The 72,089-nt window shown below is 36.6% G+C and overlaps 1 protein-coding gene across 1 annotated transcript; it reads left to right on the top strand.

The window, feature by feature from the left end:
- Positions 1–41,771: 41,771 nt before the first annotated feature.
- On the top strand, positions 41,772–46,221 carry LOC104112493 (protein FLOWERING LOCUS T-like). The gene is made up of 4 exons (XM_070175312.1): positions 41,772–42,449; positions 43,198–43,259; positions 45,248–45,288; positions 45,740–46,221. The coding sequence occupies exons 1-4, from the start codon at positions 42,252–42,254 to the stop codon at positions 45,964–45,966; spliced, it is 528 nt and encodes a 175-aa protein (XP_070031413.1). The 5' UTR covers positions 41,772–42,251; the 3' UTR covers positions 45,967–46,221.
- Positions 46,222–72,089: the final 25,868 nt, after the last annotated feature.

The raw sequence follows: 72,089 nt of genomic DNA, 5'->3' as shown, positions 1-72,089 counted from the left end.
TTATCAGTGCATTGGTGGATTATTTGTGACTAAGAAAAGGAAACATCAAGGGTAATTCGAGCAGAGAAATTGATAAATGTGTGCTATATTCCACCATATCGATTCATGTGCAGGTTTGGGAAGACTTAGAGTGTATGCTTTGTGGATGCGATGTACAAGGAAAAGCATTCAGCCGGTTGTTTCTTTGAGAGGGCGTTCATGTGCTCACAGAGCGTTGAAGTTGGTTAGATTCGGGATCAGGTCAGAGTGGGTGACTCTCAACAACAATCCTAGTGGGTTCCAGAATTAAGGTGTAGTGCCTAAGGATTTCGGGTCCGTTGTGTGGTTAAGGATCGAGTTTTTGCAGTGGATTACGAACGATACTTGGAATTTTCTATGTTATCATCGGGTATGCGGTGCAGTATTGGAGTAAAGGAAGAAATAGCTTCGGATTAGCGGAAGGTCTTGCAAAATGGGTGTACCAGTTGAAGATGCTATTGTGCGCTTGAAAAGGTTGTGAGATGATTCATGGGTATTTAGAGGATGTTGTTTCGCGATTCGGGTCACTCAGGATGAGTGCTATTATTATTATTATTATTATTATTATTATTATTATTATTATTATTATTATTATTATTATTATTATTATTATTATTATTATTATTATTATTATTATTATTATTATTATTATTATTATTATTATTATTATTATTATTATTATTATTATTATTATTATTATTATTATTATTATTATTATTATTATTATTATTATTATTATTATTATTATTATTATTATTATTATTATTATTATTATTATTATTATTATTATTATTATTATTATTATTATTATTATTATTATTATTATTATTATTATTATTATTATTATTATTATTATTATTATTATTGTTATTATTATTATTATTATTATTATTGTTATTATTATTATTGTTATTGTTATTATTATTGTTATTGTTATTATTATTATTATTATAAGACTGGTTAAGAGTACATTGAAAGAAGTTGGGTCTGTTAGTAATGGTTGAACTTGAATTGGCATGGTTGTGGCAATGATCGTGGTCGTACGCGCGGGCTTGACAACCACCATGACCTGATTGATTTGGTAGGTATTTGATTCAAATGGCTTTATTGTGTAAATGGATTCTAGAAGAGTTATGACGGTTTAGATCACAGCTTGAGGTTGTGTTTTTTTTGCGGTTTGGGAATTCAGTTGCGTGTTGATGGGCTCTTCGGAAATGAGCTAAGTGAAAGGTTTCTAGCCAATGAAGTGTTATTCTACTAGTAGTTCAGGAGTTATGATTAATTCATGTATTCTCGTGTAGCAGCATGATAGGTGTAGTGAGCGGCATATGAATTTGAAAGTTGAGGACCAAGGTTGCAGTTCGGTGTTGACAAGAATGTCATGAGCTCGAATGAGCCGGGAAGGATTAGATGTTCAGAGTAAGCTGACTTTATCCTATTGTCGCTTGGGAATGGTCTTCCGTGGAAGGAGCATTGTGTAATGATTTGCAGATTTGATTTGCTTTACAGAATTAGTACAATTAGTAGTATAGACGTGCAGACTTGGCTACCTGGGCGGAAGGTTATGGGAGCGTACCCCACGAGGAAATTGTATGAGTGTAACATGCTAGTCACTTGATTGTTAAATATTGAGACCAAGTACGGAGAATTTGGTTACTATCGTTAATATGAGAGTTTATGCCTGGAAGGCGCTTTATTCCTTTGATTGTTAACTATGGGGGTTGTGCCGGATTGAGACGGCTTGATTATTCGCACATGTGTTGAGGTCCCATGTAGCTTGTGGTGTCATATGAGCAGGATGGCTCTCGAGATGTAGGTCATTTATCACACCTTAGTCGTGCTTGGGTTTTGTGGCGTATTGCGCTATCTGTCTCCCTAGAGTTGTATTTATGCACTTGGCGTGCTTGTAGCCGATATTCGGTATTCCGTAGGTAGAAACATTACTGCTTGATGGATATGTCCTTATTTATTATTATGAGTGGATCGGGTGGCACACCGCCACAGGTACGTTATTTGGATCGGGTTGCATACAACACCGATATTATGTTTGGATCGGGTTGCAAGCCACACCAGTGTTATGTTGAGTACGGTTCCCTATATATATTCCTGCATATTTTGTTTCTCATCCTCTGAGGAGGGTTCATAACATCCGTTCAATCATTTTATTCGTTACGCGGGCTGGGTAATTCTTTTCCAGAGTTCGTTCCTCCTTATGTGTCATATTCGAGTGGTAGCCGCGCATTGATGGCGTCATATGAGATCTGAGTCAATATTTAAGGTGGTTTATTGCTTGAGCATCTTGTACTGGGTGAGACGCGATTATTGGACCTAAAATTTGCGCAACCAGATTTATATAAGGTACATAAAAGGGAAGATATCGTTATTCAGTTTAGAATGAGGTAATGGTTCTTGTCAGGAGGGGAGACTCTATGAATTATTGATTCGGCAGGTGGTTATGAGTTTTTACACATCTCTTTCATCATGGCAGTATTGCGAGAGTTGGAACATGATTTATATATATCATGAGATGTATTGCGGGCATCTGATTTGTAAAATCACAACTATTGTGGTCGGAGGATGTTATTATGGGCATGTGAATTATGCGGGGCATGGTGTGAATTCATCAAAAGGTGTATGATCGTGTTTTTGGTACAGTGTGTGGTGATTGGAATGGTGTCCATATGTTAGAATTATGTATTGTAGAGAAATTCGGAGGTTGAAATTTGGTTCTAAGGCTTATTGACTAAATAAAAGGGAGGTCCTTCAGTCCGGCTCGAGCTAATGTGCCGAACTGGGTTGTGGTGGCATGGGTAGGTGCACGAGGTATTGCATAGTGATTTTGGACAACTCCGGAGTAGTTCTTAGCATGTTCGAGGACAAACGTATGTTTAAGTGGGGGAGAATGTAACGACCCAACCGGTCGTTTTGAGATCTAGCGCGACGTTCGACGGTTTAAGGCCTTGAGCAACTTCACTTAAGATATTATGACTTGTATGTGTGGTCGGAATTGAATTTCGGGAAGTTCAGGATTGATTTGGAAAGACAATTCTAATTTCGGAATCTTTAAGTTGGAAGAAATGGCTAAGATTTGACTTTTGAGTAAACGACCTCAGAATCAGGATTTGAAGGTTCCAATAGGCTCGTATGATGATTTTGGACTTGGGCGTATGTTCAGATTGAGTATCGGATCACCCGGGAGCATTTTGGCGCTTATTATGGAAGGTTGGCATTTTTAAAGGTTTAAGAATTTCATATGTTTGGTGTGAAGTGGATTTTGATGTTATCGATGTCCGTATGCGGTTCCAAGCCTTGGATTAGCTTTGTTATGTCATTTGTGACTCATGTGCGAAATTTGAAGTCATTACGGATTGATTTGATGCACTTCGGTACAAGGTGTAGAATTTGGAAAGTTGAAAAATTTATAATTTCGATTCGAGGAGCGATTCGTGATTTTGATGTTGTTTGACGTGATTCGAGGTTTCGACTAAGTCAGTATCGTGTGGTGGGATGTGTTGGTATGTTTGGACGGGGTCCTGGAGGCCTTAGGTGCGAATCGGGGTGGAAACAGATCGAGTTTGGAATTGGGAGAGGTGCTGAGGCAGCTGGGATCCGGTGCAATCGCACCTGCGTGGAAAGGGCTGCAAGTGCGAGACTGTAGAAGCTGCCATGGTGTCGCAGAAGAGGTTGGGCTTATGGTTGATTTAAGTCGCAGGTGCGTGGAGTTTACCGCACCTGTGGGCGCGCAGATGCTAGAGAAGGAGCACAGAAGCGAAGGTGGTCTGGGGTTGGAAGATCGCAGGTACGGGCGTTGTGGCTCACCTGCGGAGTCGGAGGTGCGGATGTGGGGGCGCAGGTGCTGAGGGCTGTTTGATCCAGGGAGATCGCAAATGCGTGTGATTTTCCAGAAGCGGATGCGCATATGCGATTGACACCCCACAGAAGCGGAAAGCTGGCGCCTTGGGGAAAGCCACATTTGCGAGGGAGTTGCCGCAGAAGCGACTATTGTTCCGCAGATACGAGAGGTCATCTGGGCAGCGGGGTTCTTGTAAATGTGGGATTTGTATTTTCTTTCATTTTTCACTTGGTTGGGGTGATTCTTGAGAGCTTGAAGGGGAGATTTTCATCAAGCAACACAAGGTAAGTGATTCCCACCTATTACAAGTTAAATACATGGTTTGTATAAGGATTTAAACATGAAAATTAGTAAAAATTATGGGGTTTTTGGTAGAAAACCTAGAATTTGGTATTTTTGTATTTTGACCACGAAATTAGACGTGGAATTGAGAATAAATTATATATTTGAGTTCGTAATGTTATGGGTAATATTTATCTTCGAATTGTTTTGAAATCCGGGCACGTGGGCCTGGGGGTTGATTTTTCTAAACTCTTTGAGTGGAGTTGGGAATTATTATGAATTAAATTATTATGAGCATTGGAGTATATTTTGATTGGTTTGCACCTTGTTTGACTAGTTTTGGATCGACGAGCATCGATTTGAGGTGTTAGAGAGGCTTTGGAGCCGGTTATGGAACTTCGGAGCAAGGTAATTCTCCTGCCTAGCCCTGTGAGGGGGAAACTACCCCTAGGTGATGTATTTGTTATGTGCTACTTGTTGCGGGGGCTACGTACGCACAAGGTGTCGAGAGTCCGTGTATAACTAGATTCGTGTTATGTCCGGGTAGACTTTGGTTCCCCCATGCTATAGCTGTACTATTTGAGTTGTCTCTTGCCTATTAAATTCCTTTATTTTACGTTGCGACTTTAGACTAGACTTGTGTAGAGTGATATACTTGCTATTGGAGAGATTTGACAGGCTTCATGATTAGCCGCGAAACAATTGTACTCCTCTTACGAATTTCTCCCGCGTTATGCATTCTCATTGAAAGGTTTCCCTTAAAATTTTATAACTCACACGTCTGTTCGTGAGTGGGGTCAAGAACCCGTCAAAGATTCTTATTTTAATGGGACCGGGCCGTTCACCTCGGCAGGATAGAAACATCTATGGTTCGTGCCGTTCGACTTTCAGCAGTGTGCACATTATGATGGAATGGGCCGTACGCCTCGGAAGGATTATGTACCACACTCTCATGGGAGCGGGCCATTTTCCTCGAAAATAAAATAGATGTATCTATGGTTCGGCAATGTTATGATGGATCAGGCCGTATGCCTCGGTATTTCTATAAAATACTCTTATGAAATCGTGCATAGTAATTAGCAAGAAGCCAGCATATTTGTGAGCATTTTCCTGATTGAACTATGACGACCTATCTGGTAAGGACCAAAATATATATTCTGATTGAGGAGGTAACTACTAGCTGAGAGTTTGAGTTATTGCTGAGAGGAGGACTGTGCCACGTATTATACTTGTTATTCCGCTTATTTACTCTAACTCACACCTGTTTACTTCTACTCTATCCTTCTTATTGGACCATTAGTAAGTGTTGATATCAACCCTTCGTTACTACTTCTCTAGGGTTAGGCTAGATACTTACTGGGTACGCGTTGATTTACATACTCATGCTACACTTGTTGCACTTTATGTGCAGGTACATATATGTCTGGTGGTCTTTTGGGCGCAGAGGCACGACTATTGCAGGGACTTTACCTTGAGCTACATTTCATGTTACGATCCGCAACCTGCAAAGTCTCCATCAGAGTTATTTATATTCTCCTATCTAATTTATATTCCAGACAGATGTTGTATTTTATTATATTTCCTAGTTGATGCTCATGCACTTGTGACACCAGGTTTTGGGGGTTCCTACAGGTGGTTCATTATTGTAGTTCGTGTAAATATTATCCTTTTGCCTTGTAAATTCTATTTCGTACTATTTAATTAGTGAAAGTTATGATTTCAAATTACTAAAATGAGTAATTAAGTGATCAATCACCATTAGCTTGCCTGACGGCGGCGTCAGGCGCCATCACGACCTTTAGTAGATTTTGAGTCGTGACAGCTTGGTATCAGAGCGTGAGGTTCAATTAGGTCTCACGAGTTATGAGCAAGTCTAGTAGAGTCTTGCGGATCAGTACGAACGTCTGTACTTATCTTTGAGAGGCTACAAGGCTGTTAGGGGCACTTCCCTTCTTGATTTCCTCATCGTGCAGTTTGATTTCCTTGAGGCTTGTGCCTTTATTTCCTTCCTACTCAATCTTATGCGACCATGCAGCGCTTGTTATCAATTGGGCGTAGAGGAGTTATAGTGGTGCTGCAGATGTGGTGCATGATATTTTTCCCTGCGTGTTCGGGCAGGCTATTATCGTCGCCTTGTGGAAGGATGTTCTTTTGTTCCAGCTTAGTATTTGTATTTTCAATGGTTTCGAGACTGTGCACTGATTGCTACGATGTCTATGAATTGTTATCGCACAATGTTGGTGTAATGGTAAGGTGCTCGTTTATTTGTTTAGGCAGTGAATGACTTAAAAGGAGGATTTTTCGGTGCATGACTTAGAGGTTTAGCATTTAATTCCAACAAAGGATATGCAATCGGACTATGGAAGTTCAGGTTTTGGTTGATGAAGTAACGAGACTTGGTATTTTTGAGCGTGGTAGAATTTTCATTGTGATGCGGTGTCGTTATCCTTGTTTGAACGCATTAAGTTTCGCCGGTGGTATGGTCTTCTTGATTTTGCCTTCGAGGCAGGGTGTTGTGAAATGGTGCTTGAGGGGCGGTTGTCAGAGATAGCGTTGTGCAACAGTTTAGAATCGAATTGGCATTTCTAATGATGATGGTTCGGGAAAGATGATCTTCTAGGAGGTTTAGAGTTAGTGGCAATTCATTAGCTCTGGTGCTACAGATAGGGAGTTAGTATAAAGCAACAGTTGGGCAGCAAAATATGAGGGAGGACATGGAAAGAAGTGTCTCGCGGTAGTTGAATCACTAGCAGGTCAAGTATGAACAACAAAGGTCGGAAAGTTTCTTAAAAGAGATGGTTTGACCGAAGTGGGAGTGGCAGAGTAACATATAGTTTCTGTGGTAGGATAGCCACGCGCTTTAAGAGAGTTTAGAGCAATTTTGGGAATCGTGATGGAAGGTGATTTGGTCTACGGATTTTATTTAGGATGGTGGTTGCTGTACTGAGGAAGAGCGAATACGACAGAAAGGAGTTTGCTTGAAATGAAGAGGGTTGTGAAGATTTGATTATCTTTTCAAGTGCAATATGACTTGAGTTTGTAAGGTATTGTTGAACTTTCAGTTGATGTTAATAGGGAAGAAGAATACTTATACAACTGGTGGGCGAGCATGAGCTCAGGAGAATTTACTGATTACGTGGTAGTTGTACCCAGTGCAACATCGTTGGAAGATGTCAGTAAGGAATTCCACAAGTGGGTTATCTCATGTGAGCAGGTTAGCGGTTGCGTGATGTTGATGAAGCTTCTGCGAAGAAGACTACTTGCTACCCGGTAAGAGGTCGAGTGTGTGACTGTGACTGATGATTCAGATTATTCATAAAAAGTTTAACAAAAGACTTCGAGAAATTTGGCGGGTTAGCGGTGAGGGATCATGGTAAATGAGAAGGAGGAATCGTTGTGGGCTCTACATTATGCGATGGTAGCTTAAAGCTAAGTGGGGGATCCCACCGTTTACAATTGGATCGCGTGGTTGTCGACTTGTGCATCTTCTGGTTATCGGTGCATTGGTGGATTATTTGTGACGAAGAAAGGGAAACATCAAGGGTAATTCGAGTAGAGAAATTGATAAATGTGTGCTATATTCCTCCCTATCGATTCATGTGCAGGTTTTGGGAAGACTTAGAGTGTATGGTTTGTTGATATGATGTACAAGGACAAGAATTCAGCCGATTTCTTCTTTGAGAGGGTGTTCATGTGCTCGTAGAGCGTTGAAGTTGGTTAGATTCGGGATCAGGTCAGAGTGGGTGACTCTCAACAACGGTCCTAGTGGGTTCCAGAATTAAGGTGTAGTGCCTAAGGATTTCGGGCCCGTTGTGTGGTTAAAGATCGAGTTTTTGGAGTGGATTACGAATGAGACTTGGAATTTTCTATGTTATCATCGGGTATACGGTGCAGTATTGGAGTAAAGGAAGAAACAACTTCGGATTCGCGGAAGGTCTTGCAAAATGGGTGTACCAGTTGGAGATGCTATTGTGCGCCTGAAAAGGGTATGAGATGATTCATGGGTATTGAGACGATGTGGTCTCGCGATTCGGGTCACTCGTGATGAGTGATATTATTATTTCTAAGATAGGTCAAGAGTACATTGAAAGAAGTTGAGTCGGTTAGTAATGGTTGAATCGTCATGGTTATGGCAATTATCAGTTCCTTCAGTGTGTGAAGTTATACATGTGGTTTGTGGTCGTACGCGCGGGCTTGACAACCACCATGACCTGATTGATTTGGGAGGTATTTGATTCAAATGGCTTTGTTGTGTAAATGGATTCTGGAAGAGTTATGGCGGTTTAGATCACGGCTTGAGGTTGTATTTTTTGCGATTTTGGAATTCAGTTGCGTGTTGATGGGCTCTTCGAAAATGAGCTAAGTGAAATGTCTCTAGCTAATGAAGTGTTATTCTACTAGTAGTTCAGGAGTTATGATGAATTTGTGTATTCTCGTGTAGCGGCATGATAGGTGTAGTGAGCGACATGGAAATTTGAAAGTTGAGGACCAAGGTTGCAGTTCGGTGTTGACAAGAATGTCACGAGCTCGGATGAGCCGGGAAGGATTAGATGTTTAGAGTAAGCTGACATTATCCTACTGTCGCCTGGGAATGGTCTTCTGTGGAAGGAGTATTGTGTATTGATTTCCGGATTCTTGATTTGCTTTACCGAATTAGTACAGTTAGTGGTATGGATGTGCGGACTTTGCTATCTGGGTGGAAGGTTATGGGAGTGTACCCCACGGGAAAATTGTATGAGTGTGACATAATAGTCACTTGATTGTTAAAGATCGAGACCAAGTACGAAGATTTTTGGTACTATCGTTAATGTGAGAGTTTATGCCTGGAAGGCACTCTATTCCTTTGGTTGTGAACTATGGGGGTTATGCCGATATGGGACGGCTTGATTATTCGCACATGTGTTGAGGTCCCGTGTAGCTTGTGGTGTTATATGAGCAGGATGTCTCTCGAGATGCAGGTCATTTATCGCACCTTAGTCGTGCTTGGGTTTTGTGGCGTATTGCGCTATTCATCTCCCTAGAGTTGTATTTTTGCACTTGGCGTGCTTGTAGTCGATATTCGGTATTCCGTAGGTAGAAGCATTATGGCTTGATGGGTATCTTTGTATTTATTATTATGAGTGGATCGGGTGGCATGCCGCCACGGGTACGTTATTTGGATCGGGTTGCACGCCGCAACAGTGTTATGTTGAGTACGGTTCCCTATATATTCCTGCATATTTTGTTTCTCATCCTCTGAAGAGGGTTCATAACATCTGTTCGATCGTTTTATTCGTTACGCGGGCTGGGTAATTCTTTTCCAGAGTTTGTTCCTCCTTATGTGTCATATTCGAGTAGTAGCTTGTCGGCGCATTGAAAGCGTCATATGAGATCTGAGTCAGTTTTTGAGGTGGCTTATTGCCTAAGCAGCTTGTACTGGGTGAGACGAGATTATTGGACCTGAAATTTGCGCAACCAGATTTAAATAAGGTACATAAAATGGAAGATATCATTATTCAGTTCAGAATGAGGTAATGGTTCTTGTCAGGAGGGGAGACTCCATGAATTATTGATTCGGCAAGTGGTTATGAGTTTCTACACGTCTCTTTCGCCGTGGCAGTATTGCGAGAGTTGGAACATGATTTATATTCGTCATGAGATGTATTACGGGTATCGGATTTGTGAAATCACAGCTATTGTGGTCGGAGGATGTTATTATGGGCATGTGAATTATGCGGGGCATGGTGTGAATTCAGCAAAAGGTGTACGATCGTATTTTGGTAAGGTGTGTGGTGATTGGTACGGTGTCCGTATGTTAGAATCAGGTATTGTAGAGAACGTTGGAGGTTGGAATTTGGTTATAAGGCTTATTGACTAAATAAAAGGGAAGACCTTCAGTCCAACGCGAGTTCATGTGCCCAACTGGGTTGTGATGGCACGGGTAGGTGCACAAGGTATTGCATAGTGATTTGGACAACTTCGGAGTAGTTCTTAGCACGTTCGAGGACGAACGTATGTTTTAGTGGGGGAGAATGTAAAGCCCCGATCGGTCATTTTGAGATCTAGCGTGTCGTTCTACGGTTTGAGGCATTGAGTAGCTTCACTTCATATATTATGACTTGTACGTTTGGTCGGAATAGAATTTAGAGAAGTTCATGATTGATTTGGAAAGACAATTCTAATTTCGGAAGCTTTAAGTTGGAAGAATTGGCTAAGATTTGACTTTTGAGTAAACGACCTCAGAATCGGGATTTGAAGGTTCCAATAGGCTCGTATGATGATTTCGGACTTGGGCGTATGCTCGGGTTTAGTATCGGAGCACCCGAGAGCATTTCAGCGCTTATTATGGAAGGTTAGCATTTTTAAAGGTTTAAGAATTTCATAAGTTTGGTGTGAAGTGGATTTTGATGTTATCGATGTCCGTTTGGGGTTCCGAACCTTGGAATAGCTTTGTTATATCATTTGTAAATCATGTGCAAAATTTGAAGTCATTCCGGATTGATTTGATGCGCTTCAACACAAGATATAAAATTTGGAAATTTGAAAAATTTATAAGTTCGATTCGAGGAGCGATTCATGATTTTAATTTTGTTTGACGTGATTCGAGGTTCCTACTAAGTCTGTATTGTATGGTGGGATGTGTTGGTATGTTTGGACGGGGTCCCGGGGGCCTCGGGTGCGAATCAGGTTGGAAACGGATCGAGTTTGGACTTGGGAGAGGTGTTGAGGCAGTTGGGATCTGGTGCAATCGCACATGCGTGAAAAGGGCCGCAGGTGCGAGACCGCAGAAGAGGCAATGGTATTGCAGAAGAGGTTGGGCTTAAGGTTGGTTGGAGTCGCAGGTGCGAGGGTTTTTTCCAAGTTGTGGGCATTCTGGCTCACCTGCGGCCACAGGTGCAGACGTGGGCGCGCAGGTGCGGAAGGCTGTTCGAGCTAGGGAGACCGCAGATGCGGGTGATTTCCCATAAGCGGATGCGCATCTGCGAACTGCGATTGAGGGCCTGCAAAAGCGGAAAGCTGGCACCTTGGGGAAAGCCGTATCTCCGAGGGAGTTGTCGCAGAAGCGGAGCCGCAGAAGCGGAGCCGCAGAAGCGGCTATTGTTCCGCAGATGCGAGAGGTCGTCTGGGCAGAGGGGTTCTCTTAAAAGCGGGATTTGGCCAATTTTCTTTCATTTTTCACTTGGTTGGGGTGATTTTGGAGAGCTTCAAGGGGAGATTTTCATCAAGCAACACAAGGTAAGTGATTCCCACCTATTACAAGTTAAATACATGGTTTGTTTGAGGATTTAAACATGAAAATTAGTAGAAATTGTGAGGGGTTTTGTTAGAAAACCTAGAATTTGATATTTTTGGATTTTGACCACGCAATTGGACGTGGAATTGAGAATAAATTATATATTTGAGTTCGTAATATTATGGGTAATGTTTATCTTCAAAAGTTTTCGGAAATCCGGGCACGCGAGCCGGAGGGTTGATTTTTATAAACACTTCGAGCGGAGTTGAAAATTATTATGAATTGAATTATTATGAGCATTAGAGTATATTTTGATTGGTTTGCACCTTGTTTGACTAGTTTTGGATCGACGGGCATCGATTTGAGGTGTTAGAGAGGCTTTGGAGCCGGTTATGGAACTTCGGAGCTAGGTGATTCTCCTGCCTAGCCCTGTGAGGGGAAAACTACCCCTAGGTGATGTATTTTTTATGTTCTACTTGTTGCGGAGGCTATGTACACACAAGGTGACGAGAGTCCGTGAGTAGCTAGATTCATGTTATGTTCGGGTAGACTTAGGTTCCCGCCATGCTATAACTGTACTATTTGAGTTGTCTCTTGCCTATTAAATTCCTTTATTTTATGTTGCGATTAGAGGCTAGACTTGTGTAGAGTGATAGACTTGCTATTGTAGAGATTCGACGGGCTTCATGATTAGACGCGAAATAATTGTACCCCTCTTACGAATTTCTCCCGCGTTATGCGTTCTCATTGAAAGGTTTCCCTTAAAATTTTATATCTCACACGTCTATTCATGAGTGGGGTCAAGGACCCATCAAAGCTTCTTACTCTAATAGGATCGGGTCATTCGCCTAGGCAGGATAGGTACATCTATGGTTCGTGCCGTTCGACCCTCGGCAGTGTGCACATTATGATGGATCGGGTTGTTCGCCTCGGTAGGATTATGTACCACACTCTCATGGGAGCGTGCCGTTCACCTCGAAAATAAAATAGATGTATCTATGGTTCAACAATGTTATGATGGATCAGGCCGTACACCTCGACATTTCTATAAAATACTTTTATGAAATCGTGCGCAATAATTGGCAAGGAGCCAACATATCTATGAGCTTTTTCATGATTGAACTATGACGACCTATTTGGTAAGGTCCAAAATATATATACTCCGATTGAGGAGGTAACTACTAGCTTAGAGTTTGAGTTATTGCTGAGAGGAGGACTGTGCCACGTATTATACTTGTTATTCCGCTTATTTACTCTGACTCATACATGTTTACTTCTATTGTATCTGTCATATTGGATCACTAGTAAGTGTTGATGTCGATCCCTCGTTACTATTTCTCTGGTCGGCTAGATACTTACTGGGTACACATTGATTTACATACTCATGCTACACTTGCTGCACTTTTTGTGCAGATACATATATGTCTGGTGGTCTTTTGGGCGCAGAGGCGCGGCTATTGCGGGCACTTTACCGTGAGTTATATTTCATGTTACGATCCGCAGCTTGCAAAGTCTCTATCAGAGTTATTTATATTCTCCTGTCTAATTTGTATTCCAGACAGATGTTGTATTTTATTATATTTCCTAGTTGATGCTCATGCACTTGTGACACCAGGTTTTGGAAGTTCCCACAGGTGGTTCATTATTGAAGTTCGTGTATATATTACCTTTTAACCCTATAAATTCTATTTCATACTATTTAATTAATGAAAGTTATAATTTCAAAATACTAAAATGAGTAATTAAGTGATCAATTACCGTTGGCTTACCTGACGGCGGTGTTAGACGTCATCACGACCTTTAGTGAATTTTGGGTCGTGACAACAAGAATCTCAAGAAAAAGGTATGTATTGTATGTTTGCAATAAAGCGAGGTTCTACTGAGAGAGTCAATGTGTTTTCTTCCAAGTGAATATCTTATGTCCCCTATAATTATATCTCTTTCTATTTATAGGGAACATATACCTAAAAATTCTAACAGTACAAGTACAGAGAATATTCACTAGAATATTATTTTGGTGTCTTATCCTAAAACTAGTTGTTATTACTCTGTCTAAAACAAATGCTCGACCTCGACCTTGATGTTCAATGACTCATCGACCCCGTCCTTCATCTCTTAAGGGACCACTTCGACCTTGGGCAGGCCTTTGTCGAAGTCATACTGGTAACATGTGGTAGCCCATGAAAGCCCTCTTAATGCTGATACGATTTAATCATATCAAAAATATTTTTGGCCCATACAATATCATAATAATTTGAGTTCAATGGCGGAGCCATCCTTGTTCAAGGGGTGCCAATTGACTCAATGAATGATCCAACAGTCTCCACTCATAGAACTTTCACCAATCTATAGACACATAAAGAAAGATTATGAGTATCAATTTCTCTTGAAAATATCACATATAGCTCTAATTTCTCTTGAAAATTTTCTTTTCTTTATGTCATTTTTCATAGGACCATTAGACTATTTCACAATTTTTCCTTCTCTTTCAAACCTTTTCTTAGGGGTGATAAGGGAAAGAAAAGAGAATATAAGAATCAAACCTATATTTAAATGGTGCCATACACATTCACACGTTATTGTTCCCTCATAATTTCTTCATCCCCAAATAGATATGTTTCTTTTTTCTTCATAAAGCTACTTTTGTAACATGATAAAATGGTCCCTGCCACTATGTAATAACATAAAAATAGAAATATTGGGAGCGATGAAAATCAATTTATTTTAAAAGGAAATCAGACGATAAACAAAAATATTTTAAATGTAATAATTTATAAAGGAAAAGGGCCAAATATACTTTGTACTACCAGAAAAGATTTAAATTTATCTTTCGTTATACTTTGAGTCCAAATATATCCCCGTCATTATACTATTGGTTCAAATATACCCCTTTTACGTTAAGTTTGTCCAAAGTGGACATCCAATTCTACGTGATACTGCCATTTGATGAGATGGATGCCACACGACTTGCCACCTCATCACCCCTAACCCATTTTAGGATTTTACACCTCCCTTCTACTTTTTTTCCATCACTATTTTCTTTTCCCCTCTGCTACTATTGCCACCATTATTGTTACAATAAAAAATATTGTATTTCAAATTTTAGTGTCTTATATATGGATTAGGGGCGTTAAGGTAGCATGTCATATGGCATCCACCTCATCAAATGCCAGTGTCAAATAGGATTGGATGTTCACCTTGGACAAACTTAATAGAAGAGGAGTATATTTGAACTAATAATATTATGGCGGGGGTATATTTGGACCCAAAGTATAACGAAGAGTATATTTAAACTTTTTTTCATAGTACAAGGGTATATTTGACCATTTGCCGAATTTATAATGATTTTGTCAATCGACTTACATATGATATATCACTAATATAAAAGAGAAAAAACTTATAGAGAGAATAAAACCTCCCCCTAAAGAAAACTCTCTTAATGACTACATTGTGGGTGATATTATATTATTATAGAGGTCCACAACTTTTTCCTCCAAGAAAAATAATCTGTCAAATATGGAAGAGATCTATATTTTTCTTTTATGAAAATTAATAATCAATTATGATTAATATTCTATCCTGAAAATTAGGGTAAATTCTAATACCGTATACATAATTCATGGCACAAGGGTTTATACCAAACTAGTAAATGTATGATATATATTTGTACACAAACTTTTTTCACTTAGTCATAGTTAATTAATATATTTTGAATATATTAAATCACTTAACTATGATTAATTGATATAATTTGGTGTAACTATATGAAATAAGTTTATTTCATATATCGTAGCCTTTTTCCTCCCGTGACCTTTTTTCCCTTCCTTCCATGACTTCAAACTTGTAACGAACAATAAAAGTATAATTACACCTCAATCCCGAACTAAAAAGCATTTATTTTACGAACTTGAATTGAAAATCTTTTATTAAGAGATTGTGACATAAAAACCAAAATGTTATTGGACCAGAATCTCGTTGGAACTATTTACCTCAAGTAAATAATGAAGAAATAGTATAGATAAACCAATTATAATTTGAATAAAAAAACATGACCCCAAAATATATTAACATGTATTTTATTTTGTAGGTAACATACAACTCATAAAAAAAAAAGATCTTTGTGAATAGTTATATAACTAAAATAATAAAGAAATGGGACCGTGGTTATTATTCCAATATGCAAAATAAATAGAAAATTGACTTAATATTCTAAAGAAATGGGACCATGGTTTCTTCTAGTGTGATGTTAGAATATTTTATTCTAAGAATATATATGTTAGGTCCAGTATATCGTCTAGAATAGATCTCTTCCTTTTTTGTTTAAGACAATATACCACCAGGCTGTGTGCCTAGTGATTTATATATTTATATAAAAATCTCAAGAGTACAAAGATTACAAATAGTGTCTGAAAAATTCAACTAAACTAAGTTAAGCTTAATAAGCCGAAAAAGGGATAATAATACCCCTAACGTATTGAAAATGGTTCAAAAATATCATTCGTTAACTTTTTGGTCCGCAAATATCCCTAACGTCTATTTTTGGGCTCAAACTTACCCCTATATCTAACAGAAGGGCCAACAATACCTCAACAACAACAACAACCCAATATAATCCCAATAGTGGGGTCTGGGGAGGGTAGTTTGTACGCAGACCTTACGCCTACCCTAGGGTAGAGAGACTGTTTCCGATAGACCTTCGGCTCCCTCCTTCCAAGAACTCTCCAAACATATTGAAAATAACTCAAAAATACTCTCCGTTAACCTTTTGGCCCGCAAATGCCCCTAACGTTTACTTTCGGGTTCAAACTTACTCCTATATCTAACAGAACTAACCTGGTCAATTTTTTGACTTTAACTTCGCCATGTGGCATTTTCTTAACCTGCCACGTATATTATTTGTATTAAATAAACTCACATGTATCTTTTAAAATACCCAATGATCCTGACCCGCTCCTATATATTTGGACGGTCGGCTAAAAATAATTACATTCGCTGATTAAATATATAAAAAAATATACATTGATTATATATAAAAATATGTATATTATGCATTAATATTTTAATATATATTTTACATGATATTATTTTTAGGAGAAATTATACGGTGTAGTTTTCCCTTCAAATTTTGCAGATCTTAACAAATTTAACAAATATAAATTTTAATTTGCAAACATAAAAATGATAATGTTCTATTTATATGATTCTAAAGGAGAAGCAAAGAAACAGATAGAAAGAAAATTATTTAAAACCTTAAATTATATACATATCCAACTGGCAACTGCTTAGCACATTAATGAACTTCACATGATCTTTTCAATGGGAACTAATAATGTTTTAATATATAACGATAGAGCTAAAATATTAGCAAAAACTGTCATTCCTTTGTCAGATTTGCTTAATAAATTTGAGTTATAGATCATAATTAATAGAAAAAATTACACCGTATAATTTCTCCTAAAAATAATATCATGTAAAATATATATTAAAATATTAATGTATAATATATATATATTTTTATATATAATCAATGTATATTTTTTTATATATTTAACTAGAGAATGTAATTATTTTTAGCCGACTGTCCAAATATATAGAAGCGGGCTAGGGTCGTTGGATATTTTAAAAAATACATGTGAGTTTATTTAATACAAATAATATACGTGGCGAGTTAAGAAAATGTCATATAGCGAAGTTAAAGTCAAAAAATTGACCAGATTAATTTTGTTAGATATTAGGGGTAAGTTTGAGCCCAAAAACAAATGTTAGAGGCATTTGTAAAAATTGTATGGGACGCCCTATTTAGTCGTCCCATTTAACCTGTACTCATATTTTTAAAATTATTTAACCTATACTCTAATTTACAACTTCAACCCGTCGTTGCCACCTCTTCTTCTTCTGCGACCTATGCGCTCCATACTTCATTTTCATTTCTTGTCACATGTTCAAGATAAAACATGAAACATTCAAATCGTGATTCGTGGGTGAACCTCATTACCTATTCCTTCAGAGAAAGTGATGCTTGATACTGTACCAAGAGGGTTTCTGTCTCTTGCAAATAGTTGTAGTCATAGCACTAGCCTTGAAGTTTTCCTGTTTGTATCTGTAGATTCTCTTTCTCTTTCTCTTTTTCAGCAATGTTATTCTGTTGCAAACAATTGGAAGAGAGATATGACATCTCCAGTTAAATTCTTTTACCATTTGTTTTTCTCATCAATTGTACAAATTTCCTTTGTCCCTTGCTCTTGAAACTTTTGAAGGGTCGTTTGTTTGCAAATGGCAAAGGGGGATAATAATAAAGAAAATGAAGAAGTTCAGACAAACTTTTGATTTTGTCAACTACAAACTAAAGAACTTCATATTAATTTGTCTGAAGTTTGCACTACGAACTGAAGTTTTTTTTGATTGTTTTTGCACGTCAAACCAAATTTCAAACAAAAATATCTGAAGTTTGCACTACAAACTAAAAAATTTTAGATTAATTTGTCTGAAGTTTGCACTACGAACTGAAGTTTTTTTAATTTCTTTTGCAAGTCAGGCCAAATTTCAGACGAAAATATATGAAATTTTACTTTGATAAGGTCACACTTCAGGCAAAAAATTCTAAAGTTCAAATTTAAGACATAAATTCTTGCTAATTCAGGCCCCGTATGTCTGAAGTTACCCGAAAAGTGGGTACGCTTGTAAATATTTTTGCAAAGTGGGTATAAGTTAAATGGTGACCCAAAAATTGGGTATAGATGCAAATGCCCCAGGACATTTGCGGGCCAAAAGGTTAACGGAGAGTATTTTTGAGTTATTTTTAATACGTTAGGGGTATTGTTGGCCCTTCTGTTAGATATAGGGGTAAGTTTGAGTCCAAAAATAAACATTATGAGCATTTGCAGACCAAAAGATTAACGGAAGATATTTTTGAACATTTTTAATACGTTAGGAATATTGTTGATCCTTTTTCCACTTAATAAACGGGTAAGTCCTATTTATTACAACAGATGAAGGTGTCAACTCCGCACATCGTATGATGCCTGTATCTATTATCTCTGTGCAAAATAGATAGATGATTCTAATACCGTAACATTCGTATGATTCTAGCACTGGCAACAGATGTTAGAATATTTTATTACTAACAATATATGTTAGGTCCAGTGTATAGTCTAGAATAGATCTCTTCCTTTGTTTAACGACCACAAGAAAAAAATGATCTAGGTCAAAGGCGGATGGGAAAGGGGAGCGTTGGAATAACGGTAAAATTATTTTTATGTGACCTATAAATTACGTGTTCGAGCCATAGAAGCAGTTATTAGTGTTTGTACTAGGGTATACTATCTACATCAGTGTCAGTGTCAGGATTTTCATTAAGGGGAGTCAAATATAAAGAAATAAACTTACCAGAAGTCAAGAGGTATCATTATATAGTATATATACATATTTTTAAAAACATTACCGAGCTAAACAGTGTAATTTTCCGACGAATGAGTGTCAGTTGACACCCCTTGGGTGCATGTGGCTCCGTCACTGCTTACAGTGCGACTTTTTCCCGGTCCATGCGTGAGTCCGGAATATTTTGTGTACTGAGCTGCTCTTATATATAAAGACACATGGAGTATATAAATAATGGATTCAATTGAATCCAATAAATTTAACATGGAGTAAAATATAAAAATATAAGTTCAATATCAAAACCTTTATAGGTCGATCCATCAAATTAACATTTAAGATTTGTCTCTACTCACTGTGATATTGATAATTTAGACTTAATTATTTTCAGAATGGAAAGTTGTAGCATAAATTGTATGAGTGGAAGATAATAAACCATTTTCACATTTGTGAAAGGAGAATGAGGCGACGCAGCACAGGCATCCTTTTTTCCAAAAATAACATCTCATACTAACCATTACTTAATATTTTCGATACAGTACATATATATATATATATATATAACGGAGGACTTAGATCTTAATTAAAGTTAGGTAAAAACTTACTCAAGTCGGGTGTTTATACGGTTAAGTTAACGAAAGACAGACTAGTTTATTAGAATTCTTATTCTTATTCAATCTATATATATATATCTATATATATATATTATATATATAATAGAGGGACATGAAGGAGTGATGTGGCAGGCCTCACAAGCCACGAAATCTATTTACTAATTTTCTCAGACTTTTGCCTTTTCTTAATATTTCCCTTCCTTCAAAAGACGCCTCTTTCTCGCCTCTTATTTGTTACCTCATTTTTTAACCGTTGCCTTTAATTATAAAATTACACCTTAAATGATATGTGTAACCAACTCTTCAGTAATCATCTTAATTACACGCCATTCTCTTCCACTTAATTTCATTACTCCTCTATTAATCACGCATGTTCTTCTTTTCATTGATATACATGTTAGATGAAGGTTGGCTTGAGATATGATACTTGATAAAGCAATAACTAAATATATAGCGGATCAGAGGGAGGCGCCGAGTTGTACAGGTTAAGTTACCGACCGGGAGAAGTTGGACTTTTTGTTGGGCTGTTATCAATTGTTGGAAAGTGACATTGTCGGGAGAGGAACCAGAGTAGGGAATATTTTCTGGGGAATGATAAGGCACAAGTTGAGGTAAATAGTGACGTAAAAGTTGCAATAGAATTGGAGAAGACAATCACGGTGTGTTATTTGAATTATTTGAAAGAATGTATTCTTTTAAAAACTGTCAGTTCGTTTTCTTTTGGAAACAATCTGCTCTTCTTTCTCAATTCTCATGGTCTAAATATATTATTGCATTCTTTTTTAATAATCATTAAAGAGATTTTTGTTTCTTTCAAACAACTCATAGTTACGATCTTTTCTTTAACGTTTGTTTTTGACATATTCAATTTTCTTAATGCCTTTCTGACTCTTTTTTGTTGTTTGGTGCGGGAAGAGGACTTATAAATATTTTGGAGAATGGCCAATGGGTGTTTAAGGATAAAGAAGAACGAAAAAAGAAGACAAGGAGTTGGAGATGTTTGTGGAATTGCTAAAAGTTAATGATGGAGTTTTTTCCTTCTTCTTTTTTCTTTTTGACAAATACAATTCAGTGAAAAGATTTAGGAGTATAAAGAAGGAATTTGAGGCATGTTGATGCATATGCCACGCTGACAAAGTCAAATACATGATTTTTGGTAAATACTATGCCAGTACTAACCTTTTCTAATAGTTAGTATTATATTTAATTATTTGATTTATATACACCAAAAATGTAAGGTGATGGCATTTTCTTAGTTTTGCCTACTGTTACAAGCCGCAATTTTCCTCATTTAATCCTCGGTAACTACCTTAAGTAAATATATATTCTACATATAAGATTGGATGACATAAACTATATATGGTACAACTACGCTACAACGAGCATCTCTCACATTATATTGCATGTAAATAGATGTTGCTTATAATATATAAATACAATCTCTAACAAAAGGACTTATTTATAATAATTAATAATTATTTATGAACAATATAACATAGGAAAAAGAAGGCGAGATGGCTAACATTATATAGTTTTTGCCTTCAAAAAAATATTGCATAGTCCCAGCAGAGAGTAATGTTACTTGAGTAACTTCGTCATTATAAAATTACGTACAGAAAGGAACGAAACACATTTATTTGACTTTATTTTATGTTTTTTTTTTTTTTCATAAAGGAGTATGAAGTACTTTTATTTGTTTTTATTTTTTTCATCTTATTTTCTTACAAAGATTTTTGTAAGCGCGCGAAGCGCGGTTAAATTAACTAGTTAAATAATAATTAAAAAGTAAATCATATGAATGTTAGTGGGTTGCTCTAGTGTTGAGCACCATCCACTTCCAACCAAGAAGTTGTGAATTTGAGTTACCCTAAGAGCAAGGTGGGGAGTTCTTGGAAGGAGAGAGCCGATGGTCTATCGGAAACAGTCTCTCTGCCCTAGGGTAGGGGTAAGTTCTGCGTATTAGACAGATGTCAGTGTTTCTTCGTTCTTCTTTCTTTCCTTTTTTCCGATCGTCTTGTAATGTCTGCTTTAATTCTTAAGTTCTGCATCATCATTTCTTCATTTTTTGCGTCATTCCAAAACAACAACATAAACTAAGATAAATCTGTTAAATATAAGCATTCCGAAATGTCGGCCTTCTCTGAGAATGAATTTATCAACCCAACAACTCAACAAAGATTAATTCCTAAAGTTCTTATTGTGCAAAACAGAGTGCACTTTTGTTAATCTTCAGATCTGTTACACTGAGAATGTACAAAGATAAATATTTTTTTGGTTAAATATTTATATTTCTCTTAAAGTTAAAATATTTACATAATTAACGATAATTACAGCTAGTAGAAGGACATTTTTATGTTGAATTGTTGGTAATGGCCATTGGCCAGTGATGGCCTTAGGGTGGCATAAAATGTGCACAAGAAAATGTCGATATGTTAAGTTTAGCAGATATTTGCAAGACTATTGAGTATTTTTAATATTATTTGTGCAAAACATATGTTAAGTTAGGGTTAAGAGCATAGCAATATTTGAAAGAGCTATTATGTATTTTTAATATTATTTGTGCAAAACATAGGATAGTTAACTATGGTTGGAATACTAATAATTGTAGTTAAATAAAGTGACATATGTCATTTGTTTATTGCACATGTGTAAACATCTGCTGCGGGTAAGTTTTTACCCTAAGATTGTGTGTGCTATCTTTCTTTTAATATAAAGTTGCTATCAATCACATAATATAACGAATAATATTATCATTACTAAAAATACATAAGTTGTAAACTTAGAAAAATGGAGGTTCTGAATACCGGGAGTGAGATAGAGAGAGAAGAAACAATAAAAGGGAGTAGGGCTAATAATTTACGGGAGGTACTAAATGGCAATATATGTTGTATTACGAGTCCGGAACCAAAATGTGGTTCTTTTGGTCTCAAACGACCGAAATATGTGAAAAAAAGAGATGGTAACCAAAATATGTATAACGCCCTTTTAAAGGGCGCTATACCTTAACGGTCGTTTGCCCGTTAAGTTATAGCGCCCTTTAAAAAGGCGTTATACATGAATTTGAAAAGGCGGGAGGTATAGCGCCGTTTATAACCGCGCTATACATATTTTGTGGGCCCACAAATAATTTTTCTAGGCTTAACTGGCATAACAATAATTCAACTGAGTATAGCCGCCTTATTTAAGGTGCTATACCTAAAACAATTGTACCCCCGGACTGGATTTTACCCTATTTAAGGAGGTTAAGAATTTTTTAAAAATCCATTCATAAATATTCTCAAGTCTTCTGGAATATTTCTTCGTTAAGTTGTTTTGCATTTTGTCATAATGTCTGAAGAGCGAAAAGTATGGGTTTCATTATATTGGGGGGGAGGGGGGATGAGGTTGTGGTGGCGAATAACTCAGTAACCTATATAGTTTATCTCCACAGTGTCATATTAGGTTGCCACTTACAATAGAGTACGATAAATTGGTATCGTTGTTATATAAAAAAATGAGTGTGAGCAAACGTTCGGTGAACCTTAAAGTAACCGTAAGATATCTATATTCTGTCACTCCGCAAGGGGTTGCTTGTTATGCTGAGTTTAACATCGAGGACGATGAAACTCTGAGAGATATTTTGAGGACTCCGGATGAATACCGAGAATTTCTTGTGATAAAAATGTTGGAAATGTATGTCAAGGTTGAAGACGTTCGCAATAATGAGGTTGCGCAAAGCAGGGATATCCCTCAGTCATCAGGTGGTTATTTTGGAGCAGTTTTAGCCGAACAAGTTCCTGTTGAAAGAGTTTGTCCTGATCTAAACTTATCTCCACGGGCGAATGAGGAGCGAGAAAATAATTTCTCTCCTAGTTTACATAATCCACAAGACGAGTGGTAAACTTTAATTTTTCTTTGTGTTATGATATTTATTTTTGCTGTATTGAATTTGTATTAACACTCATATATTCCACAGGGGATACCAACCATATATGAATTTTACAAGTTATGAACCAACGCCCAGTTGGAATATGCCTAGTTCTGGTGTGTTGGATCATGGTGGTCCATCCGGGAGTCATCACAACAGGATAATGTCCATCATGGGATGTCAACAAATTACGATTTGTAAGTGAAGTGATATAGCTATATGTAAAGTATTTATCAATTTGAGTAACTCATTATTTTGTTGATTGTACAGTGAAAACGAGCATCCTAAAGGTCATGTCCTTAGTTAATTGCCCGAAGACATATTTAATCGGGACCTGACAGATGCACAGAGTCAGGAAGAGAATAGTGATTATGACAATAATGCCGATGAGTCTGGAGATGACACACCCTTCCCTGATGAGGGTGATGATGAGGAGGAAGAGAATGTTGGACCTATTTTGACGAGGGAGCATGCTCCACCCCCCATTAGACCAAAAGTGTACGAGTCCCACGTGCCGTTTCATTCAAGGGAGATTCCCTACCTTGATCATTTGCCAAGTATGCCGTATGTGGATGCCCTCACAAGGGATATTGACGAAATTCGGACAACAATGTGGGATGAATCTAGAGCAACGGTGCTGTCAAAGGGCATTCTTTTTTCCGATAAAGCGCGCCTAACCAGGGCAATGCTAATGTACAGCGTAAAAGAGTGTCGTGAGATCACGGTAAGCGAGTCATTTCCAGATGTATACAAGGTAGTCTGCCCTAGATAGTTTACGGGTTGTAATTGGATGTTGCGTATGAGGAAGAAGAAAATAAATATGTGGGTTGTGGGTAAATACATTGGCACCCACAATTGTGAAATGGACACATTCAGTGTGAATCATTTTAACTTGAATACTGAGTTGATTTTTCTTGTCTTGATTCCACACATTGAAGCGTCCATAAGGTACAAGATCAAAGATTGTATAACATCCGTCCACCAGGAATATGAGTGCACCATTGCCAAAAGAAAGGCATTTCTCGGGCGCAAACGTGCGTTTGAAATTGTTTATGGTAACTGGGATAAGTCCTTTGCATCTCTACCCAGGTACATGGCTGTATTGCAACACTTTAACTCTGGGACTGTTGTTGAATGGAAGCTTGAGCGGAGTCCGGAAATACCAGAACATATATTCAAATATGTGTGCTGGGCATTTAAACCAGTAATTGATGGTTTTCTGCATTGCCGGCCGGTAATATCCATAGACGACACTCATGTCTATGGAAAGTATGATATTAAGTTGTTGATCTCTGTTGCAGTAGATGCTAATGGAAGTATATTTCCCTTAGCTTTTGCTATTTGTGCCAATGAAAGCCAAGAGACGTGGACACTATTTTTGAACCACTTGAAAGAGCACGTTATCAAACAACATTCAGGTATTTGTCTAATATCTGATCGGCATGGTGGTATTTTAAGTTCTATACAGAATTTGCGTGCATGGCAGGAACCGTATGCCTACCACCGTTACTGTGTGAGGCACCTGAAGGCCAATTTCCAAAAGGCATATCCCTACAAGGATTTGCATGATTTAATGTGAATGGCTGTAACATATCACCAAGATTGTAAATTCAGGAGGCGCATGGAATCTATCATGTAGGAAGACGAGGGAGCCTATCGTTGGTTAATGCGACATGAGCTTGACAAGTGGACTTTGCATGCGGATGGTGGCAGGATATGGGGAATTCTAACTGCAAATGTGTCAGAGTATTTCAACGGGTTATTGAAGTCTGCACGTGGATTGCCTGTCACTGCCATGGTACGGATGTCATTCAAGCAGATGGCAGAGAGGTTTGTTGAAAGGTCTAGAGGTGCATCGTCATTGATGGAAAGGGGTGTTGAATGTATGCCAATACAAATAAAAAGATTTGAGAAATACAGGTGGCGAGCACATTGGCATTCATATTTACAGTATTGCAACGAGCGAAATATTTTTGAAGTTCGCACCGCTATCCATCAAAATCGGGGGAATAATACACACACCGTAAATGATGCTAGAAAGTTATGTTGTTGTGGAAAATGGTCCATCTACCACATTCCGTGATCACATGCCATCAAGTGCTTTCAACATACATGTTTAGGGCCAATAATATAGTATTGCTGCATACTTAAACACCTATAGTGGGCAGTTGCAGCCAGTAGGTGCTGAGCATTATTGGCCGTCGGAACCATTTAAAATGGTATGTAACAAGGATTATGTACGTCAAGGACAGGTGCAAAAAAGAACACGTATACAGAACCAAATGGATATTGGTGATACCGTTTATGCGCGCAAATGTGGCATATGCTCGCAAACAGGACACGACCATCGTAAATGTCCTTCAGCTGGTTTAAGTGGCGGTGGTAATCCAGCTCCTGCTGGAAGTTCATCTATTGTGCCCAACTATCAAGAATACACGTAGTGTTTTGTTTCTGTAATGTAGTTGTAATAAGTGTATGTACTTGTTTATCTTGCAGAATGTATTAAATAAAATTATGTTTCCATTGCTGTTAAATCTTATTGATATTTAACATTAATACTTCAGTACAATAATCTAACATAAACCCATTTTAAAAAAATAATTGTCTTATAGACCTGAAAAAGCTGATCGCCTGCAAAAGCTATCTTCTGGAAAAGCTGTATTGTGCTCAAAAAAATCTTTAACACGCGAAGCATAGTGCGGTGAAATACTACGGTATGTGGGTTGTCTTATCGACGTAAAAAGTTGCTCGCCTGCAAAAGCTAACTTCTGGAAAAACTGTATTGTACCCGAAAAAATCTTTAACACGCGAAGCATATCGCGGTGAAATACTACATTATGTGGGTTATATTGCCTATAAATAACTAGCGCATATTAGTTATTATCTACGCTTAACCAAAACAAATAGCAAAACTTTTCATAAATTTTTTATTTTTCTTGCATTAACAAATGTTTGGACGCAATGACCAACCAAGGTACTATTGTGGCAAACGTGTGATTTTGAAGGCATGTTGGTCCGATTATAATGTTGGGCGTAGATACTGGACGTGTCAACAATTATTTGGACGCATGATGGAAATCATTGTACGTTTGAGGAATGGTATGATGAACCCATTAACCAGGAATACTACCAATCATGTTTGTAGTATGTTTGGAATATGAAAGGTAAATACCAACGCCAGATCACTGAAATGCAACGAGAAATTGAGGCAGTGCAGGATAAACTAAAAGACGTGGAAGAAGAAAAACATAAAATGGAAGAGAAATTTAAGTGGTTGGAGCAGAGAATAATAGGCGGTAGTGACTAAACAAACACATGTATGTGTTGAGTATAGTATTTTATCTTTTTGTTTTCTGTGTCATGTATTTTCATTAGTTATACTAAATTTAAATTATGTTAAGCTGCTATGTTTGTGTTTGTGTTTTAGTATTAAAATAATAAAGAACCAGAGAAATAAAAACATAATGCGCATATAATATAAACAATAAAAATTGTTGCTATTATTTACTAAATGCCATATGTACATAAAATACAAAACAAATCAATGTGTCCCACATCCTGTATGCTTTAATGCAGCCGTTGGCCTGAAGCGCATCCCATCCCGTCCGGCTACGCTATCAGGATCATCATCATCACGTCGCCTCTTTATCGGAGGATGCGCTGCAGCATGATCGTCAGTAGGGCTGGCAGGCTCGGTAGAAGAGGCCGTCGGTCCAGCAGTAACCTACAAAATAATAAGATATTTTAGTATATGAAATATATATTAGTAATGTACGTGTTAAGTCACAGAAATTTAAATTGTCTTACCATGGTCTCGTCGGGCTCCTGAATATAATCATCCATCGCAGCCAGGTCAGTATCACACAAAGTGGCCTCCGTGACGGGTGAGGATGAAGCCTTAATAAAAAAAACATAAAGATATTTATGGCTAATCAATGAGATAAAAACAAATTTAAATTTAATAGTAATACAAACATACCTGCGCTTGTGAAAGATCCCCAGCATCGCTCGATGATGAGCCATAACTCAGTCGGCACCCACGATCCACATCTCGTGTCGGCCGATCATCAACAACGGTCGATGGGCCTGGAAGATCAGGAAAATACTGATCCCAATCCTCTCGCGTAATGGCCGTGCCCGTGATCAACAATGGAACAGACGGGGTCACCTGCAAAATCCCTGGAGTGAGCTGAAGCTGAAGGCTGAATGACGACATGCTGCTATGAGAGTGGTCTGGCTCATGGAGGTCACCCGGCTGATCAACTCCAACATCCTCAACAGGTGCCTCAACGCCCCCTTGCTGGGGACCACCTCCTCTCCGACCCCCACGACCTCATGGGACACCCCTACCTCATGGGATACCCCAACCTCGTGGGACACCCCTACCTCGTGGGGCACGTCTGCCACGTTGACCACGTTCAGGCTCCACTGGTGCCCCACGACGATACTTCTCTGGCGCCACATAATCAGCCTCGTATCCTAAGCGATCATTATCCCGGGCTCGCCTCAATGTCTGGGAAGCCAGATCGGTAACCTGCCGGCCATACTCATGCAAAGCGGCTGCTCCCTCTCCGATATACCACTGCGTCTACTGTCCCAACTAGTGGAACCGATGTAGGCCAATAGCCTGCACAACATGTAAAATTTAAATTACGAAACGCTAGGTTAATGTTATAAGTAAGTATACCAAATAACATATCAGTGCCTCGTGCCTCCCGGCGTATGGAACGTACCGACCGCCAGCGCGATAAATGGGATTCCTGACATAAAATCGGGTAACGCTGCGGTTCCAACCCATATAATCATGCTCACCCTCCGTCCGGTCAGGTGGGGGGGATCAGGTCAAGTCGCTGGTCCCAAGTATCAATTGATGCCTCTATCCATGTCATATATGTCTGGTCCACCCTAGAACGATCATCCCGCTAGTAATGTGTGATATGCCAGGCGGGCAGTGGCGGTACAAGCTGCGGGTGGACAAACTGGCGAAGTACTCGCTCGGTGGCATGATGCTCTACAATATCAAGGCACATCAACGGGACAGAAGAGTTCCATATAATTGGGCCAGCCGAGCAATAATCAGGCAAACCAGCTATTAGCCCGTCGCTGTATGGCCTCCAAATGAACTATTAACTAACAACGAAAAACGTGAGTATACGCAACACATATGAAGCCAGGCCAAGTAAACTTAGGTATACATTTACTTGTGCGCCCTCCAGGAAATCCAATAAATCCCTACACAAGGGGAGATTATGTCGAGCCTCGTACTCTCGTCCATATCCTCGCCTATCAACCCACCTCCTAGCTAGAGAGAGAAACGGAGGTGGTGCACCCAGAGCTAAGGGTGGTAGTGGTGGCTGCAACTGCAGGAACTGCTCTCAGGCCCAAACCTAATATACAAAGTGGACGTAAAATTTAAGGTATATATTTACTGGGTCTGTTATAATGAATAAAGTATTCGTCTATGTTTTCACCTGTAGCAACGGCAAAAATCCAGCAACGTCATGCTGGATGCCTATGCTCATCCGACACTGTTGGACGAGCGTCAACTGCAGATGACTGGCCCCAACCAATGCAGTCTCATCCGGTGGCTGGAAACCGGTGAGCCGCTGCAGCATCTCCATGTAGTGCAAACCCGTATACTCTCTGATGGCATTCGGCAAAGCAACATGGTGTCCATCAATGGGCAACCCATATAGGACCTCCACATCCTGAAGCGTGATAGTGGCCTCGCTAATGGGCAAATGGAATGTGTGCGTCTCTGGTCTCCACCGCTCCATCAGGGCCGTGATTAACGACCAATCCAGCTACAGCCAGCCGGTCTCCACAATCCTATAAAAACCCGTATCCCGGAGGCGTCTGACTATATGGGGATGGAGAGGGTGGTCCCTGAGAAAGCCCCACATATCGTCTACTCTCCTGGCGCGGAACGTCTGGGCCAGTAACTGTCCCTCCCATATGTGGGACAACCTATGATCGCCCTGTAACAACAGTAGCTCCAGCCTGGCAGGTCCGGGATGCAAAGGCGGAACCTCCATGTCGTCTACTGTAAATTAAATAATATTAATTACATTATTTTACTTTAATATGTTAGTTTTATTATTTTACATGTTAGTTTTATTATTTTATATGTTTGTTTATAAATTAAATAATTAATTTTCATAATTATACAAGATTTAATTATTAAATATTCACATATGGGTTTCGAGCTCGATATTTGAGGTCCAGTAGCACCAAGGTATCCTGAATTCTTGTGTTAATGATGAGAAAATTTTCTCGATTTATCACTTAAGAGGTCTGTTATTTTAAATATTATTTTATTATTTATATGTTAGTTTAATATTGTATATGTTAGTTTTATTAGTTTATATGTTAGTTTTATTATTTTACATGTTAATTTTATTATTTTATATGTTTGTTTGTAAATTAAATAATTAATTTTTATAATTATACAAGATTTAATTATTAAATAATCACATATGGGTTCTAGACTCGATATTTGAGGCCTAGTAGCACAAAGGTATCCTGAATTTTTGTGCTCATGATGAGAAAATTTCCCGATTTATCACTTAACAGATCTGTTATTTTAAATATTAGTTTATTATTTATATGTTAGTTTAATATCGTATATGTTAGTTTTATTAATTTATACGTTAATTTTATTATTTTACATGTTAGTTTTATTATTTTATATATTTGTTTGTAAATTAAATAATTAATTTTTATAATTATACAAGATTTAATTATTAAATATTTACATATGGGTTCCGGGCTCGATATTTGAGGCCCAGTAGCACCAAGGTATCCTGAAAATATTGTTGTTTTCTCATAATTAGTCCGGAAAATATTGTTGTTTTCTCATGTTATTTTCTTACGATCGTTGACTAGAATTGGACAGAGATTGTGTTTGAACTATCAGCTTTTTTTGAAGTATTTTTGGATATAAGAGATACTTAAATGATTAATTTCAATAACTACAAGGACACTACGCTATAGGGCACTACATTTTACTACGCTAAAAGGGCAGTTCATTACAAATACAAGTACTACATTAGGCCACAAGATACCTGTTACACCCCATATTTTCGTACGTGAAAGTACGCCATAAGTAAATTGAGATAAGCTCATAAATGAGATGTTAGATCCCGCATTTTTGTATGTTAAAGTTTCGTCGTAAGTTAATCGACGTAAGTTCAGAAATGAGATTTATTTTGAGATTATAAGCATTATGCTATTTCAAACAAGTGATAAATAAATTCGTGAAGGTGAGAGGGTAAGCAAATCGAAGAAAATGAATTTCGTCGAAGTTTGATATTTTGAGATAAAATACGGTCCAAGCAACAATATCCTGTATTTATGGACTAGTGCCATACAAGGTACCACATGACCATGATAGTAGAGTGTAGAAAGTGTGTTAAAAGTGAGTAGTATTTTAAGTAATTTGAGATAATTAGTTAATTATTAATTTAAGTGGATAAGTGTAAGAATTGTCTTGTCCACGTGGGACCATGACAACTAAAGTGATGCATGACTAATATGTATGCTACGTTGGTATCACACTTTGGGATAAGAAGGCTTGCTAAGCATTAAAGTTATAAGTGGAGCCTACAAACCAACACTTTTAAAGAATTCATTTGAAACTCCAATTCTTTGGATAAATTTTAAGGAACTTTAACGTGGCAGCAATATATGTTCTATTTGATGACTCTTAAGTCACTTTGAAAGGTGGCACATTTATATATATTATGTGACAAAAGTCTTGAAAGGTGGGGCCCACACTACCAAGACATTAAAATCCATTCTCTAATTCACTTAAAGAGACGTGAATATCTCTTTAACCTCTCTAATTCACTTCAGCAAAGTCAAAACAATAATTTGCATATTAGCTTCCTCAGTAACGTGACATTTAGCTCTAGCAAGAATTCAAGGAAGAATACAAGAATTCAAGCCAAAAAAAGGGTACGACTATATTCATTTTCCATTCTTGTAGAGAACAACATCTCATTCTTTATTAGTAATATTGTTCATAAATTTTAAAGAGGGATGCTAAGATTTGCAAAGTGACGATGGAGCTTAATCAATTCACTTAAAACTTCGAAGCGTGAGATTTGCGATTCCAAAGGAGTATGGTGCAATCTTTATCAAAGAATATTATACGAATTTTTCCCTACTTCGATCCGCCGTTATGTGCTGTCGCAATTGACATATGCTAGAGGGATTTTCAAGAGAATCGGCTTAGGTATATTAAGGCTATCCCTTCTTTCTTTTTGGCATGATCCAAATGATACAAACGAAACGAGCAAAATACGCTACTTTCATAAATGACTCTATTCATAAAAATACTACGGGTGACTATATTCTTGATTCTCTATGTGAATTATTATTATATCCTTTGTTCATGGGTCTCAGAAAAATACGTTTTTGATAAAGTTTATCCGAAAGGCATATTGATTTTATGATATTCCAAGAAATCTTATTAACGTATTTCTTATGCATTTCATGCATTTATACATGTACATTGACCCATGACCAGATGGTGTTATATACGCGTATATTATATGTATATAGTATATGGAAAAAGGTTATGGCATTATTTACGCACCACCACCTGATCAGCTGATATACGTTGATGATTTGCCCACAGTGGCTGAGATGATATGATGGGATACCCTCAAAGGCTTGATGATGTTATGAACACATATACTTAAACATGGTATGATATTTATACGCATATGCTTGACATTGTAAATATTAATGATTCACATAATTATTCAGACATACATGTTGAGTCTTTTACTCCATGTTTTTCTCAGGTCTATTGTTTACTGATTTGTATTCCTTACATACTCGGTACATTATTTATACTGACGTTCCTTTTGCCCGGGGACGCTGCGTTTCATGCCCGCAGCTCCCGATAGACAGGTCGAGAGTCCTCCAAGTAGGCTATCAGCTCAGCGAAAGATATTGGTGCACTCTATTTGCTCCGGAGTTGCTATTGATCAGTATGATTAGGACATGTGTTGATTGGTATGGCGTGGCTCTGTCCCGGCCTTTATGATATTTATGGATCCTTAGAGGCTTGTAGACATATATATTATACATGAAAGATTATAAGGCCTTATCGGCCTATGTTTAGTGTAATTTTTGTCCTATAGGCCCTATGTCACATATATAAGTTTTTTTATCAGATTTGATCATCTTATATTGAGTATTCCCTTATATTTATTCTGGTTAGCCATGATGGCCCGTTTGGCCCATTTGCCAATAAAAGTACGATAAGAATGATATGTAACATTTGTACTCGGTTGAGTAAGGCACCAGGTATCCATCGCGGCCCATCGGTTTCGGTCGTGACAAAATTGGTATCAGAGCAGTTCTGTCCTAGGGAGTCTACAAGTCGTGTCTAGTAGAGTCTTGTTTATGGGTGTATTGTGCACCACACTTATAAGCAGGAGACTACAAGGCATTTAGGACTGCCACTCTTTCTTCTTACTCTAGATCATGTGGTAGATCTTAGTTGTAAGAATTCAAACTCCTAAACTCTATATTATTCATAATACAACGATACCTATGTCCAGAAAGACGATTGGTGAGGGATTGAATGCGGTTGTGAAAGAGTTGAGTTAGAGGAACTCAATTTTGCATCATGCTTATGCTGAGTAAATATAAGGTCTCGAGCAGATCATGTGTGTACTAAGACATGTGAGCTTCTGGAAAAGGAGCCCTAAGGCATGAATATCTATCCATCTATATGGTAAAAAGCAACGAGAAATTCAGAAGGTAGATACAAGTTTCAACAAGTAAAATGAGCAAGGTGAGAAGGGTACGAGGTACCCAGTTAATGAAGATTATCAGTATTTACAATTCAAGCAGAAAAATATAAGCATTTTGACTTACCTTCAACAGTAATATAGGTATGTATAATTGGCCACACCCATCTCAGCTATGCCCTATGGAAACTAACAAATATAGTTTAAGAGAAGGACAGGATATCAGGATCCGGCTGGGGTTAGAGTAACCCAAAAGGATGAATGGATTGTTTGCGTCTGTTGACATTTTTGAAGGATATTGCAAATGTGCTAATAGATCTCCTTGTGAGACACCCAGATGGTGCACTCTAAAATAGTACAGCTAGATATGAGTAGTACAAAGATAGACACTGAAATCCTGGAAGGGATAAATATTACCTTAGTATGGTCCCGTCCCTAGTAGAGCGAGGATGTTAGGTAACCTGAAGAGCCAGGGGATGGAGCAAGGAGAGCTAAAAGCGAAATAATGTCTTGTTGAAGTTTCAGAATAAAGTGATAAACAAAAATATTAGCAGGAAAATAAGAAGAGAGTTAATGAAGCATTATGAGTAAGATATGATACACGGATGATAATGGTAGATCAAAAAGATGACAATATTATAGAGTTTATAGTCAAGTGAAGGAAAAGACGAGAGGTGGCAGGCCTGGAGACAACAAAAAAGTATAGGCCATAAAGTCATATCCTCATTTCGAGAAATAAGTTTGTGACTCCAACGCGACTACCAGAAGGCAAAGTTAGACCCCAGAGTAATATGAATAAGTATAGGTTAGTGAACAACATAAACTAAACATGAATTAGGGATTGAATGATTTGATAATGGTCGACGTCATGATAATTTCATATTTTGTTTCGGCAATAATAGAATGGACAATAGAAGAAGATTCATGAGAAAATCAGAGAATGGTCATTCTGGAAGACACTTCCCTAAAGCAAGCAATGCGAGCAAAGTTCAGCTTAAGGGACTGTATGTGCCAGTTATACTAAGTGTCACCCTCGCGAGTAAGGAAATTTATTATCCTTGGTACAGAAGGATTATCGTGAGGCGAGTAAGGGCCATCGATGATGTGAAAAAATGCCAAAGATGAAGAGGTAAAACATCTATACGTAGATCATCATAGCACTAAATCTTAGTACTCCCCTAAAGGGGGGAATATGAAGTGATGTAGAGTTAAATCAGAATTAATTGGTTTTAGTAACTACGAAATGGTAAATGGAGAATGTGATAAAAATGAGAAAAGGATGAGATTGCACTCATTCAAATCCTACAGACATGCAACGATTCCAGGACATTATGCAAATATGACGTCAAGGAGAGGAATTAAGTGTTCCTACCCGAGATGTTATTAATAAATAAGGAGTCAGTACGAGACGTAAGTTAAGATAAAGGAAATAACCCAAGAAAGATTACGCAAAATATTGATGTGAGAATGGGACAACGAATAGTTAGCAGTTGATTCAGGAAGAGCCTAGTTATGGCTAGATAAAAGGATACAGACAAATCAACAGATCGTGCAAGATAAACATAGTGAACCCCAACATGGGGAATTCAGTCTCGCAGGTATGACATTGTGATCCTTGAGAAATATTCAGATAGGAGTTGGGATAGTAAATGTACTGTATGAGTGTTACAGAAATAAAAGAGAGTGCCAGTGGGAAGACAGTCAAAATATTAGTTCAGAAGAAACCCTACAAGCACAAGGGCGTGAAGGTAAGTAACTACGGAATATTATAGGCAAGGAAGGACATCAAAAAAAATAAAATTTGTCGAGTATACTATGTAATAAGTTCGAAGCTTTACAAGAGTCATAGGATCCTCCCTAAGTACTACAATGAAAGACTAGCTGAGGAAATAAGGAAGAAGGCTTCAACCTAAGCACAGTGACCTAAAGAGGAAATGGTCATGTAAAAAAAATTGTCTCACTACAACATTGTGTTGTATGCACTCCATGAGGAAGTGGCACCTACCGTGGCTAAGGAACAGGAAGAAAAATCAAAAGTAATATTCAAGATCATATGAGTTGCACAAAAATTTTGGCATGCATGGGAACTGAAATAAGCTAAGTATGCATGCAACAAGTTGCAAAATGACCAGGAAAAGTAATTACTTACATTTAAAAAAAGTTGAGAAGAAACGAAAGAAATTATTCGATTAGTGATTCAGAGTTTGTTACATTATGAATGCACTTTAGATTTCGGAGTATTATCCATGCAGCATCTATGTTGACAATCATATAGTTGTAGAAGACTCTGGTATAAGTTAAAAGAAAGAATTGAGTCCAGGTCATAGACATGGGATTGAATTGTTAGATAATGGCATCACAGATATTCCATAGCGGCTATGAAAGACTAAAGTAATAACTAATACCAGGAGCCGCAGATCGGAAGATAGCTTAAGCCTACATAAAGGCTGATCAGAAGGAAGAGGAAATTAAAGAGTTACATCAACGAAGCAAATCAGGAGTTTGATTATTGGACCCAGAAAAGTTTAGACATCATGATTGAGAACATTGCAGAATCACTCTTAATATCAGCGGTACAAGAGAGATAGTACAACAACCATATTCTATAACGGCTCTACGACAAAGCTAGTTAGAAAAGTACCGGCCTCATAAGAAGTCAGTATGAAGCTCTCACCGGATTATGTATGCACCAGAGGTGCAAGTATTATAATAGAGCTTCAAGCTGTGGATGTGAATTATACATGTGTGGAAGGGGGGTCATGAAAGAGATAGAAGATGTGATGCGAGATTTTAAGGTAAGTAAGGTAAATGTGAACAACGTACGAGATACTCAAATGCAGAAGGTTATGAATAGTCCATACTTCATATAGAAGGCCAGAAATGCTGAGACTTAGTATCCAAGAATGATAATGGCATCGTCAGTGGCATATTTTCCAGCCTATGATTTCTATGTATCAAGAGGTCTAGTTAAAAGAATAAAGAAGAGTTAGAAATGATGTGATGTCTCGCTTGATGTTCCAAGATGACATAAGGAAATCGATGATGCACGTAAGTTGAAGGAAGGTTACGAGTAGTATAAATAGATATGTGTAGGTCGCAAGCTAAAGTATGGTAAAACGACAAGGTTTTAGAAAGACAGGATTAAAGATAAGAAAGGGCGAGTGAGAAGGTGATGAGAATGGATAAGTCCTCGGGATTAAGCCCATAAAAATAAGAAAGCTGATGGTTTCTTTAAGTTATGGAAAACTCAGTATAACTTGAATGAACTCAAAGGAGTCTAAGACTAATAACATTTAGAAGAGATGGAATGCTGCCCTGGTAGTAGAATGAGGGTGTAATTGTGATAGATAAAGGATGATGTTTGGGTCTTCGATTGAGTTATGATTTGAAGAAAAAGAAATTGGAGGAAAAAGGAAAGAAAAGTCACATAGGCGTACTTACAAGGTCAGAATCGTACATGTTGCATGATAAAAGGTAGAAATAGTTAAGAGATTGAAAGGATTCCGACCACAAGTCATGGTGTGAGAAAGAGTCCTAAAGGGGAGAATGCCCTGGCTTTTGGATTTATTGTCAGAATAGTTGCCTAGATGGCAAGAAGAGTACTAAAGCGTTCGCAAAACATAAGTTATGAAAATGATAAGTGCATTAGTCAATGCATTAGTCAATATTCGAGGAGGAATGTTCCAAAGGGGGGAATGATGCTACACCCCATATTTTCGTACGTGAAAGTACGCCATAAGTAAATTGAGATAAGCTCATAAATGAGATGTCATATCACGCATTTTCGTATGTTAAAGTTTCGTCATAAGTTAATCGACGTAAGTTTGGAAATGAGATTTATTTTGAGATTATAAGCATTATGCTATTTCAAACAAGTGATAAGTAAATTCGTGAAGGTGAGAGGGTAAGCAAATCGAAGAAAATGAACTTCGTCGAAGTTTGACATTTTGAGATAAAATATGGTCCAAGCTACAATAACCCGTATTTATGGACTAGTGCCATAGAAGGTACCACATGACCATGATAGTAGGGTGTATAAAGTGTTAAAAGTGAGTAGTATTTTAAGTAATTTGAGATAATTAGTTAATTATTAATTTAAGTGGATAAGTGTAAGAATTGTCTTGTCCACGTGGGACCATGACAACTAAAGTGATATATGACTAATATGTATGCTACGTTGGTATCACACTTTGGGATAAAAAGGCTTGCTAAACATTAAAGTTATAAGTAGGGCCTACCAACCAACACTTTTAAAGAATTCATTTGAAACTCCAAGTCTTTGAATAAAGTTTAAGAAACTTTAACGTGGCAGCAATATATGTTCTATTTGATAACTCTTAAGTCACTTTGAAAGGTGGCACATTTATATATATTATGTGACAAAAGTATTGAAAGGTGGGGCCCACACTACCAAGACATTAAAGTCCATTCTCTAATTCACTTAAAGAGACGTGGATATCTCCTTAACCTCTCTAATTCACTTAAGCAAATTCAAAACAAGAATTTGCATATTAGCATCCTCAGTAACGTGACATTTAGCTTCAGCAAGAATTCAAGGAAGAATTCAAGAATTCAAGCCCAAAAAAGGGCACAACTATATTCATTTTTCATTATTGTAGAGAACAACATTCCATTCTTTATTAGTAACATTGTTCATAAATTTTAAAGAGGGATGCTAAATTTGCAAAGTGATGATGGAGCTTAATCAATTCACTTAAAATTTCGAAGCGTGAGATTTGGGATTCTAAGGGAGTACAATGCAATCTTTCTCAAAGAATATCATACGAATTTTTCCCTACTTCGATCCGTCGTTACGTGTTATCGCAATTGACGTGTGTTAGAGAGATTGTCAAGAGAATCAGCTCAGGTATGTTAAGTCTATCCCTTCTTTCTTTTTGGCATGATCCAAATGATACAAACGAAACGAGCAAAATACGCAACTTTCATAAATGACTCTATTCATAGAAATACTAGGGGTGTCTATATTCTTGATTTTTCGTGTAAATTATTATTATATCCTCTGTTCATAGGCCTCAGAAAAATACGTATTTGATAAAGTTTATCCGAAAAGCATATTGATTTTATGATATTCCGAAAAATCTTATTAATGTATTTTTTTTATGCATTTCATACATTTATACATGTATATTGACCCATGACCAGATGGCATTATATACGCGTATATTATATGTATATGGAATATGGGAAAAGGTTATGGCGTTATATACGCACCACCACTTGATCAACTGATATACGTTGATGATTTGCCCACAGTGGCCGAAATGATATGATGGGATACCCTCAGAGGCTTAATGATGTTATGAACGCATGTACCTAAACATGGTATGATATTTATACACATATGTATGACATTGTAAATATTGATGATTCACATAGTTATTCAGACATACATGTCGAGTCTTTTACTCCATATTTTTCTCATGTCTAATGTTTACTGATTTTTTTTCCTTACATACTCGGTACATTATTTGTACTGACGTCCCTTTTGCCCGGGGATACTGCGTTTCATGCCCGCAGGTCCCGATAGACAGGTCGAAATTCCTCCAAGTAGGCTATCAGCTCATCGGAAGATATTGGTGTGCTCCATTTGCTCCGAAGCTGCTATTGGTCAGTATGATTAGGACATGTGTTGATTGTTATGGCGGGGCTCTGTCCCGACGTTTATGACATTTATGTATCCTTAGAGGCTTGTAGATATATATATCGTGTACGTGAAAGATTGTACGGCCTTATCGGCTTATGTTTAGTATAATTTTTGTCTTATATGCCTTATGACACATGTATAAGTTTTTTTATCAGATTGGGTCGTCTTATATTGAATATTCCCTTATGTTTATTCTGGTTAGCCACGATGGCCCGTTTGGCCCATTTGCTAATAACAGTACGACAAGAATGATATGTAACGTTGGTACTCGGTTGAGTAAGGCACCGGGTGTCCTTCGCGGCCCATCGGTTTGGGTCGTGACAATACCACTAGAGGGAACTAAAGTAACAATTTATCTATTTTATTAGTCTTTAAACAAATAAATAATCTAAATCGGATAACAAATAAATTTAATCACAAAACATTCACAAAAATACATATACCACATTAAAAAGTAACTAATTAAATTTTTTTTAACGATTAATAATAATTTCTCTATTTTTACTAATTTTTTTAGCACACTAATATCATAGTCCGGATAAAAATAACAAATTAATTAAATCGCAAAACAATCAAAAAACAACATAGAACACATTAAAAAGAACTAATATGCCTTTTTTTTATACGAGTTTTAACATAAACTAAGTCGGAATACCTCGATTTAAGGTGTTTTGAAAGTTGAAGATTTGGTGATTTGGAGCCGAAACGAGCAACCCATTACGAGATAACGCCTTAGGTAGGATGTAGGACCGAGAATCTTTACTTTTTGTGGGACAGGTGGGCTCCACTCGAGCTTTTTTTTTGTTGACAATGGGGGAGGGGGGACCGCTGTAAGTTTTTTTGTTTTAATTGGGGGGAGGGGGGAGGGAGGGGTTCTGGTTTGGTGGGGAAGGGAATGGGCCTTTTTATGTGGGTATAACGCCGTTTATTAAGGCGCTATACTATAGCGTGGTAATAATCGGTGCTATACCTCCCATCTTTTCAAATTCACGTATAACGCCTTTTTAAAGGGCGCTATAACTTAACGGGCAAATGACCGTTAAGGTATAGCACCCTTTAAAAGGGTGTTATACATATTTTGGTTACCATCTCTTTTTTCACACATTTCAGTTGTTTGAGTTCAAAAGAACCATATTTTGATTCCGGACTCTTGTATTACATCATACACGTGTCTATAAGAAGCAAAACAACTGGAATCAGTGAAATTCCAAAATTACCCTTCGTCGTACCAACAACTCTCACTTCTGATATAGTTAAAGTCATAAGAAAACTAACAGCTTGTTTGGATGATTGTTACCCATTATATTGTATCGTATAGTTATTAAATACAATATTTGTTTTGATTGTTAATTAAATTTTATTATATCGTATCGCTAAATTCGTCGTTACATAACGACGAAAAATACCACTTTATGTAACAACCGATTTGGTGTGATCGCATCGTTGCCTAATTTTTTTTGTCTCATCTTGCCTTTCTATATTATTAAATAATTCTATTTTATTTTTTATCATACCTTTTTATATAATAATTATACCTCGTACCTCACTTTTTCATTGTAATATTGTAAGTTTATTCTTCATATTATTGGTCCATGACATCATAAAATGAGAGCAAATAATATAATCTAATCAAATATTATATACATCAAATGATACAGTACAATACGATACGATACATTATACAACGATATATAATAACCATCCAAACAAGCTGTAAGAGACTTCTAGTCACTAAGACACAATTGTATTTGACGACTTCTTATTTTTTGGAAAAGATAGAATAATTGCTTACAATTGCAAATATTTTACATTCTACATAGCATACTAAACAACTATTTAATAATTCATTGCCGTGGCTAACGAAGTTGAAACCAAGTAAAAGAAAGGTCAACAAACTAAAAGAAAAGGCCAAATAAAGAAAGGAATATAAAAAAAAGAAAGAAGAATATGTATTTGAAGAAAAGGAGAAAAAAAGGAAAATTCAAAAAGAATAAGTAAGAAAAAGAAACTCGAGTGCTAAAACATTTGCATTTAATTTGTGTCACTAGCGCATAGCGGGAGCTTAGTACACCGGACTATCCTTTGTTTTTTGTGTCACTGAATATCACACCATTGCGATTGTCCTCAATAACGCGCCTTCAATTGATTCGCATAGGGGCGGGCTGGATCGATTTTGGGAGGGTCAAAATAGGTTGAGTTAATAATTGAGCGGGTTGGGCTAAGATGGGTTGGGTCAAGATATGCTAAAATTCGGGTCATAACCCAATCCGCCCAACTCTTATTAAGCTTTAATTAATATGTGTTAATTTTTTATAAATTATATAACTACTAAATAAGACCTTTTTTTTTTCTTTTGATATGGTCATATATAACATATCACAAAAATAATAATTTATTTCTAAGATATTTTGACAAAGTTACTCATTGGTCAATTTGAGTTAAAAATTAGCCCAATTTTAAATGAGTTGAGATGAGTTGGGTCAAGATGAGCTTAGTTCAATAAATGGCCGGGTCAATAACTAGCTCAACCTTAGACGGGTTGGGCGGGTCATTTGGGCTTGGGCCAAATTTGACAGCCCTAGGGAAACTTATTAAATTTGAACAAATATTAAATTATGAATACTCATAATTTCAAAAATATAATAAATTTATTGTTAATAGTCTTAAAGAATGAATCCATCAAATTTAAATAATCCTAAATCCATGTATGCAAAGCTGCATTGGACAAAGAAGAATATAATCGAGAGATGGATTGATAACTCGAAGGCAAATGCAAGTAAGAAAAGTTGATTAGACATCGAACGAAAGAGGCGAATCCAGAATTTTGGGAAGATGGCTGCACTACTGTAAATAGGAGGACCCATGATATGAATTTTACGGGTTCAATCGTTCTTATTAATGCACCTATTCCACTTTTGAAGGTATAAGTTCAATTTTTTTTTATATTTACATCTATATCTATACTCCGTATGAAAAATATTGGGATCAGTTGAACCCATTAACTATATGCTAAATCAGCAACTGTTATACATAATCTAAGGAGGGGAGTATTGGAATCCCCCTAAATACGCCCCTTCCAACGTGCCAAAACTCAAACTCGCGAATGATAAGATTCTGTTTCTGCTCTGAATTTGCAAGTGGATGGAAATACTATATGTGCAAACAGAGGCTGATACACCATACAATTATCGGGTTCAATTGAATCCAATACTTTCGACACAGAGCATAAATTTATGTGTAAAAAATTACTAAAATTACAATAAAATAGATATGAACCCATAAGCTTAAATGTTGAATGCATAGAAATAAAATCCTACATCCGCCTCTGTGTTTAAAAGGTCTTCAAGTTGGAGAAAAAGATAGAAAAACAAAAGAATGATGAGGTTTAAGATTCTTGGGATGGAACAAAAGGCACAATACAAATTGATACCAATACACTAGCATACTAACTCATATAAATATCCTTGTGCTCTTGATCATTGAGTCAAGCAACCAACAAACATATTTGGGTGGTTGGTAAAATCCGTTGGTAATTCGAGTTTTTCTTATAGTGATATCATGCAAAGAGGAAGAGACACATTGTCACTTGCTCGAGTGATCGGAGATGTTTTAGATCCATTCACTAATTCTATTAGCCTAAGAGTGGTTTACAACACTAGAGAGGTTAAAAATGGTTGTGATTTGAGGCCTTCTCATCTTACCAATCAACCTAGGGTTGAAGTTGGAGGGGATGATCTTCGCACTTTTTACACTTTGGTATATATATACCTTATATAATCTTTTGCTATATTGTACTAGCTATAGCTTTGACATGCATTACAAAAGTCATTGTTTTCCTTGTTCATTTTTCTCACTTATTTTATTGTTGAATTATTTGACCTTCATCTAAAAGTTTAGGATACCATGTTGAAGTGTGTATATGTCTAGATAGATGTTTAGAATTTGAATTTTACGGGTTCGAGATATCGCTCGTCCACTAACTATTTGAATTACTAGGTTCTTTGTGTATATTTACTACTCTATCTTCTTAAACACATATACATGGGTTTGAGTCAAATTTACTAAGTTCAGTTGACCCCATAACTTTTATATTATATCTTAACTTGTTAGAGAGCAATAATATTATGTCTTCAACTGATACGATGCAAGTTGTTTCTCATGAAAAATGTTTTGGGATTAAAATTAAAAAATTTCTTAGAAAATATTTTTGGGTATATATATTAACAAATCAGATAGTGTTCCGTGAATTTTTGAGCATTAAGGATTGATAATAATTGATATCTAAGCATTGTATGAAGCAAGTGATATGAAATTGAAAGTCAAGATATATAATTGTGTTTGAGCGGAGTCATTTTTCCCTTTGATGGAAAGCCATTTCACCTTTTAAAAAATAATTTTAATTAGTACTAAACATTCAAAAAATGACTTTCTTGTGAATTTTTTTATTGAATAATTTTCATCATATCAAAGTACCTTAATAAATTTTCTGGTCTTGTTTGTGAAGGTTATGGTGGATCCTGACGCTCCAACTCCGAGCAACCCATATCAGAAGGAGTATTTGCACTGGTTAGATTTTTTTTTTTTTTTTCCCATTCTTTAGCTAGAATTTTATAGCTTGTTTAATTTAGCTATCAGATTAGTACAGTGGCTTTATTCCATTCTGCCATATTGTAACAACAAACAGAGGCGAATTCGGGACAAACTAAATAGGTTCAATCTTTAAAGTCTATTGAACCCATTATATTTTTAAAATTGTAGATTTATATCTACTATTTATTATAATTTTAATGAATTTTTACACATAAATTTATACTTCACGTCACAAGTACCGGATACAGATGAACCAAGTGCTCCAAAGCTGGATCCACCCTTGATAACGGACTAAAGTACTGTAGCTATGATTGTAAAGTTGATCAAATTCTTGCATTCATGATCCTACGGATTACTGAATCCAAACACCTAATTAATGTATCAACAAGAAAAATATATATATATATATATATATATATATATATATATATATATATATATATATATATATATATATATATGCTTATAGGAGAGATATTTCCCTTTCGGTGAATCCAAAAGAGTTTTACTGGACTTGAAATTAAACACTTGCACACCGGAACATACGATTTATTTATCTTACAGACTTAACATATGAACTAATATAGCATACATACAGACATATTTTATAGAGAGGAGTTTGAGAGAGGTTGTGGATGGTGAATGGTTGAACGTAAAGAGAGGTTTGTATTTTTCTTCTGATTGATTCTTTCGTTCTGTCCTTCCTTCTTCAGTTTTTCTTTCTTTTATAGCAGTACCTTTGAGCGGATTTAAGAACGGACTTCAAACTCTTTTAGAAATTTTTTCTTTTCAGCCTTGTCGGGTACTTCTTTAGGCCCCATCGTCACATGCCATGAACATAAATGATTCTTCTTTATTTGTCGTTTCACAATTATTTTCTCCACTCGCTGATTCCAAAGTTTGTTGCAAATCTTTTTCAGTTGTTGCCGGTCTTTTTAGTAAATCAAGCTATTCACAAGTAAAGATGCATGAAGAAAGTATAGAATGGACAACATTCACTTGTTCAAAAGGACATTTTGAATGGCTAGTAATACCATTTGGACTATCTCTCTCTCTCTCTCTCTCTCTCTCTCTCTCTCTCTCTCTCTCTCTCTCTCTCTCTCTATATATATATATATATATATATATATATATATATATATATATATATATATATGGTCAAATGGTTTTGTGGGTCATTACAAACTTATTTTAGTTTTATGACCCTATCGTTTTCTTTACACATGAGATATTTGCTTTTACACGTAAAAAATCTATCTTTTACACATTAGAGATGTAAAATTTTTTTTTTCTTAATTTCAATATTGTAAAAAGCCAAGGCCAATTTCCTCGTATGAATTGTGCATGCGAATTAGTTTTCATATTATATACATAATGTATATTTTTTTGTATATTTGGGCTACTGCCTGTAATTGTTCGGCTGACTGACCAAAAATGAAAAAGCCCAAACAAAATAAGTATCACAAAGAAGAATTAATCTAATAGCCGCCCACCCTATCACTTAAACTAATAATAGCAGGTGAATATATAATATATGCATAGTTTATGTATTACATGTGTATAATAAATGTATAATTTATGTATATGTCTAAAAAAATAAATAATTAATATGACTGGCTATTTTTGTAAAGATCCCTATCACAAAGGGGACTAGTCTCAGCAACAAGTGGCTCGATACCAATCATAGGCCCAAGTTAGGTGTTGGATTTGGGCTCAAGGAATTCTGCCTAACCCAAACTAGGATTGGACCAGTCGTTTGCCCATGAACCAGGTTGGCCCTAACCACTAAAAAATTGATATGTTCCTTGCCACCATCAAAGATTGATTTTTTTAATTACAATTAAATTCATAAATATTGAATAAATTTAAGACATATGATATATTCATGAATTGAGTATTAGTATCAAATTTATTCAATTCATACAATTTCTCAAACATTCTCTCTGATTAATTAACTTTGTTAGGTTGGTCACTGATATCCCAGCAACCACAGGAGTAAGCTTTGGTAAGTCTATCCTTCATACTAATCATGAGTTTCTCTATATTTCATTTTGAACACCCCCCTCCCCCAACATACATAAAAAATATTCTACACTATCATTAATTTGATTTCAGTGATAACCTATGATTAGAAAAATGAAGGGGAGCATTGGCGTAACTAGTAAAGTTGTTGCCATATGACTAGGAGGTCACGGATTCAAGCCGTGGAATCAGCCTCTTGCAGAAATGCAAGATAAAGCTGCGTACAATAGACCCTTGTGGTCTGGTCCTTCCCCCATACCCCGTGCATAGAATTTATGTAAACAAGATTGGATTTCAAGGGCAAAAAGTAAAAATTGGTCATAAAATTACAAATGATATTTACGCACGGATTCTGTCACTAATTCATGGTTAAATTGGTTTAGCTTAAGCGAAGAAATTTGTTCGACACTAATTCTTGTTTTTCCTTTTTGTAGGCAATGAAGTGGTATCCTATGAGTGTCCATGTCCAACAATGGGAATACATCGACTAGTTTTAGTGCTATTTCGGCAATCACGTAGAGAGAGTGTGTATGCTCCAGAAAATCGTCAGAATTTCAACACAAGAGACTTTGCAAAGCACTATAATCTTGGATTACCTGTTGCTGCTCTTTATTTCAATTGCCAAAGGGAGAATGGTACTGGTGGCCGTCGATTAATGTAATAGTATTAAATAATTAGTTGCTTACAAGAAATAAAAACATGGAATAATTAATTATACCTACCTAAGATAGTAGCTTTGCTAAAATTTAAATAAATTGAAAAGTAAGTGGATGCTATCATTGGGAGTCTAGCTAATAGTCATCAACTCAAATTGATATATGGGAAAGGTTTATATGCGTATTTGTAGTGTAAAAGGATCCCAAGGAATTAATATTATTATTATATATAGAAGTATACTTTTAATCTTGTTATTATATATAGCTGTTATTTTTACGAGCGGCTAAAAATATACATGTAGGGTATTCTATTAGTTGTACCAAAGCTGCACAAGTTTAACATAGTTAAAGGACTATAAGTACTAACATAATATATAAAGGATAAAGTTAAACCAATCCCAGGGACAATTTTGATTAAAAACTCTAAAAAATTACCATACATTAGTACATGCACTTAATCTGTATAAACTATTATCATGGTATTAATGTTTTCCTTTTTACTTTTAGATTAAGATGAGCACTCCTCGGGGGCGTGCAATGACGAAACCAAAAATTTTTCTAAAGGTGTTCAAACTTGAAAGAAGAGAAAAAAAAAAATTCTAACAAAGAGTGTTCAATATATGTTATATACCTTTAAAAACTAATATTTTACCTATATATATGATATAAGTTTTCGACGGAAAGTGGTCAAATGACCACCCTTAACCCACCGTAACTTCGCCCCTGGGGTTGTAGATGTGTATTGGTGAAAAATTAACTTATATATGTTGTCCACTCGACCGATAGATGACACGTGGTTACAAGAGCGGCTGAAGGGTAAGTCTACTAAAGTCATTGCCTTAGGCTCCCAAAACTAAAAGGCCCCAAAATAATATTAGGAGTTTATTATATTATTATGCATAACATGTAATTTATTTTATATAATAACTATTAATAAGAGATTTCAAATTTTAACAATTTATTTTTGTTTTGCTGAGGTTATACAGATGAATTAGCAAATATAAATAAAAAATTTCTCTTAGTAGTTAGCATATTCGATTGTAATTTTTCCTCCCCTAAGTTCATTCATTTCTTTTCATATTTTTGATTGTTTTATTTTCTCACTTGAAGTCACTGTCTCTTATTAGCTACTTCATTTAATCATATTTTGATTGATTCATAAATCAGAAACTAAATTTTTTATCTCTCATTATTGTATGAATTTTACGAAAATAAATTTAAGAGGCCCCTCTTAATATAGTTTAACTTTAGGCCACTATAGCCGTTGAGCCGCCTCTGCGCGGCTCGGAGGCACAATCAGTAAAGCAGATCATGTAGTCGGAAAACTATGAACTTCAAACCAGAAAAACCGAAGATAAGTAAAAACTCCCCCGAATGAGAACACATTAAGTATTTAAGTTCAGGATGCACTATATTGCAGACTGTCCGGAGCACTCACAAACGTTCAGAACAACTACTCTACGAAAGAGGCAAGAAATCAACATGTTTCGCGATGCTCTGAATTCCTCATTAACTCGACGATTGCGAGAATCGGCAATAATTTATCAGTTACTCCAGAACAAAACATATGAGAGGTGGTAGAATTAATATCCGTAACAAAAGCATGATTCATAAAACGACTATTCTAGCTAGTAGTGGCAAAATAGTTAAAAGAAAACAGTTAACCGCCCATATTATCTACTAAAAAATGAGTTAAATAATGAACTTTTTAAAAATGGGTCAAATATGAATAAGAACCATATTATCCATTTAGAAAATGGATAACCAATGAATAACTATTGGGTTTAACTTTTACATTCGTAAAGCCTCAAATTGGGGGTTCCTCAAGTCTGGGAGACTAGGAATTCTCCCAAAAATGATCATATTCAAGAAGCCACAGATAATATGGTTACCAGAGGCGAACCTAGGATTTAAAGATTGTGCGTGCACTTTTGGATTCGACAAAAATCTACTTTGTATATAGGGTGTCTACTACTAATATATTACTATTTTCTAAAGACATTGTCACAATCCAAAATCCGACCAGCCGTGATGGCATCTAACCCAACCCGTTAGGTAAGCCAATTAACTACAATCCAATTTAATTAGGTTTATCGAGAAAAATAAATAATAAAATAACTGAACCGTTTTACTTTTTCTAGGGACTGGTAGTACAAATCACGAGCTTCTAAGATTTAGAATTTGCAAAGTTGATATGAAATAAAATACATCATCTGTTTGAAATATACATGAACAGATTAATAATTCTAAATCTACCAAGAACAAGAGGCATCTATGACCGGATCGCGGAAACATCTTCAATTCCAGCTCCCACCATACACCGCAACATCAACATCCAAAATCTGCACACAAGGTGCAGAAGTGTAGTATGAGTACAACCGATCTCATGTACTCAGTAAATATTTTGTCTAACCTCGTCGAAGTAGTGACGAGAATTTTAGTAAAAGATACTCGTTGTTATAACCTGTGCAGTATATTAACAATAGAAACAACTATAGAACATAACATATACGGGTACAATGAAATAACTTTGCGAGGCAGAAAAAAAGATTACTAGGAGAAATCACAATAGCAAATTCATAAATTCCCTGGCGTGAGAAATATATTCAAGATATCACATCGAATGGCACGGTAATACCTTCGTGCACTTATCTCATTCTCACCCAATATATATATATGTAGATCAAATCAATTGGTACGGCAACACCCTTCGTATATTTAAGTAACGATCCTGCCATTCATTTTGAGAATTTATGTCCCGTTCGGCGGCATAAGGTCTTGAGCAGCTTCGTATTATGTGTATTGACTTGCGTACGTGGTCGAGTTCAATTACCGGATGATTCAGAGTCAAATCGGAAGAAGGATTCAAGTTTTGGAAGGTTAAGCGATAAGAGTTGACCGGAATTTGACTTTATGTAAACGGCTTCGGAATGGGTTTTGGATGATTTCAACAGCTTCCAGTGGTGATTTTGAACTAAGGCGTGCTTCCAGATTTAGATTTGGAAGTCCGTAGGGTGATTTGAAGCATTTCGGCGAAAGTTGGAAAAGTTGAAGTTTGGAAGGTGGAGAGGTTTGACCATTAGTTGACTTTGGTGATATCGGGGTCGGAATGCGATTCTGAGAGTTGAAACAGCTTTGTTATGTCATTTGGGACTTGCCTGCAAAATTTGACGTCATTCCGGGTTAGTTTGATTGGTTTCGGCACGAGTTTTCGAACTTGGAAGTTTTGAAAGTTCATAAGTTCGATTCGTGGTGCGATTTATATTTTCGGCGTTGTTTGATGTGATTTGAGGCCCCCGAGCGAGTCCATGTTAGGTTATAGAACTTGTTTGTAGGTTTAGATGGTGCCTCAGGTGTGTTCCGGGTGGGCTACGAGTCATTTCCCCTATTTTTGAACTGTTGTTCCGGTTTTCTGGTGTCCTTCTTCAAGATCGCGAAGCGCCTTTTGCATTCGCGAAGTGTTACTGCTGACCACCTCGAGATCCTTCTTCACTTTCGTGAAGGTTTGCTTTTCCCCTTCATCACGTTCGCGAAGCTCTTCCTGGCAGCCTCATATTTCTTCTTCGCGTTCGCCGTCTCGCGTTCGCGTAGGTTCCGTCCCTTGTTCTTCACTCCTTCCCTCGCATTCGCAGAATGTTTTTCTGGACAGCCTTACTTTCCTTCTTCGCGAACGCGAGCCTTTCTCCGCGTTCGCGATGCTTTTAGACCTGGGCAGAATATAAGTTTTCCAAATCGAGGGTTAGGCCATTTTTCATCATATTTTGACTTGTAGAGCTCGATTTTGAGTGATTCTTTATGGTTTTTTCAAGCAAATCGGTTGGGTAAGTGTTCTTCACCTAGAATGTAATATATTCCATGATTTTATCTTTATTTTTATCATTTAATTTGTGTTTTGAGTTGAGGAAAATGGTGATTTTTGAAGAAAAATTCGAAATGAAAAATCATGATTTGAGGGACGAATTGGTATCGGAATTTGATAATTTTAGTATGGTTGAACTCGTATCGGAATGAGCATTCGGGTTTTTTAAAATTTGTCGGGTTCCGAGATACGGGCCCGGGAGTCGATTTTTGGGTCGATTTTTAGATTTTGATAAAGATTGAGCCTTTATGATCCGGAATAGTTTCTTATGAGTTTTATTTGTGCTTTGAAGTTATTTTGGTTAGATTTGAGCCGTCCGGAGGTCATTTCACCTGAGAAGTTCATTTTAGAGTATCAGTTTGTCTTCTTTGAGGTAAGTATCTTGTCTAACCTTGTGTGAAGGAACTACCCCTTAGGATTTGAGTCTTCTATATTGATTGTAGTCTGTGTATGCGAGGTGACGAGTACGTGCTCGGACTTATTTGTTAAAATTGGCCTTTTAGGGTTCCTAGGTCCTTGCATTCATTGAATATGAAGTTGTACTTGTTATGATTACGTTCCTTAATTACTAGTTTCACCTTTACCTGCTTAATTAGAATCAATTGCTTCATGATCCACTCTTACTGTTTACTTGATTCATATGTGCCTTAATTGAAATTGTTATCTCTTCCATTGTCATGTTATATTTTCACTAACTGTGTATCTTTATTTGAAGTTGTAGTTGTCCCTTTTTGTAAATGTTCGCCCTTAATTGAGGTTATGGTGATTTTCTCGTTGCCCACATTTATTTGAATTGGTTGTATCTCTTCCGTAATTGTCCAAACTTAAAAGAAGCTTAGATATCCTATGCCTTAGTGGAATTGCCCTTATTCGGAATTATTTGATTCGTGTTAGTTTCTTATTGTTGAACCGTACTTTGTGGGACCATTGTTATATATTGTTTCCTTCCCTGTCGAGTTGTTCTTATTATGCCTAGTATTCTTTATTATGGTTATTCGTCTTGAACTAGTTCTACCGTTTCTTGTGATCGAAGGTTCTTGAGTTGATTTACTTGCCGTACTTTGTATTATTGTTATTGTTGTTGTGGTACTTGTTGTGGTGATGCACGAGGTTTCTGTCGTGTGGTTGTTGTTATTGTGATGCACGAGCTTTCTGCCGTACGGTTGTTGATATGGGGTTGCACGAGGTTTCTGTCGTGCTGTTATTACTATTGATATTTTCACATGCGGTATGACAAGGCGGGATATATATATATGTGGGGGGAGGGGGGGTTGCACATGTGGCGAGACAAGGTGGGAATATGATTATGCACGTGTGGCAAGACAAGGCGGACGTTCACTTTGTTATTGCATATGTGGCGAGACAAAGTGGGCTATGTCAGGGATTGATTTGTGATGGCCTGAGGGCATTCTTGTTGTTGATATTTATGTAGTGGTACACTTACATGTGTGAGCTTTATCTTGTGAAAGTTGTGAGAAAATATTCTACGTGTTGTCCGTTCTTTTCCCTTATGCTCACTAGCTGGTATGAACTATGTTAGGACACTTGCACAAGCATACACGTAGTTAAGCACTCTTATCGGATAAGAGGTTTTCTTGATATTATTGAGTATAGATGCACACCCTTGCTTACTTGCCTTCTATGTGAGAATGGCTCTATTTGGCACGCGAGTCGTCAGTGCGGTTAAGAGGTGTAATGAGGGCATAAGATGCCAAGTGTTAGGGTTTAGGTATTGAGACCCGTGAGTTGTGATTTGTCCGAGGTTCGTTATTTTGTGGAGTTTGTTGACTAAAACCTAATGTGAAAGCGGTCGTTGTTGTTGAGTTATTAATTGTCCTTGCTGTATCTGTGATTTCGGATTTAGGTTGTGTTTACGTTTACCCTTCTGTATCATTATTATGGTATTCCGGTGATACTTGTTGTTGTCCTTTCCTATTGCAATTATTGTATTGTTAGTCATATCGCGTAGTCTTTATGTAGATATTATACTATGTTATCTCTATACTTATACTTTGTTCAGGTTATTTAGTCCCTTAGGTGTCTTGACTATTCCTCGTCACCACTCCACAGAGGTTAGTCTTGATACTTGCTGGGTACCGCCGTGGTGTACTCATACTACACTTCTGCACATTTTTGTGCAGATCCGGGTATTTTGAAGTCCGTTGAGCATAAGCTAGCTGTGCGGATTGCTGCTGTGGAGACTCAAGGTAAACCTGCCGCTACGTTCGCAGGCTTCAGAGTCACCTTCCTATTTTGTATTCATATTGTTTTTACCTATTTCCAAACATTTGTATTTAGAAGTGTCACGACCCAAAATCAACCGTTGTGATAGTGATTATCGTGGAACTAGGCCAGCCTCAACTCAGCAACCCAATACCAACAACAATAAGTTTGAAAATGTTAATGAAAGCATTTAACATTAAAGAAAAACTGTTTGAAACATAAAAAAATCCCAAAGTGATACAAACCATCCCAAAACTAGGGTGTCACTGAGTACATGAGTATCTAGATTAGAAATACAGTCTACTACAGTGTCTAGAGATATAAACTGAAAGTACGACAAAGATAAAGAAGGAGAGTCAAGGCCCGCGAACGCAGTGCAGCTACCTTGATAGTCTCCAAAACTCTAGGATCCTCAATAAGACACCTCCGCTACGACCGGTATCGCCTGGATCTGCACACGAGGTGCAAGGAGTAACGTGAGTACACTAACTCAGTAAATAACAAGTCCAAACTTTGGACTGAAAGGTAGTGAAAAAATCAACCTCAACAGGTATAACAGAAATAAATGTGCAGAAACGTAGGCATGCTTTCAAGTCAAATATATATAGCTCAAACAGTAAAGGAAATACAGATATGAACAATGTAAGGTATACAACTCAGCTATCTCTACATGCCAATGCACAAACTGTATGAAATGCACCATGTGCTCCACTCTCAAGTATTCAACCACTCGGTACTGTATATGGCCATCCGACCCAGGAAAATCCATCCCGGAACATATACAACACTGACTATACGTCACCAATACTGAGGAAAAAGGGCAATATAACCCTGTGGAGAAATCCATCTCTAGGTATCAAGTACTTCGGACAAATCCATGTCCAGGGAAAATCCATCCCTCAATAATATCATCTGCACTCACTGGGGGTGTGTTACAGACTCCGGAGGGGCTCTTACAGCCCAAGCGCTAGCATAATCATCAATATAACCACTGCGACGTGCAGCCCGATCCCATAACTGTCACTCATAACCAGGCACTCGGCCTCACTTAGTCATTAACCTCTCCAGTCTCACCACAGGCTCACAATATCATGAAAATAACCCGGAACAATGATATGATGAATCAAAAAATAACTAAGACCGAGATATGATATAAAAATGCATTATCATGACTGAGTATGGAATAGTAACTGAAACTAGTGAGATGAGAGCAAGAAACGACCGCTTAAGGGTCCAAACAATACCGGCACAAAGCCTAAACATGATATCTAGCATGATTTATAGCTCAACTACTTTATCACATGATGAAAACATGGATATCAACAGGATAGAGTCACTAAACGGTGCCATGGAATCACCCAGGTGACAATTTTCACGGTGCACGCCTACATGCCCGTCACTTGGCATGTGCGTCACCTCAATACCAATCACATAGCATTTAATTTGGGGTCTCGAACCCTCAGAACCAAGTTTGAAAATGTTACTTACCTCAAACTAAGCAAAGTCCTACTCTAGAATGCCCTTGCCTCTCAATTCGGCCTCCAAACGTCCCAAATCTAGCCACAAGCATTACAATATGGTTAATATAGGCTAAAGGGGTCAATTCCATAAGAAAACTATCAAATTAGAGTCAAAATCCGAAATTGACTCAAACCAGGCCACGGGCCCACGTCTCGGAGCCCAACAAAAATCACAAAACCTGAAATCTCATTCACTCACGAGTCTAACCATACCACATTTACTCAAATCCGACAACAAAATCCCCTTCAAAACCTCAAAATTCCATCTCAAGAACTCTTCCACTTTTACCCTAATGTTTCACCCCAAATCATAATTTAGATGATAAAAATCAAGATATAATCATGGAAGTTAACCAAAACTCTCACAACCCAAACTGATGGGCCGCGACGGGCACCCGGTACCTCACTCAACTGAGTACCAGCATAACATATCTTTTCATGTCATACTATCTTAGATAACGGAGTCGTAAGGCTGCTGTGAGATAATTAGAATACAACATGTGATACCAACTTATACATAAGACATGCGGGCCTATAAGACCAAAATAACCACTCGTATACTGAACATAGGCCGACAAGGCCATATAATCTTTTACGTACATGACATCTGTCTATAAGCCTCTAAGAATACATAATTTTCACAAAGGTCGGGACAGAGTCCCGCCATACCAAACAATACATGTCTAAATCATACTAACCAAACAACCAACTTTGAAGCAAATACAGTGCACCAACATCTTTCGCTGAGCTGATATTCTACTTCGAGGGCTCTTGACCTGTCTATCAGGACCTGCGGGCATGAAACGCAGCGTCCCCAGGCAAAAGGGACGTCAGTACAAATAATGTACTGAGCATGTAAGGAATGAAAAATCAGTAACTAATAGACATGAGAGAAACATGGAGTAAAAGACTCGACATGTAAGTCTGAATAACTCTGTAAATCATGAAATACTCATAGTGTCATGCATATGCATATGAATGTCATGTCGTGCATAGGTACATGTGTTCATAATATCATTAAGCCTCTAAGGGCATCCCATCATATCATCTCGACCACTGTGGGCAAAATCATCAACGTATACCAGTTGATCAGGTGGTGGTGGATATATAACGCCATAACCTTTTCCACATCCCATATACATATATATATACGCGTATATAACGCCATCTGATCATGGGTCAATGTGCATGTATAAATGCATGAAATGCATATGAAATACATTAATAAAATTTCTCGGAATATTATAAAAATAATATGCCTGCCGAATAAACTTTATCAAATACGTATTTTTCTGAGACCCATGAACAGATAGAATAATATGACACATGGAAAAATAAGAATATATACATCTCTAGCATTTCGACGAATAGAGTAATTTATGGAAGTTGTGCATTTGCTCGTTTCGCTTGTGTCATATAGATCATGCCAAAAAAAAGAATGGATAGCCTTAACATACCTGAACCGATTCTCTTGACAATTCCTTTAACACCCGTTGATTGCGACGACACGTAACGGTGGATCGAACTAGGGGAAAATCCTTCTTATTTCAAGATATACTCACGTAACTTTCTAATAGAAAGATTACTATATTATAATGTACTGCCTTACTATATTATACACATTTGATATGGGGATTTTTGCCTATGAAATTTGGTATGTTTCCTATTAATGGCCACTGGAATGGTGCTGGTGGAAGATTTTGGATTTTAAAGAATGTAGAGTTGATTTGATTTAGTATTAGATAGATTAAAGGTGGGATGAAAAAGATGAGAAGTCCATGGTTTTTCCTTCAAATGAAAAGTTTTTTGTATAAAATTTGGTTGAATACCTCCTGAACGTTTTCTAACATTTGTATATAAGACCTCTCTTTGAATTATAGGGGTTTTATACATTAAATAGAGTGTGGCCCACATAGTAATGACTAAGCCTTAATCTTAATCAATTGTGATACCTTTCAATTATAAGGTAAGAGTCACTAAATGAAAGAAAGGGGCTGCCACGTTTTGGCTTGTTAGGCCTTATCCCAATATCTTAATTAATTATCTACTAATCCTTAATTAACTAATTAATCTCCCACTAATAAATAATTAACCAATTGCCCGCATAATTAAAAATTATCCCAACTTATTTAAAATACTACCCGCTTTTAACGCACTTTATACCCTACTATCGTGGTCATATGGTACCTTGTATGGAATTAGTCTATAAATACCAGGTATTTTAGCTCGAGCCATAATTTATCCCAAAAATGACAAACTTCGACGAAATTCATTTTCTTCGATTTTCTTACCCTCTCACTTTCACGAATTTACTCATCACTTGTTTGAAAGAGCATAATGCTTATAATCTCCAAAACAATTTCATTCCCGAACTTACGTCGATTAACTTTACAATGAAACTTTAACATATGAAAATGCGAGATGTAACATCTCATTTTCCGAGCTTCCATCAATTTTCTTATGGCGTGCTTCCATGTACGAAAACATGGGGTGTAACAAAAACCAAGTGAGAAACACTTACCCCAATCAACTCCGTGAAAATCCCATCAAGAATCGCCCAAATCTGTGATCTCTAGCTCAAAATATGAAAAATGAGCTCAACTTCTCGATTTTGAATTTAACATTGTCTGCCCAGATTTTCTTCTTCGCGAACGCGACCGTCCTCTCGCATTTGCATAGACCACCTTGGCTGCCTCTCCACTTTACTCTTTGCGAACGTGACACATGGCTCATGAACGCAATGCTTTACTAGCTCAGACCTTCGCAAATGCGACCACCACCTCGCGAACGCGTAGAACAAGGACCTGGGGTCCCTAACTGCCTCACTCCTCTTCACGAACGTGACCCTGCTTTCGCGTTCGCGATACACATGCAGACCACACCTTCACGTTCGCGTCCTTCCCTTTGCGGACGCAAAGTACAAAATCACACTGCTCAGAAAACACTCTTCCCGAATGCGAGGGCCCACTCGCAATCGCAAAAGAGGAAACCAGAAGAATGCAGCAACAAATATCAGCAATCTCACCAAGGCCAAAAATGATCCGTTAACCACCCGAAACTCACCTGAGGCCCTCAGGACCTCAACCAAACATACCAATGCATACCATAACATCATACGAACTTAGTCAAACCTTCAAATCACCTTCAACAATATTAAAAACACGAATTACACATAGATTCAAGCCTAATGTCGCCGAAGCCTACCAAACCACGTCCGAATGACCTCAAATCTTGCACACAAGTCAGAAATGACACCATGAACCTACTCCAACTTCCGGAAATCCAATCCGACCCCGATATCAAAATTTCCACTATCAGCCAAAATTGCCAAAATTCTAATTTTCGCCAATTCAAGCCTAATTCTACCACGGACCTCCAAATCACATTCCGGACGCGCTCCTAAGTCCACAATCACCTAACGGAGCCAACAGAACCATCAAAATTCAAATCCAAGGTTGTTTACATATAAGTCAATATCCAGTTGACTTTTCCAACTTAAGCTTTTAATTAAGAGACTATGTGTCTCAATTCACTCTGAACCCGAACCAACTAACCCGGTATATCATAACATAGGTGAAGAATACAAAAGAAGCAGAAAATGGGGGGACGGGGATATAACTCTCGAAACGACCGGTCGGGTCGTTACAAGAAGTTGTAGTAAACTCTATAGAGCTTATGACTTGTACTACCGGTTTTGAGAATTGTAAATTTTATAGAGATTTCTATTTCAAAAGTTGTTAGATGTTATTTATTATTGTTGTTATTCAGTAAATGTAAGGCTTACCTAATCCGTAAGACTAGGTACCATCACGGTACCCAATATAGGGGAAATTGGGTCGTCACAATTTATCTCTTTCTCACCGAGCATACATATAACTGTACCAACTAGGTGGGAGAAATGTCAATAACAATAAAATAAATAAAGTGGGAGGCACACAGGAAGCAACAATGAACAGAGCGGTACATATGGACCACAGAAGCAGACTGGGAAAAAAAGGCATAGAAATTATGACAGCAATTAGGAAGGAAAAATATAAATTTCACTCATTGGCATGGTAGAAGTCTTAAATGCAAATATAACAAACAAGAAGAAAATCATAATATTTGCAAGTTAAATAGATAGAAGGCATGGATAACACAGCAACACTTGGGGTAGAGGACACAGAAAGAACAACGACTACAAATCACATAGAAAATATAGGTGCACAATAACAGCTCAAGATAAAGGCATGAATGTATACACAACAAAAAGATATCACAATATAATGTATGTCTCTTTGTCCTCGCCTGCACGGAAATACCCTTCGTGTCATGAACATATGATGATATAAAAATAAAGGCATGTCATCACCCTTCGTGCTTTTACTCTCATCCTCACATGATAATGTAAATGAAATGGCACGGTATTATCCTTCGTGCCTAATAATGTATATGAATGGCACGACATCACCCTTCATGCTTTATACTTTTCCTCACATGATAATATATACGAAATGGCACAGCATCACCCTTCATGATTTACACTCTCCCTCGCATGATAGTGTATATGAAATGGCACGGCATCACCCTTCGTGATTTATACTCTTCCTTACCAAGCACATGTATATCATTAACAAGCAAGATAGAAAGCATAAATAACATCAAGGAAAGTGTTTAAACGAATGTTCCAAATTGAACATCAATCACGGCTTTCAAGCCAATAACAATTCAATAAACTTCAAGTACTTTATTATTCCAGTAATTCAACAAGTCACAAAAATGATCTTCAACTCATGTATAAAATTCAAAATCTCAAGAATAACGGTCGTAGAGTCGTTTTTATGATAAGTATAATAACGACCGGATTTAGCACATCAGTACTTTTCACAAAAGTCCGTCAGATTTTTAATCAAATTATAATAATCCAAATCAGGGTTTCTAGAATTTAATGTCATATTCATAGAAATCTAGAAATCAATTAAGACATGAAACAAGAGTGTCACATAGTTCTACAAAGTACAATAAATCGTATAATTTACCCCCGAGCATGATTAACCCTGGCACATGCATATATGTTCGCCACCTCTTATATGTATCACCCCCACATGTAACAAACAATGGCAATTAGTAGAAAAAATTTCCTCAATAAAGTTAGGCAATACACTTACCTCAAACAAGCCAATTCCAATGCCAAGCAAGATAAACAATACTCCGGAAATCTCATTCTGCACGTATCAACCTCCAAACGCCTTCCTATCCCCCCCAATTCAAGCCAAACGATGTGTATCTATTCAAACAACATGCAAATTAATCACAATGTACTCCAATGCTTACAATTTAACAATTTATAAAAAATTTCAACCCCGCTCGAAAGGTCGACAGTGGGCCCACATCTCGAAATCTGATGAAACTCACAAAATCCGACAACCCATTCAATTACGAGTCCTTCCATACTAATTTTACTCAAATCCGACTCCGAATCGATGTTCAAAACTCAAAAATTCATCTTATGGAATTGTAAAAAATTCCTCCGATTTTTCTTGAAAAATCAATAATCTAACGCTGAAAACGAAGATTAATTCATGGAATATAATCACAAGGGAATCAAGAACACTTACCCCATGTTGTGTGATGAAATTTACCTCTGAAAATCGCCCAAACCGAGCTCCAAAAATCCCAATCGAAAATGAAGAAATGGCCATTTTTGGTCCTTAAGATTCTGCCCAGTTTCCGCATTTGTGAGCAAAATGCCGCATCTGCGGCCTCGCTTTTGCGAGCCAAAATGCGCATCTACGTTGTCTTCGCTTCTGCGAGCACTGAAGCCGCTTCAGCGCGCTCGCTTCTGTGAGTCCCAGTCCGCTTCTACGGACCTTGCGCTCCTGCGGTTCCTCGTCCGCATCTGCCATCACGCAGGTGCGGAAAACAAATGAAAACTGCCTCTTCCTGCTGTGAGGGCCTTGAAACCAAACCGCCCCCCGCCCGAAAATGCCCATTCCTTTCTCGTTGGGGGTCAAATTTCCCTCGCACCTTCGACCACTGCCTCACCAGCCCCTATCCGCTTCTGTGACCATGTTGTCACTTCTGCGGTCGCGCACCTACGACCAATTCCATATCAGGTGCGATTGCACCAGAACTGGAAAAATTTCCACAATTGTTCTAAATCCAAATTTCGATTCGTTAACCATCCGAAACTCATCCGAGGCTTCCGGGACCTCACCCAATTATACCAATAAGTCCCAAAACATCATACGAACTTAGTTGAAGCCTCAAATCATATCAAACAATGCTAAAACCATGAATCGCACCCCGATTAAAGCCTAATGAAAACTATCAAATTCCAACTTCTATATTCGAACATGAAACCTATCAAATCAAGTCTGATCAATCTCAAATTTTGCACACAAGTCATAAATGATATAACGGACCTATAAAAATTTGCACAACTAGATTTCGACCCCGATATCAAAAAGTCAACTGCCCAGTCAAACTTCCGAACTTTCAATTTCCTATTTTCGCAATTTCAAGCCTAATTTAACTACGGACTTCCAAATAATTATCCGAGCACACTCCTAAGTCAAAAATTACCATACGGAGCTATTAGAACCATCAAAACTCTATTCCGGAGTCGTTTTCACAAAAGTCAAACTCTGGTTAACCCTTTTTATTTAAGCTTCCAACATGAATTTCATTCATCCGAACTAATCCCGAAACACTTTAAAACCAATGCTGACAATGCACATTGGTCATAATACATCATATGAAGCTATTCAGGACTTCAAATAGTTGAAAGGCTATAAATACTCAAATCGACATGTCGGGTCGTTACAGACATATACATGTATAATAGAATTTTTGCCGAACTTTACGGGTACCAGTGACCCCTCTCTTCATAGAATAGGTCCACCTCTGATGGTTACCCAAATTATCTGTTGGTTAATCCATTTTTTTATTCATATTAAATATGGGTCAGGTCGGATAATATATCTATTTTTTATTACCCGTCTCAAATCCGACCTGACCCACCCATTTTCCACCCCTAAATCTAGCCTAGCCTTTTAAATACAAAGGATGTAATTATATTTAACCATTCAAAATTTGTATCATCAACATAACACACTACTCATCATTGTTCTATTGTATACAACGACGGAATTCTAACCAATTAGTCCCTAAAATCAAGATGTTCAAGGACTACTGATTAACAATTTATTATTTTCTTTCTATTTTCTCATTATTTCGCGGTTCATACTTGGAGAGGCAGGATTTGAACCTACGTAGAAAAACTTCAACAAATTTATAGTGTGCCGTTTTTGACCACTCGGCCACTCTCCCTTTCCCGGGCCGAGGCTCCCTCAATGGGTTCTAATCTATATATATATATATATATATATATATATATATATATATATATATATATATATATATATATATATATAAAGGAATAAATTTACCATATATAATTGACATTGTGGTTAAGCTAAGTGGCAAGCTAATAAATGTCAATAGTATATGGTAACTTTATTCTCTCTCTCTCTCTCTCTCTCTCTCTCTCTCTCTCTCTCTCTATATATATATATATATATATATATATATATATATATATATATATATATATATATATATATATATATATTGGTAGTTTGAGGGCACGAGTATCCCCGCATGATGTATTATGTGATGAATCGATAGGTCATCTTATTTTTTAGAACCTAATTCTGTGTTTTGAAGCCTCAAATACCTTATTTTAGCCCTCCTCGATTTGTGTGCACAGCCCTGATGTTTTTCGGAAAGCTATTATGTTAAAACCAGATAAAAATATGAAATCTTTGCCTTAAAACCTATTTGAGTTGACTTTGGTCAACGTTTTGAGCAAACAACCTCGGATCCATATTTTGATAGCCCCGATGGATCCCTATCATAATTTGGGACTTTGGTGTATGCCCAAAATCGAATTCGGAAGTCCCTAGCTCGAGTTATCGCATTTTGCTGAAATTTGAATATTTAAAGGCTAACGAGTCTAAAGGTTTGATCGATGTTTGAAATTATTGATATCGGGTCCGTATTTTAGTTTCAGAACCCGGTATAGGTTTATTTCTATATTTATGACTTGTCTGTCAAATTTGGTGAGAAACGGAGTTGGTTTGACGTGATTCGGACGTCCGGTTGTTGAAATAGAAGTTTTAAAGTTTTCTTGAAAATTTTATTTGATTTTGGGGTATAGTTCGTAGTTCTAGATGTTATTTTGGCGATTTGATCACACGAGCAAGTTCACATGATATTTTTAGACTTGTGTGCATAGTTGGTTTAGAGCCCCGAGGGCTCGGGTGAGTTTCGGATAGGCTACGGAATGGTTTGGATTTAGAGAAACTTAGCTGGTGTTTCAGTTTTGGTGCAGGCCTCTAATCTCACAATTGTGAGATCAGGCATCGCATTTGCGACCTCTGATGGGTTCGCATTTGCGAGTAACTCATTGCACTTGCGAAGAGTAGTTGGGACACCTTATGTTCGCATTTACGATGTGGGTCAGGGGAGTAAAAGATCGCAATTGCGATCAGGTGGTCGCAATTGCGGAAGGTTAGAGTTCGCTTTTGCGTACAATTCATCACAAATGCGATGAAATCAGAGATGTGAAGGTCTTTGCATTTGCAATTGATTATTCGTATTTGCGGGGTTCGCAAATGCAAACCCCGGGTCGCAAATGTGACATCTGCAACTGATCAAAATGGGACTTAGACGGGATTTTAGTTCATCTCTCAAATTTTCAAAACAAGAAACCCTATAGGCAATTTTTCAAAGAACCTTTCTTCCCCAAATCATTGGTAAGTGATTATAAACTAGTTTCTTTCAATCTTTCACTACATTTCCTAAGATTTCAACCAAAAATCTTATGTTTTCATGGTGAAAATTGGGGGTTTGGTTAGAATTAGGGATTGTTATAAAATTGGGATTTAGACCTCAAATTGAGGTCGGATTTCAAAAATAATTACATAACCGGGCTTGGGGGTGAATGGGTACTCGGGTTTTGGTCCGAATTTTGGGTTTGGACCAAGTGAGCCTGGGAGTTGACTTTTGTTAACTTTTTAATAATGACCTAAATTGAATCTTTTGCAATCGTGGGTAGTTTCTAAGGCTTAATGTGAATCGTTTGGTTGGTAAATTGCTAGATTTTATTGGTTCGGAGGCTTTTTTGAAAGGAAAAAGTTGTGGTTGAGTTTTGAGTTGATCTTTGGAGCGAGGTAAGTGTCTTGCGCTTTGTTGAGGGAATTTTTCCTATTGTTTGATATTGTTTGCTACATGCGAGGGTGATACATATATGAGGTGACGAGCATATATGCATGTGCTAAGGTTAACCATGCTTGGGGGTAAATTATGTTATAAATTGTGTCTTGTAGAATCATGTGACCTTCTTGCTTCATGCCTTACTTAACTCCTATATACTAATAACGTAGTATTAGACGTTAGAAACTAAGACTTAACTTATTATAACTTGATCAAATTTGATGAGATTCTGAGAATACATTGATGTGTCTAATTCGGTTATTACTATGCGTACTCATTAATACATTGCTACGGCAGATATCCTTGAGATACTAGATTCTGTACTTGTGTTGTAGATCATTTGTGAGATTTGTTAAAATACTTGAATAATAAGGTTCTTGCGAGTTTATTGAACTATTGTTGGCATGGAAAGTTGTAATCGGGATTCATTTGGAATATTCGTTTAAACACTCTCCTTGACGTTATTTATGTTTCCTGCCTTATTTGTCATTGATATACATATGCTTGGTAAGGAAGAATGTAAAGCACGAAGGGTGATGCCGTGCCTTTGTTTATACATTATCATGTGAGGGAGAGTGTAAAGTACGAAGGGTGATGTCGTGCCATATTATTGAGAATAAAAGCACGAAGGGTGATGCCGTGCCATATTATTGAGAGTGAAAGCCTGAAGGGTGATGTCGTGCCATATCATTTATGAGTAAAAGCACGAAGGGTGATGCTGTGCCATGTTATGTGAGGATGAGGGGCATACATTATGTTGTAATATCTTTCCTTTGTGTATACGTTCATGCCGTTACATTGAGTTGTTATTGTTGTATTTATGGTTTTTATGTGACTTGTTTTGAATGCCCTGTTCTTGTTCTTTATCTTATTTGTTATTGTGTCACTCATGCCTTCTACTTGCTAAACTTGCAAATACCATGCCTACTTCCTGCCGTCATAATTATATCTTTGTCGTATCTATTTGGGTTGCACTTAGTACATGCCTTCTACCGTGTTAGTCATTCATGCTTCTACTTGTTAACGCATAAAGATCTTGTGTTCCCCACTTATTCGTTATATTTGTATTTATGCCTCAACCATGCTAGTTAGTTGAAGTTACATTCCTTTTTCCTGATTGTTGCCATCACCTATATGCTTTCCGCCTAGTCTGTTGTTGATGTCCTTATGTACATTCTCGTTCATTATTTCTACTTGCGTATTTCCTACTTTGTCATTTATGTTATTGGCATTTCTGCCATCCAGTTGGTACTATTGTATGTATATTTGGTGAGGATGAGATAAATGCACGAAGGGTGTTACCGTGCAATTGACTTAATATCAGAGTATATTCCTCACGTTATGAAAGTTATGGGGTGACTATTGTGGTTTATTGGTTTCGCTCTAAGGAAAGGATTGGTTGAGATATTGGAAACTGTTGAATTGTGATCTCTTCTAGTACTCTGTTATTATTTTGTGCATTCGTTTCGTGTACTATATCCTGTTATACTATAGTATAGTTCTATTGCTAGATTTCATTATAGATCTTTGTTAGTGAGCATCTTTTTACTAAAAAGTCGTGTCACTACTTCGACGAGGTTAGACAAAATACTTACTGGGTACATGGGGTCGGTTGTACTCATACTACACTCCTGCACCTTGCGTGTAGATTTTTGGAGCAGAGCTGCTGGTGATGTCGGGAGCTGACCCTGAAGATGTTAGTGCATTCCGGATATAGCTGCCACTTGTCCTTGGTAGCTTTAGATTTTGTTAATCTGTTTATGTAGCTTTCAAACAGATCGTGTAATTAATTGTATAAACTTTGTAAATTCCAAGTCTTAGAAGCTCATGATTCATATCAGTTCTTGGGTTAATTTGTAAAAGTTCAGATAATTCTTCATTATTTTCCTACAATTTCATTTGGATTGTATTGACTGTTAGTTGGCTTACCTAGCGGGTCGAGTTAGGTTCTATCACTACTAGTGATTTTTGGGTCATGATATATATATATATATATAAACTGAATTTGAATTAAAGGATAATTTTAAATTTTAGATAACATTTTTAATTTGAATTAAAATAAAAAAGAAATTTATATTTTGTTATCATGTTATCATACTTAATTCGGTTAATGATCATATGAAATCGTCTTAGGAACTTTTATTATCTTTTCTAATTATTTAAATACTACTTCACCTCTGAAAAAAAAATACTCCATATAACTATAAAACTCTCTCACATTTAAAATCATATCATTATAATTCTTTAAAACACTATAGCTAGATTTGAATAAAGCGAATTTCTTTTTAAATAAATATAATGTATATGGTACACGACTATGTTTATCTAGATAAAAAAAAGAGTTTAAAATCGAATAAAAATTTACTTACATATATAATGTTGTCACGACCCGAAATCCACCTGGTCGTGATGGCACCTAACCCAACCCGCTAGGTAAGCCAGCTAATAACTATCCAATTTCAATAATATTTAACAGGACAATTAATCAAAAGAAATTATCTGAATCTTATACATTCCCCAAGGACTGGTAGTACAAATCATGAGTTTTTAAGAATAGAATTTATAAAGCTGAAATGAAATAAATATATCGTCTATTTAAAAATACATAAACAGAGTTTCATAGACCTAAAGCTACCACGAACAAGGGGCAGCTACAACCAGGACGTAGGTACATCTTCAATCCAACTCCTATCGAACACAGCAACATCAGCAACCAACATCTGCACACAAGATGCAGAAGTGTAGTATGAGTACAACCGACCCCATGTACTCAATAAGTAACAAACCTAACCTTAGGTTGAAAGTAGTGACGAGCTAACAAAAGGGTCGGGCACAACATCAATATTCCACCACAGTTCATAACAGCATAGTACAATAACAAAAGAGTACCTCATAAATAAAAGGCTCGTTCGTTCACAGTTCCAGAAAAATAGGCATTTCTTTTCAAGTATCTCAATGAAAACCCAAGTCATTTATCGAAAAAGCCAAAGTACAAGTAAGTTTGAAAACTGTGGTTTTTCCCAAAACTCCTTTCAACAAATAGTAAGATGTTTCATTTTCAGATAGCATGAGAAAAGTACTTCTCTACGCCTACATGTCAAGATACAAGTAAAATCATAAATGTCCCCAAAACCAGGTAGCAAAAGGAAATGCATCTCTATGCATGTATCCCAAGTACGCATGTCAAATGCAATTCATCTCAATAATGAGCTCATGTACTCACGCTCTTAGAGTACTCAATCTCACTGTCTCGCATTCTCTCTCACTATGCTCAATGCTCAGCACACTTATTCACTTAGCACTGTACAATACCTGTTGTGGCGTGCAGCCCGATTCACATATGAATATAAGGCCCGTTGCGGCGTGCAACCCGATCCACACACACACACACACACACACACACAATATATATATATATATATATATATATATATATATATATATATATATATATATATATATATATATATATGTGCAGACTCTGGAGGGGCTCCTTTCAGCCCAACTGCTATAATCCACATGGACAACTCACGTGTCGCACGGACAACTCACGTGCTATAATATCAACATCTGGAATCGCACGGACAACTCACGTGCTATAGTGACAGCATCCTCACAAACAGGCCCCTGGCCTCACTCAGTCTTCAATCTCTCCAATCTCACTCACGGACTCACAATGTCATGAAACTAGCCCGACAACAATGATATGATGTATCAATAAATAACAACTGAGACTGATATATGATATGAATGCATGAACATGACTGAGTACGAAATATCAATGAAATCAGTGAGATGACGGTAATAAATGACCACTATGGGTCCAAACATTATCAGCATAATGCCTAAACATGATATCTAGCATGATTGACAGTTTAACTACTTTATCACATGGTGAAAACACGGATATCAATAAAGTAGGACCACTACACAGTGCCATGGAAACATAAGAGTCCCAATTCACATAGTGCACGCCCACACGCCCGTCATCTAGCATGTGCGTCACCTCAATACCAATCACATAACACCTACTTCGGGGTTTCATACCCTCAGCACTAAGATTAGAAGAGTTACTTACCTCGAACAAGCCAATACCAATGTCGAGCAAGCCAAGCGGTGCTCCAAAGATGCCATCCCGCATGTTCCGACCTCCGAACGGCTCGAAACTAACCAAAAACAACTCAAATGCATCAAACCATGCTAATGGAACCAATCCCGATCGAAAAAGATCAAATCTTGAATCAAAAGCCCAAAATCCACCCAAAAGACCAACCCAGGCCCGCACCTCGGAACCCGACAAAATTTACAAAATTCAACAACCCATTCAATTACCAGTCTAACCATACTAGTTTCACTCAAATCCGACTCCAATTCGATGTTCAAAACTCCAAAATTCATATTAGAAACTTTAGGCGAAAACCCCCAATTTCCTTTTTAAATTCACAATCCAATTGCCAAAACGAAGGTAGATTCATAAAATATAATCAAAACAGAGTAGAGAGCACTTACCCCAATTCATAAGGTGAAAATTCTTTCAAGAATCGCCTCAATCTGAGCTTCATAGCTCCCAAAATGAAGAAAGAACCAAAACCCTCGATAATATAGCTTCTGCCCAGCTATTCCGCATTTGCGGACAATCGTCACATCTGCGACCACCGCTTTTGCGGAAAAACTTAGCTTCTGTGAAAATGACTGACCCAGCAATCCCTCGCACCTGTGGTCTTGAAGTCGCTTCTACGATCGCGCTTCTGCGCACTTGAACCGCATCTGCGGTTGCGTAGGTACGTCCAAGCACCCGAACCTACGATTCTCACGCCCAACTCCCCTTCACGCTTCTACGACACATCTGTCACTTCTGCGACCATCTCACCTGCGCAAACTAGACACAAGTGCGATCACACTAGAACCAGCAGCTAGCAAAAATCCAAAAATGCAATGAAATAAACCGAGCCTCGTCCGAAACTCACCTGAGCCCCTCCGGACCCCGTCCAAACATTCCAACAAATCCCATAACATGACACGGGCCAAGTCGAGGCCTAAAAACACACATAACAACATCGGAATGACGAATCACACTTCAGTTCGAATTCAATAAACTTTGAAACTTTAAACTTTCACAACCGATGCTGAAACACATCAAATCACGTCCGATTGACCTCAAATTTTGCACACAAATCACATTAGATGTTACGGACATGCTCCAACTTCCGGAATTGGAATCTGACCCCGATATCAAAAAGTTCACTCCCGATCAAACCTTCTAAAATTTCAACTTTTTCCATTTCGAGCCAAATTCAACCACAGACCTCCAAATCACAATCCGGAAGCGCTTCTAAGTCTAAAATTACCCAACGGAGCTAACGTAACCATCAAAATTCCAATCAGATGTCAAATGCTTAAAATTCAAACTTGGTCAACTCTTTCAAATTTAAAGCTCCCTAGTTGAGAATCATTCTTCCAAATTAGCCCCGAATAACCTGAAAACCAAAACCGACGATTCGCACAAGTTAAAATACATCATATGGAGCTTCTCACGCCCGTAAACTATCGAGCGAAGTGCAAATGCTCAAAACGGCCAGTCGAGTCTGTTTGAATAGTCAATTTATATAAATGGACATCAAACAAATAATAAAACTTTAGTTATACAATTGCTATCATTAATTTCAATTTAGCACCTTCTAGGAATTGAAGGGTATAAGATGAAACCTCTTCATTTAACTGTAGTCAAGCAAATATTTCAAGGGTATAATATTTTTTTCGTTGAAGAATATTAGTTTTGAATCATTAAATTATGTGAAATATATTTTTTCTCAAATATAACAAGAGTGATATTGGTTTCTAATTTATAGTTTCTATAGTGATTTTGAAGTGTAACAAAAAGTATATTTAAAAATAAAATTAGTATGACATGAAATATTGTTTTATAAATGTAAACAAATTATTTCAAAATGGGATTATTTTTTAAAATATAATGTAATTTTAAAAATAAAAAGATAAGATATTTTTTAATTATAGTAGAGAGTTTTTTAAACTATTGTAATAGAAGTCATATCATGGATAAAATCAAGAAACCGAAATCTTATGGTATTTACATAAATATCCGGCCAGATTTATTGTTTACTTTTCATACGTAATATACATAGATGATATGCTCACGACACACGATTATACATATATTATATATAAATTACACATATTTTAATTTTTTAATTTAAGTAGTTGGGTGAGCACCTATTTAGGATGATTAGATAAATCTAAAAGAAAAATATGAAAGAATTTCAATCAAAGACTAAAATATAAATAAAGTTCTTATGTAGAATATTTCTATTAAAACTCATCCTTTTATAACGAAATAAATTAAATTTTTGTAACAAAAGAAAGAACGACACAAAAATAAGATAAAAGAAAATAAATATTGAAAAAATATATGAAAAATCTAAAAACTAGAAATAAGAGATGACAATGAATTTTTTATTCTGTTTTATCTTTGTTGAGTATAAAAAATTTGGAAGCCAATCTCATTAATTTCAAATATCTTTTTCAACTCACATACATATATTATAATATAAGGATATCTTAAAATATTATTTTTTGTTAATTTACATTGTGTGTAATTTTAAAAAAATTAAAAATTTGTGGCTAGAGATATCGATAAACTCAAAATGGAGTCATAATAAAATAAAATTTCACCGGATAAAGAATCATTTAATTTTTAGATAGCCGATTAAAATAAATTTTAAATTAAGGACAATATATTCACTTGCATCATTATAAAGATAATAATTATTGAAATATATATAAAGTTTTAGAAATTAGAATTTCAAAATAGAAATATTTTTTAAAAGATAACAACATACCAAATAAGAGTCCAAGTCGTAGTAAAAAAATCACGTCATAACCAAAGATCGTTCATATTGTGTCAGCCTTTGTGCTTTGCCATAAATACGAGTTATTATTTTACCTTGTGGCTATTTTTAGGTTCCAATGACACCAATGAGAATGGTGCAAAAATAAAATTATCACTATGAAATTTGAGATAAAGTTAATCGTTTTTCATGCAGTGTTTCTTAATTATTATCTAACGATTATCTATAATTATCTTGAAGGTTTAAATATTAAAGTTATTTACATATAATTCAAATAACTCAGATATTTTACATGGTTAATGTCAAATATCAAAATGGAGTCATACTGAAAAACTATTTACTGGCTAAAGAATTTTTTAAATTTTTAGATAGCCAATTAAAATGAGTTTTGCATTAAGCATAATATTTTCACTTATATTATTGTAAAAATAATTATTATTGAAAAATAAAGTTTTAGAAACTGAAATTTTAAAATAGAAATATTTTTTGAAAGATATCAACACACCAAATAAGAGTAAGTAGTAGCAAAAGAGTCCAGTCGTATCCAAAGAGTCCTTTATAGTAACTTCTGATTGTTTTGCCACAAAATATGAGTTATTATTTTGCTTCTTAACTATTTTTAGGATCCAATGACACCGGCGAGAATGGTACCAAAAAAGAAAAATAGAATTATAACTAGAAGATTTGAAAAATGATTAATCTTTTTCATGTAGTGTTTCTTAATTAATATCCAACAATTATCTATATTTATTGAGAAGTTTTAAATTTTAAGATTATTTACATATAATCCAAATAACTCAAATGTTTGACATGGTTAGTATCCGTACATCATCGCGCGGGTGCTAATACTAGTTCTAAAAAGGAGGTACTTGGACTAATTAGCTATTTTTGGATGGAATCATTTGCATAAAGAGATAGAGAGAGATATATACTTTCCAAAGGAGAAAAAGAGAGACCGACATGTCACGTCCCTATTCGAATTTTTTTATCCAAATATATTCTTTAATTAATGGCCACGAAAAACTCCATTACAGTATCTTGCAAATTCGCAACTCTTGGCTCTCAATACATTTGAGAAAGAGAAACAAAAGGAAACAAGTCAAAAAAAATCTAGGAGTAATATTCTCCTAGATCTTCTTTGCTCCTCTCACTTTCAGATTTTGTCATGCACTCAATACTAGAGGCGGAGTCACGGCGTCGGTTACGGGTTCGGCTGAACCCAGTAACTTTGGTTCAAATCATGTAATTATTTTAAATTTTTCATTAAATATGTACAAATTATTAATTTGGAATCCAGTAACTTAAAAAAGATTAAGATCCCGGGCCTATAAGCTTGAAATCCTGACCCCACTTCTATTCACTACACATCCATGCACTCTCCTTTACATATTCATTTACTACATTGAAATTGGTAATTTAGTTGATGTGGTTCCATGAATAAGATTCCTTTAGATTTCGAATTCTAACTCTAAGAATAGTAATATTTTTTTACGGGAAAAAGAGTGTACATAGGGGTATTGTCCTATGTACACAACACAAATTTGGATTAGTCGAACCAGTTAGTCATGTACGGATAATTAAGTAAAAAAAAGGCATTATCGTCTCTCTCCCTACTTGTCTATTTTATGCAACACTTTTTTTTTTCTTGTGACTTTCGAAGAGAATGACGTGTTTGAATTTGAAAATTGTTAGATGTGAGAACAAAATTTTATATTGGTAGTCGGAAAAAATAATAATTATATATAAGGTGTAGGAATACTCTTAATCGTGTGAGATATTTTGGGAAAAATCGTGCGAATTTGGCTCAAAGCGGACATAATCATGTTAATTGTTAAGTATATTTTTGTGCCGCATAGAAATTATTTTACTTTAAGCTTCATATTATACTGATATGCTCTTGTAATCATATTTTAACGCAGATCTAGGTTATTTGTTTATCTTCCATTTCAGTTAATGATAAGCAAACTGAAATGGAACACTTTAGACAATTATAGGGGTGTACAAAAAAAACTGATAAACCGCACCAAATCGATAATCCGAGTCAAATCGGAAACAAAAACTCGATGTGGTTTTGTTTGATTTGGTTTGGTATTGAAAAATAAAACCCGACCATAATTGGTTTGGTTTGGTTTTAACTAAAAAAGTCAAACCGAAACCAAACCAACCCGATAGTATATTTATATAATTTTTAAAAATATTTTATACATATAAATATTTATTGTAATGTAATTTATAAATATTTCTTAAACTTTTTCACATTTTTATCTTTTAACGTATTATTTCAAGTTTAGACTTAACATTCTTGAATGGTAAATAAATTTTTATAGCCCATAAATGTAGTAACTCAAACAAAGTTCAAATCAATACTAATGCTAACAAAAGAAATTCAATTCAATACTAGA

The sequence above is a fragment of the Nicotiana tomentosiformis genome, chromosome 5 (assembly GCF_000390325.3).
Source record: "Nicotiana tomentosiformis chromosome 5, ASM39032v3, whole genome shotgun sequence".
Lineage (NCBI taxonomy): Eukaryota > Viridiplantae > Streptophyta > Magnoliopsida > Solanales > Solanaceae > Nicotiana > Nicotiana tomentosiformis.
This window is presented reverse-complemented; position numbering and strand designations above follow the sequence as displayed.

Excerpts from the sequence above, each read along its gene's own strand:
- LOC104112493 (XM_070175312.1), top strand. The coding sequence starts at position 42,252 with ATGCAAAGAGGAAGAGACACATTGTCACTTGCTCGAGTGATCGGAGAT. Across the intron at positions 42,450-43,197 it reads TTCGCACTTTTTACACTTTG|GTTATGGTGGATCCTGACGC; the intron begins GTATATATATAC and ends TTGTTTGTGAAG. Across the intron at positions 43,260-45,247 it reads CAGAAGGAGTATTTGCACTG|GTTGGTCACTGATATCCCAG; the intron begins GTTAGATTTTTT and ends TAACTTTGTTAG.